This window comes from Chlamydotis macqueenii, chromosome 6 (genome assembly GCF_036417535.1).
Source record: "Chlamydotis macqueenii isolate bChlMac1 chromosome 6, bChlMac1.mat, whole genome shotgun sequence".
Lineage (NCBI taxonomy): Eukaryota > Metazoa > Chordata > Aves > Otidiformes > Otididae > Chlamydotis > Chlamydotis macqueenii.
Window position 1 is genome coordinate 43,988,851 of NC_141561.1, and position 68,801 is coordinate 44,057,651.

At 55.3% G+C, this 68,801-nt stretch overlaps 2 protein-coding genes across 2 annotated transcripts in view; both read left to right on the forward strand.

The window, feature by feature from the left end:
• Positions 1–6,187, forward strand: part of LOC147600347 (axonemal central pair apparatus protein HYDIN-like) — a 45,486-nt gene extending 39,299 nt beyond the window's left edge. The window contains exons 38-41 of the mRNA XM_086751237.1: positions 3,879–3,944; positions 4,519–5,182; positions 5,283–5,931; positions 6,043–6,187. Of these exons, the coding sequence (XP_086607363.1) occupies positions 3,879–3,944; positions 4,519–5,182; positions 5,283–5,931; positions 6,043–6,187 (1,524 nt within the window). The remainder of the gene's footprint in view (positions 1–3,878; positions 3,945–4,518; positions 5,183–5,282; positions 5,932–6,042) is intronic.
• Positions 6,188–25,659: 19,472 nt separating this feature from the next.
• On the forward strand, positions 25,660–58,955 carry LOC147600348 (axonemal central pair apparatus protein HYDIN-like). The gene is made up of 38 exons (XM_086751238.1): positions 25,660–25,732; positions 28,784–28,847; positions 29,029–29,287; positions 31,200–31,343; positions 32,500–32,643; positions 33,479–33,792; positions 35,402–35,549; positions 36,253–36,462; positions 37,346–37,483; positions 39,154–39,331; positions 39,524–39,654; positions 40,713–40,846; positions 41,328–41,464; positions 42,320–42,447; positions 42,556–42,747; positions 43,134–43,283; positions 43,945–44,184; positions 44,463–44,631; positions 45,174–45,359; positions 46,199–46,375; positions 47,013–47,189; positions 48,363–48,556; positions 49,294–49,446; positions 49,746–49,929; positions 50,387–50,528; positions 51,791–51,941; positions 52,704–53,117; positions 53,250–53,477; positions 53,958–54,170; positions 54,443–54,645; positions 54,823–55,005; positions 55,252–55,371; positions 55,744–55,903; positions 56,009–56,185; positions 56,313–56,507; positions 57,435–57,542; positions 57,881–58,285; positions 58,869–58,955. Exons 1-38 carry the CDS (start codon positions 25,660–25,662, stop codon positions 58,953–58,955), a joined length of 6,810 nt encoding a protein of 2,269 aa, XP_086607364.1.
• Positions 58,956–68,801: the final 9,846 nt, after the last annotated feature.

Here is a 68,801-nt window from a genome sequence, read left to right on the forward strand (position 1 = left end):
CCTTGCCAAAGGCTGGTAATGGTTTTCCCATCTCATTTGTGCAACTATCCCCACGAATGCCGTGCTGATCTCCCGAGTTCCAGTTCTTTGTGCCCTTCAGGCACTGACAGAAGGATCAAACGGAGCCGTTTCTGCCAGCGCTGCACTCAGCCCGCGGCTGTTCAGTGCTCACTCGTTAGGCAAGAGTTTGGATTGCCATCGAGCCCTGTCTTGTGACTCCTGATGGGAGCAGAGCTGGCTTCAGCTCTTAAGAATGAAATTTGCTAACAGAATGAGCCGGTGGCTGTAGACGCTTATACCCAGCAGGACCTTCAGGAGACATTCAAGCGCAGGAACCCTTTCCACCAGCCAGGAGAGGCCAACAGAACACGCAGCTGACGGGGTGTGCCAGCCGTTCCTTGCTAACAGTCCTTTAGAAAAGGCTTTGGGGCACAGCCACCCCAACAAGCAGTTCACCAGTTGTGTGCCGCCTTTCTTGTGCACACGGGTGTGTTCCTGTTTGCGTGTGTGGAAATCCCCAGGATCAAACAGCTTTTGCTGTGCAGCTCATCCAAGTGCGCTTTTGTTTTGAAGGATATCTGTATTTTTCTGAGTAGATGAAGGGATGTTGTTTTGCCTGGCCATTGCATATTTTCATTTGGCCGGCAAATGAGTGCAGGTTTTACATGTTTCTGTTTCTGGGTTTCTGTACCAAACATGGAACAAACGTGTGAGGCAGAGGAGGGAGAAGTCTGGGGAGGTTTGAGAGTTCATTCTCCGGAGCCACGGCTCCCTCGTCTTGCCGTGAGGGTCCGTCCTTGGTGAGCGACAGCTACAGGGGCACGGGAACAGCCTGTTCAGCGGGAGTGGTGCTGGGTTCCCACCTTCTTGGACGGTCTTTACCGTTGCTGTTTCCTGGTTCAGAGAGAGACTTCAGTTGCAAACGTGGTCCAAGCCGCACGTGGGAGGCCTGCACGCAGCTCCCTTGGCCTTGTCACCGTGTGTGACAGTCCAGGTCCCCTTGTGCGGTGGCTGTAAGCTCCTTGAACAGCAAGGGCTTTGTCTGGAGGATCTGCAGTTTCTCCTGGCCGTGACAGCCACTCTGGTAGGACAAGCCTGTCACACACTGGACTTTTATCTGCTAGCCTGTTATTAATCCTTACCCAAACGTTTTCATTCTCAGCGCTTGCCGTCACGGATTGGTATTCTTCAGAAGAAGCTGTGTGCCTTTTTCCTCAGGGTTGGCTCTGCTGCACTGACAAGGGTTCCAGCTGATGGGCTGTGGCTCGGCTTTCTGATCTATCTTGAGACTGCTTGCTAACGAATTTTGATTGCAATTATTCATGCCAAGTGTTTTTTTCATTGCCTTCCTGCTTTGGAAGCGAGCTCCAGATTCGGGAGCTGGGGGAAACCCTTCTGTGTCCTAGAGTGTGGTGGTTTAGCCCAAGTCACCACACAGCTTCTCACTCACCCTCCCCCTGCCCAGTGGGATGGGGGAGAGAAGCTGGGAAGAAAGGAAGACTTGTGGGTTGAGATAAAAACAGTTTACTGAAATACTAAAAACTACAAGGATAACAGAATATAAGGATATTAATATCTACAAAATATACAAAATGGACAGTGTAGGATTTCTCACCACCCGATGTCCGAATGACCAACACAGCCCGTCCCGAGCAGCGATCACGAAAGGACACCGAGCAGCAAGCAAAGGGGGAGAGCAAGCCAGCAAGGGAGAGGGAACGATGCCAGCAAGCAAGAGAGATGGAAAGAAGATGGATGCCAAGGGTGCATGCCAGAATGGAATGCCCAAATGGATGCCCCCTCCCATGGGCAACCCCCACTTCTATGCTGAGGATGACGTTCATGGCATGGAATACTCTCTTTGGCCAGCTTGGGCCAGTTATTCTGTCTGTCTTCTGCCCAGCTTCCCACATCTGCACATTAACGAGACTTTAACGAGACTTGGCAAGCCAGACAGTGTCCGTGGTCTCCTTCACAACAGCTCCTATCATCAGAGTGTTTTTGCCAACAGTCTTCACAGATGAAATCCAAAGCACACCAGCTACTGAGACGAAAATTAACTCCATCCCTGCTGAAACCAGGACACAGACGTAGGAGATGACGCAAGAAATACTGCTCAGATACCTGAATTTCCTTCCAGCTGGAAGGTCTTTGTTGGGGAAGTCTTTACACTGCAGGCAGTGTTCAGTGAAGCTGATTTTAGAGATGCTCTAGACTGTCCGCATTGGCTGTTGGTGCAAGGAGTTTGGAAGTCTCATTCAAAGGTCTTTGACATGAGGGCTGGGTTGGAAGGGCCTGTGAGAAGGACTGTCAGGTTGCTTTTGGTGGAAATAGCCTTGAATGTCGTTTTACTGAATGACAGGGAAATGGCAATGCTCAGAATTGTATTCAAACTCACAAACAGTTCTATGAAATGTTTGTGTTCCCAATATAACCGTACAAAAACAGCGCCTAAAACATCGGGAATGGCAGGTTAGAAAGGAAAGGGAAAATGTGGATGTCTGCGTTTTGCTGCTACAGACCTTAAAAACGGACTTCTTCAGTCCTTCCAGTCAACTTAGACACTGCCCGCTGGTGATGATAAACCTTATTTGAATTTGGATAGATCCTAAGATGCTAGCCTGCCTGCCCGTTTTTGAGTGTCCATAGTTGGTGTTGAAAGCCAAGCCAAACCACTGAGCACAAAGCAACTCAGCTCTCTCTCTGCCTGAGCAGGTATTGAGCAAATTCTCTCTTCCCGTGCTGTGCCACGTTCTGTTCTGGTTTTGTTTAGTGAGGGGGGACTACGCTGGCAGCTGCTCTAAGAAGCTTCTAGAAGTTTCCCCCTTGTCCAGTGGACTCGGCCGGGCCTAGGGCGGACCTGCTGCTGGCCAGGGCCTAGCCAATTGGTACCAGAATGTTCCGTGATAACGCCTCTGCGATAACGTATTTAAGAAGGGGAAAAAAAAAAAAAAAAAAAAAAGAGAAGATGTGAAGGAGCTGAGCGGGGGCAGGGAGGCGGAGGCACGAGCCCTGCACCCCTCACCCTCTGGCCTCCCGTCGGGCGGCGTCTGGGCCTGACTCAGCCTGGCCCGGCTGCAAGGAGCGGAGAGGAGATGAGATGGGAATGAGATGTGAAGAGACCCTGAGAGGCGTCTGCCTGCCTGTTGTGAAGGATTTCTGTGAGAGGAACGGCTGCAGGTCAAGGCACGGCCGGGGAGCTGCAGCTAGGGCATGAGACTGTTCCAGCCTGCTAAATAAACGCCTCAGGAGGTCAGGATGGGATTCAGACAGCAAGAAGAGAGTAGGGTCAGTCAGCTCTCCACATCTATATTCTGACGTATTTTATGGAAAACCGGTAAAGGTCAGGGAGATGAGGACAAGAAGGAACGCAGACACTCGCCTGCCCAAAAAAGTAAAAACCAAGGACCGACAACTTCCTCTACTTGTTTGCATGAGGGTCCCAGTTTTAAGCAACCCTGTTACTCTGGCCAGGACAAACAATCCTTCAGGATACACATCCTTGTTAGGTTCAGAAATGTTTGCAGCACGAGGTTCTCAGAGGAGCCAGACAATTCATTCTCTGGGTCCAAGAGGGTCCAAGCACTTGCTCTACATTTTTAGGGCTTTCTCTGCACAAGAAGGTCTGTTCTGGGGGCAAGCTGCTTCAGGTCTCTACCAGAAGAGAGACAAGGACAACTCCCAGGTGCCTGAGCCCTTCTCTGGCAGCAGAGACAGGGAACTGCAGCAAGAGCGACTCCAGGGATGCCTGGATCAAGAAAGAATCGGCTGACGATGCCACAGAATTGGAGTTGCTTTGCAGAACAGCAGAGTGTGGGCGCGCATTCAGATGCACAACTGCAAGAATTCCTCTTGTGATGCCGTACTTTGCGCCCCAGCCTCTCTGCTTGGATGGCACGGGCCAGCTGTCGCATTTTTGTGACAGCTCCCATCGTGTCCGCACAGTACCGGCACCAGTTCCACCACAGCTGTGAACAGCAGTTGCCCCACTGGGGCAGAGAGGGACAGGGTCACAAAACCTCAAAAGTGCCAAAACCAGCCCCATCCCCACTGCCAGGGCAGGAGGGAGCAGCACACAAAGGTGGGCATGGCCAGGCCACGGGTGCTGGCCCCATCCCTTCCCCTTGGACAGAAAATTCACCTCCCCGCAAAAATCACACTTGGGGTGGGAAATGGTGGGGATGGGAGACTGTTGGAGTAGGAAACCGTGACAGGGCTGAGAAGTCATGGCTGGGTTGGGAATCCATTGTGGGGATGGGAAATGAGCACTGGGGACAGGAAATCATCAGCGGGACAGGAAATCCTTGAGCTGGGGAGTTGCTGTGGTAGGAAAAGTCAAACCCTGGCAAGGCTGGCTGAAGCAGGTGCTGGCGCAGTGTTCGCCATAGGGACGCAGGCTGGTTGTCCCCCAGAAACCTGACTCTGACCAGCTGCCATGGCAGGTACAGCAGCAGGCTCCAGCTCCTCCTGGGGCTCCTGCCCTCCAGGTAACCCCCTGTCGGACCCACCTGCCAACAGCTCACCCCATCGCCCCGCTTTGCTTCCCCCACAGAGAAGCTCCCTCTCCAGCTGTCGATGCCGCCCAAGGTGCCCGGTGTGAGCTTCATGGTTCCGGGCGTGCCGCCGCCGGTCCCCGCCTGTGTGCTGCCCTCTGTTCCAGAGCTGCCGGGGTCCTGTAAGCCTGCCCAGGTCCACCCCGTCACCTACCAGGTGCCACAGGCCAGCGTCTGGCACGGGGTGCCAGGGCCCCTGGGGGCCGCGGGGAAGTTGCAGCAGCTCCCCGAAAGCTGGCAGCTCCCTCCCGTGGTGCAGCTCCCCTCCATGCCTGCTCCCTGTCCCCGTGCCCATGGCTGGGAACAGCAGGTGGTGAGGGGGACACTGGTGTCCCACCAGCCGACGGGGCTGGGGCTGTGGGCTGTGGTGCAGGGGGAGCCCCTCTACCCCACAGGCTCCTGCCCGCTGCATATCGCTGCCTGCCACGGGCCCCCGCCACCCTGCCGCCCTGCAGCTCAGCATTGGGTGCAGGGCCCCCCTGCGCTCCGCACCCTGCCCGGCAGCACCCAGAAGCCATCACAGGCCTCCAGCGAGGACGGGGAGACCACCAAGAACAGCGTCCCTGCCACCAGCCCACGCCAGCCTGTCCTCGCTCTGCCCACTGGCAGAACCACAGCAAAGCCCCAGGGTGAGCTTTGCGGGGTGACGGAGCCTGCAGGCGGGTGGCCAAGCCGAGGAAATCTTGCATCGCCCCGCGGTTGGCTCGGCTGTGTTTGCTTTTCCTGCAGCACTGAGCACGCTGGAAGTTCCGGGCAAGCCTGCTCATGTGCCCGAGAAGGGGCCAGCCGCTCTCACCCAGCCCTTTCTGGAGCAGCCAGCGCACGCCACCAGCAACAACACGCTCAGCCGACCCCACGCTGCGCACCCTGAGGACACTGTCCCCAGTGTCCCCGACAGCCCCAGCTTGGCCGCTTTCCTCCACGAGCTCCCCGACCTCTCCCAGTACGGGACGGAGGGCGGCTGCCATCAAGAAGGAGTGGTGCTGGCAGGCCTGGGGGACAGCAAGGACACCATCCCTCATGTCCCCGACTTTACCGCCTTCCTCAAGGAGCTCCCCGACCTCTCCAAGTATGTGGCTGAGTGCAGCTGCCCACAGGAGCAAGTGGCACTGGCAGGGCTGGGGGACAGCCAGGGCACCGTCCCTCACGTCCTGCTTTTCCCCAACAGCCTCGCCAGCACTGCTTTCCTTCCTGAGCACCACAACTTCTCGGGGGACGTGGTGGTTGGCGACTGCCCCCAGGACCAAGCTGTTGAGACGCAGCGAGGGGACGGCCAGGACACCGCCTTGACTGCCAATGTCGCCAGCTTGACTGCCGAGGCCCTCGCTGAGCTCCTCGACCTCTCTGAGTACGTGGCGGAGGGCAGCTGCCTCAAGGAGTGAGTGGGGGCAGCGGGGCTGGGGAATGCTGAGGACGCTGTCCCCGATGTTGCCAGTGTCCCCCGCTTGACCACCTCCCTCAACAAGCTCCCCCACCTCTTGGAGTGCAGGGCAGAAGGCGGCTGCAACAAGGAGCAAGTGGTGGCGGCGATGCTGACTGCGGGATACAGGGCCAGGCGGGTGGGAGGTGCCTGCGAGCACCACGGGGCGGACCTAGGGATCACAGGGTCAGGGGGCGGTCGGGTGTACGAGTAGCGGGGGGTATATAAGGCTTTGTGACGCAGCAGTAAATTGGCATTCAGAGCTAGACACCATGTGTCCGTCTCTTGTGTACCTGCGTAGGGAGTTGCGCAGACGGACAGGCGCCTAAGCCGTGCTGCCGATCGAGAGGTGACAATTGGTGACCCCGACGTGATAAGGCAGGCCTGCATTGGTGAGGGAGGCGCGCAGTAAGGCGTCTCTGTTTCAGCTGCTCGATATGGCTTTGATGGAGCAAGTGGTGAGTATGCTGAAAGGCGTGGGGCAGCAGGTGGAGAGCCCTGTGCATAAGAAGGACCTGGACCCGCTCTTCCGTTGGATGGTGCGGACAGGTATAGCGGCCGCTCTTTCTCACTGTGTGAGTAAGGGGGCCCTCGAACAAACAGCAGAGGAACTATTCCAGAGAGCCTGTGTTGGGAACAAAGAGGCTCTCTCCGGTCTTCTGCCGGCATTAGGCTCCCTCCGGGCCATGCTGGAGAAAGCAAAAGACTGCAGGGGTGCGTGGCAGGCGGCATGTGCTTTGCTGCGGCCTGAGGCTTGGAACCGCCCAGGAATGTCCCTTCCCAAGCCTCTAACAAAGGACCAGCAGGAGCCGTGCCCAAAGGGGTTAGTGGGTCCGGGCGCCAGGCACCGCTCCCCAGCACCCACTCGGTTGCAGGACGACCGAGCGAGAAGGCGGGCAACGGACAAGGGTGCAGGGAGGAACAGGGTGGGGGAACAAATTGTGAGAAGGTTTGCGTCCCAGCTAAAGTCGTGGAGGGAAAAGAAAATGGCGGCGGGGAAGAAGATGGCGGGAGGGGGGCCGGAGAGCCGTTACTGGAGCCATTTACAGTGCCGCTCCACACGCTCCCCTCTGGCCCTTCAGCGCCGTCTGAGTGTCAGATGTGGGGAAGAGAGGGTGGTGGGGCGTACTGGGGTTTGGGAAAAGGGGGATTGGTCCGGATTCCCGAGGCGCCTCCAGAGGGCACCGGCTCCGGAGCCAAGGGGACGAGTCCCCTCTTCAGTGCCCCCGCCATATGGGGTACCGATAGCAGGGCGAGAGGATAAGGCGCTGCTCCCAGAGCGAGCAAGGGAAGAAATACAGGAGAAAGAGGGAAGAGAGAAAAGGCTTGAGGAAAAGGTAGAGGAGTTACGAGAAGAAATGAAGCGCTTGGTGTGCAAAGAGGGGGCACCGAATAAGGAGAGGAAGCGAGCAGCAGCAGAACGCTGGACGATCACCGCACGGGAGTGCGTGCTTGCTGATTGCACGCTGCAGCCTGAGGAGGGGCCAGCGCGAACGGCATATCCAGGGCTGATCCAACCAGGGGGAAACCGTGCTTGGAATCCGCTTGATTACAAGCTTTTAATGCAGTTGCGGAAAGCTGTGACAGAAGGGCGTATCATGGGACCCTCTGCACAACTGCTGTTGGACACCATCGCCATGGGCGGCCCATTAATATTTGATTGGCGACAATGCGCTCGTGCTTGCCTTACTCCTGCTCAAGTCCCCATCTGGGAGCAGATGCTGCGAGAGGAAGGGGAAAAGCTGCTATTGCAGGCGAGAGATGAGCCAGACCATCCCATTTATGGGGCCCACATAGATATGTTGCTAGGCGCGGGACCCTGGCTCGCTCCGCAAGATCAAGTTGAGTTGCCACTTCCTGTGCTGATTGCTGCAGCTGGGCTCGGGCGACAAGCCTTTGAGCGTATGAATGCTGTGCTCTCAGGGACACCGAGTTATCTCCATATAAGACAAGGCTCAAATGAGACTTTCGGCCACTTCGCAGACAGAGTGCAAACTGCAATAGCAGGGTCCTCTTTCCCAGCAGCTGCACAGGAAGTGCTAGTGCGAGACTGCTTGCGTACAAACTGCTTAGCGGCGTACACGCAAGCTCTTGCAGCGCTCCTGGCTACGGCTAGTGTGAGGGATATCATCCAGCGAGGGTGCGAATTTGGTCGCACATAGGAAACAGCACCGCTAGCTGAGACAAGCGGGCAGCAGCAAGCAAAAAGCAATGGATGACAACAACGTGCCCAACAAGCCAGCTAGAACCCGGGGGGCTGCCGGGGGGAAAGGTGCCCCACACCCCCCTGACCGCTGCTGGAACCTGGACAGAGAATGAGAGGAGCACAAATCCCCCACAACACGTCACCTGCACTCACCCACTTCAGCCCCAGCCCTCTCCCAGACCTCTGCTTCTTTCTTAATTCATTACAGGTTGGATGTTTGTTTCCTAGCACCTCTGTCTGCGGCCGTTCCTGCAACAGGAGGGGAGGGGCTTAAATCAGTCCCTGCCGCACGAGTAGATCTGACCCTCCACCTCTGCCCCCAGCCTAGGAGGAAACCCCGTGGGTCCGCATGGAGACGCTTCATCAGAACCTTAATGCCCAGACTTGGGGTAAGGAAACTAGAAAGGGCTCTTAAAAATCTTCCGCTCCCATGGAACCACAGACCATTGCACAGCAGATGCCACTTGAGCCTTGCAGCAGGAAAATTCTTCTGTAGCCCTGAGAGTAGCACCGACCCCTCTGGGACTTGAGGTGCTCACCCTGCAGCAAGGAGGTGTCTGTGCATCCATTCATACCGCCTGCTGCACCCGCGTTAACAACTCAACAAACCAAACGCCGTGTCCGGGCCATTTCAAACATCTTCAGCCCAGCTTCAGTTTAATCTCTGCTGTGAAAAGGCCCAGTAGTGGGGTCCTCAAAACCTCCTGCACCTTCCGGGGGACAACACAAATCTACAAGTGGGCTGTAAGCGCAGGCGGTGCCTAAAGGAAATGACAGGAATTCAGCTTCAGAGCTGTAGATTTCCAAGGACTGCTTCACTCCAGCGCCAGGCCACCAGGCCAGGCCAGTCGTTATTCATTTTAAGCTTCATGGCACTCTAGGAATTGCTAACTGCTGCTTCATTCTTTCCCCTCACGCTGCGGAGACCGCTGCTGCCACTCTTTCCTTCAGGAAGCCGTTCAGGTCACTTCACAGCCGCACAGAGCGACGGGATGAGTCAAGGCAGCGGCTGAAACGTAAATAGGCAGTCTCAGCCGCGACACGCGCTCAGAGCCAAACCGCTTCTGAGCTCTGCTGCACTGACTGAGCGCACTGGTGAGTCAGGGTCACCCTGGGGAAGCCACCAGAAGCCGGTACCTTCTGCTCCAGCCCCGCTGCAGCAAACCCCGCTGTCCCAGCATCCAGCCCAAGGAGCAGCGGCTGTCCTGGCTGTCCCCTCTGGAACCCACGGACACACTCGCTGTCCTGGTTTCGGACGCTGCGGGCGAGGAGAGAGCCCGTGGCGCGTGCCCAAACGTGGGCCTGAGCCATCAGCAGCCCGAGCTGCGCCCCCCTGGCCAGAGCAGGCAGCCCCCCCAACACGAGCAGCCCTCCCTGGGCCGGGCACCGCGCAGCAGCACCCACAGCCGGGCCTGGCGCCGCCGCCACAGCCCAGGCTCCGCCCAGAGCCGCCCTGGCCGCGGGGATCTGAGGAGCCAGCGCCGGCCTGGGGCACGCAGCCACCGTCGGGGAGCGGGCGGCCACAGCCCCGGGCCTGCACCTGCGGGGGTGCTGGCTCTGATTGGTGCCCTGGGCTGTCACTCTGCCCGCATCTGCCTCTGATTGGTACCCGGGGCTGTCATTCTGCCCTTAGCTGGCTCTTATTGGTCTGCTGGGCTGTCACTCTGCTCTCCTCTGCCTCTCATTGGTTCGCTCGGCTGTCACTCCTCTCTTTTCTGTCTCTGATTGTTGCCTAGGTCTGTCACTCTGCCCTCGTCTTGCTCTGATTGGATCCTTGGCTGTCACTCTGCCCTGGTTTGGGCCTGCCCTTCCCTGTGTGGATGCTGCCTCTGATTGGCCCCCGGGGGGGGTCAGGCTGCTGGGCTGCAGTGCCCGCCCTTCACCTGAGGCGCTGCGTCCTCTGATTGGCTGCGTGGGATGTGCCCCTTGCCCCTCCCATCAAGTGATGGGTCAGGCAGCTTATCAATCGTGCGCGTGCTGCTCTCCCGCCAGCCGTGATTGGTGCCGCCGGCACGCCCCGCCCCGGCAGGCGGCCCAGCTCTCCTGGCTGTTCCCACCTTTCCTGTGGGCCTCCCAGCCTGAGCGGGCGTTTGGGTTTTGTACCCCCTGGCTCCCCGCGGCGAGAGCCGCATCCTCGGCCACGCTCCCTCCCTGAGAGCCCCGGGCCCTCCCCTCAAATAGGCAAACAAGTGCATCTGCAGGAGCCCGGGGGCAGCTGCGCCTGCGCTCCAGAGACGCCTGAAGCTGCCCTGAGCCCCAGGAGGCCCTGGCGCCTCGGCCTGCGCTGGGCCCTGCAGCCCCGCGGGGCCTGGCAGCGCTGGGGAGCCCCCGGGACAGAAGGGAGGGGCCGTGGTCGGCCCCCCTGGGGAGAGCGAGGGCTCCGTCCTTCCTTCTGGCCGCAGGAGGGTGCCCGGGGCGGGCACAGGGAACTGACTGACTGCGAAATAGCGCTTGATTTGGGAGACTGACTGCGAAATATCGCTTGATTTGGGAGATTGACTGCGAAATATCGCTTGATTTGGGAGACTGACTGTGAAATATCGCTTGATTTGGGAGACTGACTGCGAAATATCGCTTGATTTAGGAGACTGACTGCGAAATATCGCTTGATTTAGGAGACTGCCTGCGAAATATCGCTTGATTTGTGAGACTGACTGCGAAATAGCGCTTGATTTGGGAGATTGACTGCGAAATATCACTTGATTTAGGAGACTGCCTGCGAAATATCGCTTGGTTTAGGAGACTGCCTGCGAAATATCGCTTGATTTAGGAGACTGCCTGCGAAATATCCCTTGATTTGGGAGACTGACTGCGAAATAGCGCTTGATTTGGGAGATTGACTGCGAAATATCACTTGATTTAGGAGACTGCCTGCGAAATATCGCTTGGTTTAGGAGACTGCCTGCGAAATATCGCTTGATTTGGGAGACTGACTGCGAAATATCGCTTGATTTGGGAGACTGACAGCTTGCGAAATATCGCTTGATTTAGGAGACTGCCTGCGAAATATCGCTTGATTTAGGAGACTGCCTGCGAAATATCGCTTGATTTGGGAGACTGACAGCTTGCGAAATATCGCTTGATTTGGGAGACTGCTAGACAATGCCTAGCAATCCTGTTTGCCTTGAAACTCACTTCAGCTTGTCAGGGACTGGAATTTGTCAAGAAACTGGTATTTGTCAAGGACTGATATGTCTAGCAACGGACAGAATGTCAGTTCAGATTCGGTCAGAAGTGGGAAACTGCTGAAATGCCCCAGTGAAAGGAGAGCGTGGGTGAACGACTGAAGCTCATCTCCAGGAAGATCAGACCCCTGGAGAAGGGAACGACCACCAGAGACAGCTCTGAAATGCTAACGCAAGTGGTTTTTTAATAGCCCCGCCTCGCTCAGGCACATGTATGTCTGTATTGTGCAATCCTATGGATGTGTGTACCTGCACCAGATAAATTTTGGATAAAATGTGCTGTCGGTGTGCGTGCTTTTGGAGGAGCGGTCCCCCACGCACCCGGCGCCAAATAAACATGCCTGCTTTGTAACTCACTCCGAGTTGTAGAGTTTGATCCGCGCGTCACGCTGACCCGGGGTGTCCTTGCAGCAAAGCCCCCGTTGCCCCACTGGAGCACAAGAACCCGGAGGGGAGGAAGGGGAGAGGCGCGTTAGGCAACCTGCCCCCTCCTGAGACAGCCCACAGCACGAAAAAGCACTCGCATCCTGCCAAGTTTGTCCCCGTGCACAGAGGTGGGCACCTCCTGTGTGCTCTGGGCTGGCACAGCCTCCCCGAGTCGTGATCTGGAAAGTCTCATTTTTAAGGGACAATGTGTCTTTCATTACCCACAGCAATTTATTTCGCTGTCCCGTACCCGCGGTGTCAAAAGGAGGGCAGGAAAGCTGGTGGCGGGGCTGGCAGGCGTGTCCCAGAGGAGCAGCTGAGGGCTCTGGGTGGTGCACGGCGCGGAGCCATTGGGCACCAAAGCCAGCTCGGGTCGGAACCAAGAGGTTCCCCTCGTTTTCAGGGCCCAAAGCGCCATTTGTAGCACCAGCCCATCCTGTCAGTGCCCACCGCCCCACTTTTAGGGCCAAAATCCTCACTATTCGGGTCCCAACCCGTCTGCTCTGACCCCCGGCCTTTTCTGGGGGCCCAAATTCCATCCTGAGGGCCTAAACGCGGGAGGCCCTGCCCGTTGCCTGGCAACGCCCGCCCAGAAGTCAGGGGGGCGCCAGTGGGCCCAGGACAGCCAGTGCCATTTGAGTAGGCGGGGCCAAGTCACGTGATTGACAGTGAGCAAAGAGCCAATCCCAGGAAGCATCGCCCCGGGGCAGGGCGGGCACTGTGCCTGCAGAGAGTGACAGCCCGGGCCGCCAATCAGATGGAGGCCGAGCTGTGCAGCGCAGCGGCCTGGCCGGCAGAAGAAAGAGGATTTCTTGCGCGCTGAGGCCAAATTCACCCGCTGGCCTGTGCTCCTGCAAGAACAGCTGGGCGCAGTGCTCTGCAGCGCACAGTGTGCCCATCCGTCCCCAGCCTTTCCGTCTGCAGCGCCGTCGGTTGGTGTCAGACCAGGCCAGAGGCCGCTGCTGCTGCTTCAGCCCCAGGGAGGTGGGGTCCCTTGAAATGAGAGCGCTGGCGTGTGGGCAGTGCCAGCCACGGCGTCTGTGGGGACACAGAGCTGTGCCTGTGGCTGAAACGGCCGCTTCTGCCAAGCTCGTGGGCCCCGAAGGGCCCCTCTGGGTCTGGATTTGTGCTGTTGAGCCATCTGAATTCTCCAGGTCCTGGCCCAACTGCCCTTGTGTGAAGCCCTGCCTTGTGCCTACAGATCCTTTGGCTGTGTGACCCTGCCCCATGTCATGAGCCAGGAGGAGTTCCCAGGGGAATACTGCTGCCCTGAAGAGAAGAGGTGAAGGTGCTTCTCTCTGCTGCTAATGTAGCTCCCGGCCAGAAAGACTGACCTGCCTCAAGCTGCTGCAACCTCTGTCAGGTCTTGCGGGGTCTTCATCTGGATGAGAACATGCAGGGAAATAACCAGGCCGTGGTATCCAGATGGCAATGTCTGCCTGGTGAAACGGGGCTGAAGGCGCTGTCCTTTGTCTGCTGCTCTGAGGCTGACGGACGGAAAGCAGTGGCTGGGAAGAACTGCAGGTCATATCTTGCCCTGCTGACCCGACCTGGGAGCCCTGTGTTTCCCTGTGTCTGGCTCATCTCTGCAGCAGCGTAGGGAAGAGAAGGAAAAACGGATTGGCCCACAGGTAACATCTGACTCTGAGCTGAAAGGATGGTGGGCGGAGGATGAGCTCAGGCCGTGCTCAGGATCGCAGTGCACACGCTCCCAGGGGAAGCGCGTTAATGACTGCGGTGCTTCTCAGGGCCAGTTCATGAGGCAAGGCCTTTTTGTCTGAGAGGAAACGTGGGGAAGATGAATAGCCGACGCGCTGTTTTTAAGTATTTGCCACTTGGACGTCCCGTGGGATTTGCCCAGGGCTCAGGGTTTGCAGTGTCGTGGACGGAGTCTTACTGAAATAGCGGCGATGCTCCCTGTGAAGCAGAAGTTAATCTGCAGAGACCTGGTTTGGAAGTGCTCTGGTTTGCCATCTTATGCAACTGGAGTTTCCCGCTGTGCTCGTGACGGCCAGCCAAGCAGTTCTGTTTCCTTAGCTGCAGAAGCATCTCTGGCCGTGAGATGAAGATGAGGGATCTGAGCCACAGTCAGCAGGCACTGACCTCCCTTGAGCCCCGTGCCAGAGCCTGCCCAAGAGCCCTGGGCAGGGGCACTCGGGTGAAACGCATCCGTTTGAAGGGAGCCCCGGTGCGCAGAGCGATGGAGCGCGGAGGCCGTGTGGAGCTCCTGGGTGAGGGAGTCAGGGGGAGCCTGGGTTCAGGAGAGAGTGGAGAGCTGTGTGTGTCAGGCTGTGCTTCTCGGGGTGCTTCGTGAGAGCGACAGGGCCGGCTGTGCTGGGCTGTGCGCGTGGGTGTCAGCCTGTGCCCAGAGCCCTGCCACGGGCAGGCTGGGAGGTGCGAGGTGCCAGCAGAGCAGGGCAGCGGGCTGAAGCAGGGTCCAAGTTATCACCAAGCGTGCCGGAGAGAAGAGCAGCTGGCCCCTTCTGAGGGCAGCGCTGGCACCTCTGTGGGCTGTGTGGGACTTGGCTTTTGGCATATTGGGCCAGAGTGGGTGTTTGCAGGTGGTGTGTGGCTCTGCTCACGGTCAGTCCTGCAGGCTAGCTGGCTTGGTCTGAGCCCTGGCACAGGTGATAGAGCTGGGAGGAAGCCTTTGGGTCCTGCCATGAGTTCCTCTGGCCGCTGCTGTGTTTCAGGGTAACACCCCGAGGGATGTGGCTGTGCTGGAGCGGGGAGGCTGTGCTGGCGGCAATGTCAGAGATGCCTGCAGTGGCCATTGTGTGCTTTCCCTGAGCTGCTGTTGCTGCTGTGAGATGAGGCCCTGCTAGCCAGGCGCTCTGGTGTGCCTGCCCCAGCAAAGGAGGGAGGTGCGGCTGGTTTCTGTGGCGCTGGGGCAGCAAGGAGCGGGTCAGAGATCCCTGCTGATGGCGTGCGCTGCTCCTGCGGGAGTGGGTGGGCGCTAGCGTCCCCGTCCCCTCTGCCTCCGTGTCCGCCATGGTGTTCCAAACCCACCTCCTCCCCTCTGTGTCCCTGCTGTCGCCATGGCGGTGTTGGGATGCCCTTGTTGCTACGGGAACGAGGACAACAGTCCGGCTGAGAGCTGGGATCAAGCGGGTGAGTGTGCCTCGGTGTCCCCGCGGCGTGGGAAAGGTGAGGGATGCTGGTGAGCACCCCCGTGCTGACGTGGCTGCATCTTGTCCCCTCTGAAAGAGGGAGGGCAGCCGTCGGTGCCGCTGAGCCCAGGCTGCTGAGGGTCGGGAGGAGGGGCTGGGGAGCGCAGCTGGGCAGAGACCCAGGGCTGTGGGGGAGCTCGCGGAGGGCTGACACCCCCTGTCCCACGCAGCGGTGTGGGGGCACCCCTTGTGTGAGAGGGGGGAGAGAGGCAGGGCTGCGCCTGGGCCAGGGCCACCTCGGGCCTGACAGAGCTCTCCTGGGAGCAGGTTGTGCTCCCCTCCTGTGGGATCCCTTCCCCTGCGACCAAGCTGCTTTTCTGGGGGAGGATTTGAGGGGTGAGGTGGCCTGTGGAGCAGAGTGGGGGCTCTGCTGCTGCCTGAGAGGCACCTGGGGGCGGCAGCGCTTTCCGTGTCAGGGCCTGGGAGCTGGAGCCCCTTCTTCCCCCGCAGAGCTGGACAGGGAGCAAGCTTTGCTCCCCAAAAGACAAACTGCCAAAACTTCTTCCTTTCTTCCCATGGGATGCCCTTGTGACTGCATCCAGGCTGTGGGTTAAACGTGGAGGGGACAGAGGCTGCCTGCCTCGCTGCTGCTGCTGTTGCCCTCCTCATCTTGCACATGGCCTTTTGCATGTTCTGGCTCAGCCTGTCAATGAGGGGTGAGATTATTTGTGCTTGCTCTGTCTATAAAATGCGGTGAAGGCTTATGATGAGAAGTGCAACAGCTGGCCCAGCTGGAAGGGACTGCAAAGCTGACTCACCGCGACTCCCCTTGCGTTTTAAACCCGTGGGTGGTTTTCTGGGGAGCGGTTCCTGCGTACACCTAGGGAAAACAGCAAGGCTGGACTGCTCCAGGAGGGTGCAGATTGCTCGTACCAGGTTGTCCAGCCTTGCCCCCCGACTGAAGGGTGGGAAAGGACTCAGTGAAGCCAAAGTGTGCTCTGTAACACCTGGGGCTTACAGCCAGTGCTGTAGCAGTACAGCAGTAATCCCGTACATCCAAGATTTTTCCTGTCCTGGCAGCCAGTAGTGTGTGTGTGCTGGAGAACTGGGTGCGAGGCTGGAGGCAGCCAAGGTGGGGCTGGGGGGTGGTATTCCTGCCTCTGCTTCCGGTGGGTTCCCTGTCGTCAGTCTGGCACCTTTGGATGCAATGCGTGGTTCTGTTCTTCCAGAGGCTGAAAGGCCTTTGTGAGAGCTGGGCATGAACAGGCAGAACTGTTTCACTGGGAAGGTTCTGAAGCTGGAGGCTGATCCAGCTTGGCTTGGGTGGAGGTTCACAGGACCATTTCAGACAACGGGGCTGATGCCTGAGCTCTCAGGGTCCTGGCTGGTGAAGGCAGCTGGTCAGGATGTGTGCGTCGTGCAGGCTGTGCTGTGCACGTCGAGTTGATGCTGCAGAAGCGAAGAGACAGTTCAGAACGGGAGAGAGGGTGGTTTTTCAGGGTGCTGGCAGTGCCCCTTGTCCCAGCATGGCTGTGCAGTTCCCTGGTAGATTAACAAATCCTTGCGTGTCAGCAGAGCAGAGGTTCGTGTGCTGTAACCCCCAGGGAGTACAGGATTGGTCATTGCATCTGAGCTCTCCTTTGCAGGCCAGGGTAAGTGTCATGCCAAAGCATTTGCTGTGGAGTGAGATGTGTCCTGTGTGGAGACAATCTGATACCTGTAGCGTTCTTCTCTGGGCTCCTCTCCTCAGGAGGTCCCGAATACTAGGGCTCAGACCCATCTCGTCTGCCCTCCCAGAACAGGGACTCGCAGAGACGGACACATTGCATCTAGCTCCGAATGCCGATTTATTGCTGCGTCACACAGCCTTATATACCGCGTGCCACCTGTACACCCGACCGCCCCAAAAACCCACGACCTCCCTAACCCGCCCCCTCTCGCCCCTGTTTGGCTTTCCCCCTTTTAGTTCCGCCTCCCTACCGCCCCGCTTCTGCTATCCTGTATTTCCCCCCTCTTTATGCTTGGTCCTTCTGCTGTAGCGGTTGATAATTTGCCATAGCATAAGTGGTCATAGCTACTTTAATAGCGACTCCTTCCACCACGCGCATCAGCATTTTTAAGAGTGATGGCAGTAAACACATTGCTGTTAAGGTGATTACTAAAATCGTCAAGCCCATAGATGTTACGTTTGACAACCACCCAGGCAGGCTGAACAGCCCTGAGAACCACCCCCAGTCTTTTTGGATTCTTGCTTTGTTGCCTGACTCTGCTATCTGTTTTGCTTGTTCCCGCACCTTTTCGATGGCTGTCGAGGCGTTCTTGTCAAAGTCCAGGCAGCAGTATTCTCTTTTTATTTCTTCTGTTGTGTCTTCACAACCGATACCCAGTCTGGACAGTGTATAGTCCATAGCTAGTTTTAGAGTCATGAGCGCCTCGCTGTGCCCTTCCAGGACATCCGCTAGCGCGCTCACCGCACTGGCCGTGCGATTGGCATTCTTCAAAGCCCAGCACGCTGAGTTTTTCAGGTTGCCCGTGTTACGCACAATTTGCGGCCACGTGAAGAATGTCTCGAAGACCATCTGTGTCGTTCCGGTCAGGCTTATCTGGTTGTTGCAAGTTGGGTCTAATGGAATGCTTTCTCGTCTTGTTCTGTTGCTTGCGGCGCTTTTGGTCGCCCTTATGGTTGTTGGGGCTATGGCCAGGAAACCGCTGCTGCAGGGTCCGCCCCGAGGCCTCAGCGGAATGGTCGGATACACCATGCCTGATCCACAAATGAGGAACATCCCTTCCGGCAGTCTTAATGGCCGATCGTTAGTTAGTGTCAGTTGTATTATGGTGGCACAGCGTCTGTTTTTGTAGATTCCCTCAATTCTGCCGAGAAACTCTAAATCATTGGGGCCAATGTCTTCCCAACGGGCGTCTTCACTGATGGGGAGAGTTGTTTTCGCTTATGTGCTGTTGAACCATAGCCAGCCCACCGTGGAACCTTTTGGGCGCATCGTCCCTAGGGTCTGCCATCTGATGTTTTCTCCTGTTGGCACCTCTTTCCCACTGAGGATTAAGGCAGCCGTAGCGAATCCACTGAATTGTCTATAATCAGTCCATCCACTCCTATCGATCCAGCCTTTAGTCCTCTGAATCCAGCGATCCGAGTCTTTGAATATACATATGTCGTTATGATTGCAGTTTTCGTTTTTCATCTTCCAAACGCTAGCGAACCATTTGACATTTTTGTCTTTGCTGTACCGGTCAGACATATTTCCACTCTCCGACATTCTGATATTCCGTACTTGTATCTGTGGTGAAGTAAGCCATTGACTTGCGTTGCCTAGTCGGTCTGAGATGTTGCTAAAGCGTACCCCGATGGCACAAGTGGTGAAAGGTGCTCCCACGCTTTTCAGCGCCAGGCAAACCTAATGCTCATGAGTGTACGATGCAAACTCCTCCCAGAAATTTGTCGCTGTTGTTGGGACGATCATGATTGCTGGCAGTCCCAGCAGAAGGCGTTGGCTGCTCACCTGTCAAGACAAAACACACTCTTGGCTTTCATTATTAGGGCTTTTACAAATGCGTTCACAGGTTTTCTTAGTCGCTGGGTGTTGCATTCACAAGAGCTGGCCGGATGCATCTGGCCGGATACCGTTTCGGTCCTGATGCTGTTTGTACGCAACCATAAGCGCGTCCCATTACCAGCAAAGGCACCGGCTTCTTGTCCCACATTCCTGAGAGGGGGTCTCTTACCCGCACTATCCCTATAGGGTGCTGTGGGCCACCAAAGTGGTCTTTAATGCGTCCCTCCAGATGATTTAACGAGGACAGTGCTCTATGTAGCATTGCGTGAGGACACCCCTCCTCCCTCTCTAGTCCTCCCCCCTCTTTAAGGCATTGTAGACGCTGTTTGAGTGTTCGATGGGCTCTTGCTACTGTTGCTTGTCCCTGGCTATTACCTGGGATACCGAAAGAGTGTCGTATCCCCCACCTGGCCAAAAATGCAGCAAAGGTCTGACTGCGGTAGCTGGGGCCGTTATCGGTTTTTACTTCTACTGGAACTCCCAGTACCGCGAATGCCGCGCGGAGGCCTCAAACACAATGTCATAGAATCATAGAATCATAGAATGGTTAGGGTTGGAAGGGACCTTCAAAGGTCTTCTAGTCCAACCCCCCTGCAAGGAGCAGGGACATCCCCGACTAGATCAGGCTGCTCAGAGTCTCATCCAGCCTGGCCTTGAACGTTTCCAGGGATGGGGCATCACCACCTCTCTGGGCAACCTGTTCCAGTGTTCTATAACTCGCATTGTAAAAAATTTTTTTCCTAATTTCTAATCTAAATCTACCCCCCTCTATTGTAAAACCATTACTCCTTGTCCTATCGCAACAGGCCCTACTGAACAGCCTTTCCCCATCTTTCTTGTAGGCCCCCTTGAGGTACTGGAAGACCGCTCTCAGGTCTCCCCGGAGCCTCCTCTTCTCCAGGCTGAACAGCCCCAACTCTCTCAGCCTGTCCTCATAAGAGAGGTGCTCCAGCCCTTTTATCATCTTTGTGGCCCTCCTCTGGACCTTCTGCAACTCCTTCTCCAACATCTTGCCGTTTGCCCTGTTTCGGCCGTTGCCCAAATGGCTCCACGGCAGGTATCTACCACTACATGAAGGTAACGAAAGCGACCAAATATGGGGTATTCCGTGACATCTCCTTGCCAGAGATCTCCCGGTTTTAAGCCACGGGGATTTACTCCTGAAGGGAAAGTGGGGAGTGACGTGCAGGCCTCGCATTCTTGAATGATGTGCCGTGCTTGCGCTAAAGGAATATGGAACAAATTTTGCAATGCAATTGCGCTCTGGTGGAATTGAGCATGCGAGGCGCGTGCGAGATCTAAGGACGAGATTCCCACGGCCATGGCGCAGGCTTTGTGGGCTCTGCGGTTTCCTTTTGTTATAAACCCAGGTAAGGAGGTGTGACTATTGCAGTGCATGATAAACACGGGGCATGCACGTTCACTCAGCGCCTGATACAGTCGTAGCGCCGTGGGGGTGCGAGCCCCACAGCAGTCTTTACACAGTTGTGCCATGCAAAAGCAGTATTGGCTATCTGTCACTGTATTGACCGGGCAGGCAGCGAACTGCTGGAGCGCTGCGCACACTGCCGCGAGTTCCAGCTGCTGTACTGAGGGGGTTTCAGGTGAATGTACCACACGTTGTTGCCATTGCTTCCTCTGCAACCAAACGACCCCATACTTTGCTGTTTTTCCTGCGGCGTCTGTAAATACCGTCGGCCCATTTACCGGCCGAGTTGCAATGAGTATTTTTGGTAAGACACGAACCACCGCCAGGATTGTGCCTACTTTTGTGGGCGCAGAGCCGATTAGCAGGCCAGGACAGTCGGCTAAGGCGGCTTGCACTGCCGTACTATGTTGTATAACATGGTGGAGGGATGTTGCCTCCATTTCTACCTGGATTTTCTGAGGTTCCTCCCCGCATAATTGTGTGATCTTTTTCCAGCCCCAGGAGATGGCTCCGGCCAGTACTGCTGACCACTGGGGTAACGCCACTCTTGGAATTCCCACATACCCATACATCAGGGGTGCTTCCGGCAAACCCTGAAATATGAGTACGATTGCTCCCTCTTTTTGCAGAATGATGTGGCGTCCCATCTCCTTTTGCGGGTCCCACCGCCGTAGTCCGCCTTCCTGTAGTCAGCGGAACAAGGTGGACAGCAGGTTTTTATGCCGAGCTATGCGGGGCTGCAAGATCTTGAGTCCCTGCCAGTTCGTCTGTGAACGGCTTCATCTCTTCAGGTGAAAAGAGGGCGAATTGCCGCAGCCATTGGATTGCCCCCACCAGTTTTTGCATGTCATTTAAGGTATGCACTTTAGGGTCTTCTATTACTATCTTTTGCAGAGAGATAAAGCGTTGTTGAATGCGGGCCCCCAAGTAGTTCGTGGGACATCCCTCTTGTCTTTTTCCGGGGGCTACTTGGAGTCCTGCTGACTCCAAGGTCCCTACAACCTCAGCACGCAGAGTGCTAGGCCAAGGGTCGGCTGCTGTCAGGATGTCATCCATGTAATGATACACAGCCCACTCTGGATGTTTCTGGCGGAGCGGCTCTAGTATCGCAGCAATGCATAACTGGCATAAGGTGGGTGAATTTGTCATCCCTTGTGGGAGCACCACCCAGTGATACCTTTTTGCGGGTGCCGCATTATTGGTAGTGGGGATGCTCATCGCAAATCCTGGAGCGTCATCTGGGTGCAACGGAATACTGGAAAAACAATCTTTTAGATCGATTACTAGGGTGTGCCAATTATCCGGTAACAGGGAAGGCCAGGGAAGACCAGGTTGTAAAGGGCCCATGGCTTCTAACACAGCGCTACCGCTCTCAGGTCATGCAAAAATCGCCACTGACCTGACTTTTTCTTTATAAGGAACACCGGGCAGTTCCATGGACTCGTGGTAGGGACTAAATGTCCTGCTTTTACTTCTCTGTCCACTAATTCGTGCAAAGCTGCCAGCTTCTCTTTTGTGAGGGGCCACTGGTCCATGCAGACCGGCTTATCGGAAACCCATTTCATCCGCTGGCAACTCACTCCAGTGGCCCCTAACAAAAATGTTCCCCAGTGACAATTTGTGTTTGCATTTGTGAGAGGACATCCCTTCCCACCAACGAAATGGACAAACTCGGGAGGACGTACGGCCGACATCGGCCCTGTCCCTTTTCTCCTTCTATCTGAATTGTAATCATTACCTCTGATTGCCTAGCAATCGCCATCCCGCCTACCCTCCCAGCTGTCGTGCTGTGCTCAGGGGCCAGTGTTTTGGCCAAACACTGTCCGGTACCGTGGTGATGTCCGCACCCGTGTCGATCATTGCTGCAACGCGTGTTGTTGGATCCTTACAAGGCCCCGCTGAGCACGTCAGCTGTAGGAATACCATGGGTCGGGCGCCTTTCACCTGCATGGCTAGGCCTACTAACAAGCACTCTCCCGGTATTTCCCCTTCTAGCCCTACTGATTCTACTACCACCGTGTGTCCATTCGTTATTTGACGAGGGATGTCCACCCCCCAAGCGTGTGCTCCCGCCCCATATACCACTGATCCAGGCTCCATGGGAGAGGTTATTCGCGCGAGTCGAATTTCACCGGGCGCGACCGTGATAGGGGCACATGTTAGTTTTCCTCTTGGTTGGGCCCCGGCCAGGGTCCCCTCCAGGGAATGAGCGGTGCCGTCAGAGTCGTAGCTTGGTCTCGGTTCTGGGCCCGTGATCTTGTCGCAGCCACCTGGGCCCGCGGTTGGCTGCGGCTCCCGTTTCCTGCCACGATATTCCTTCCCTCTGCACCTTTCCCCACCGCCGAGGCCTGCTTTCGTTGTTTGCAGCTCCGGGCCAGATGGCCCTGCCCCCCGCAGACCCCGCAGCGGGCAGGCGATCGCACCCCGACCTTTCCTTGTTGGGGCGTTCTCTTTGCAGGTGTCCTTCTCCCCCACACCCAAAGCACTTTGGTCCTCCTCCCCCTGCTGAGAGGCTGCAGAGATGGCTGCCGCCAACGGCGCTGCCTCTTGTAGCTTTTCGAAATCTACCCCAGCTTGTAACAATTCCCCGAGACTTGCCTCCCATGGGAGACGAGCCGGTGCCTGTTTAAAACTCTGCATGCAGTTTGTTCCTACGGGATCTTTTAGCACTGTGTTTTTGCCCCATCATCTAAATTACTCGCCTCTATAGCCGCAGACAGCCGATCAACGAAAGCCCCAAAACTTTCCGTCGGTTTTTGTTTCATCAGGGTATACGCAGGGCAACTACTTATAAGCGCTCCCATTTTGTCAAAAGCCTTGCGAGCGGCAGTCGCCGTCGCCGTCAAAGTACCCACCGGCAGATGGCACAGGACCTGCGGGTCTGTGAAGGCCCCCCTCCCCGCTAGCTGCTCCTTCGTGGCCCCACACGCGGGGTGCGCAGGATTATGCTGTGCCTCTAAGAAAGCGCCCTCACAAGCTGCTTGGAAGGCGTTTTCCCAAAGCATACATTGTGCCGGGGAGAATATTGCTCTGGCCATCTGTCTGCAGTCAAAAGCACTCGGACAGTTTTGGAATACCCTATCTAGGAGCAGTTGAGCCGGCCCCCCTTGTATGCCCCCCTCCTTTATCTCTTTTCGCAGCTGAACCAGAATTTTATAATCTATAGGATTCCACACCGGCCCCCCCGGGCCCATGGTAATCGGGTATAACAAGGGAAGGTCCCCTCCCCCCGCTTCCAGTCTGCAGCCCGCCAAAATGCATTCCCGCGCTCGCAAACGCCAATTTTCTGCAAGATCCCCTAATTCCCCCAACTTTACCCCCTCTGCTGCTTCTGCTCTCTGAGCCGCTTGCTGGACACTCTGGGCTGCCTGTTCGGCCTTTTCCACCATCTCGCTCGGTTGCCCCATAAGATCTATCATTTTCCTCACCAAGTCCTGTCCCCCACCCGCTTCTCCCTCCTGTTGTTCCCCCTTTTTATCCGCCTGTTCCCCCCCCCGGCCCAAATACGCCGGTGGCGCCGAGGCGTCTAACGGCTGATTTGTTCCCTCCTTCTGACTCTGACTCCAAGAGGAGAATGGCGGCGTGGGGAACGGAGTGGGGAATGGGCCTCCCCCCATCCCCCTTCCCTCCGCAACGGGGTGCGTCCACCCTGGGAATCCTGCTATTCCCCCGACAGAGTTATTTTTGTTGAACCCCTATACTGAGCGTGTTTTTCCTTTTCAGCCGGCGCTAACAGTGTCTCCTGCTCTCCGGGGTTTTCCTCGACCACCCCCCCTTTCCCCGACTTGTCCTCCGACTCGCCCTTCTTGCTCTCCTTTCCTTCCGCGGGTGTTCCCGTCCCTTCCCCCGGGTCAGCGAGGTCCACGACCGCGGCAGCTAGCGTGTCGCGGTGCTCTCTTGGCGCCTTAAAGGTATCTCGCACAGCTCCCCATGCCGAGATTAGCCCTGCAGCCTCCTTGTTTCCCGCACAAGCCGATTGAAACAACTCCTCCCCCGCCTTTTCTAATACGCTCCGGTCCAGGCACCCCCTGGACTCGAAGCCAGACCACGCCGCATCATCCACTGGAGTAGCGCGCGCGTCTGTTTCCCATGCACCTCCGTGCCTGCACGAGATGCTAATGTCTTTAACGTGCTCACCACCGCCTCCATGGATGCCATGGTTATCCCGGGTGCCACACGCGTTCCCGAAGAGCACGCGCTACCCACTTCGAGAACCCTTCCTTTCTTCCTCTGGAACCGTCCTTCTTCTCTTGTAGCACACAGCTACCTCAAAGACCCCTTCACCCAGCCGGGCCTTTATCACGTCGGGGTCACCACTTGTAGCGTTCTTCTGTGGGCTGCTCTCCTCAGGAGGTCCCGAATACTAGGGCTCAGACCCGTCTCATCTGCCCTCCCAGGACAGGGACACGCAGAGACGGACACATTGCATCTAGCTCCAAATGCTGATTTATTGCTGCGTCACACAGCCTTATGTACCACACGCCACCTAGACACCCGACTGCCCCGGAACCCCGTGACCTCCCTAGCCCGCCCCCTCTCGCCCCTGTTTGGCTTTCCCAATTTTTGTCCCGCCTCCCTACCGCCCCGCTTCTGCTATCCTATAGATGGAGTCTTACTGAAATAGCGGCGATGCTCCCTGTGAAGCAGAAGTTAATCTGCAGAGACCTGGTTTGGAAGTGCTCTGGTTTGCCATCTTATGCAACTGGAGTTTCCCGCTGTGCTCGTGACGGCCAGCCAAGCAGTTCTGTTTCCTTAGCTGCAGAAGCATCTCTGGCCGTGAGATGAAGATGAGGGATCTGAGCCACAGTCAGCAGGCACTGACCTCCCTTGAGCCCCGTGCCAGAGCCTGCCCAAGAGCCCTGGGCAGGGGCACTCGGGTGAAACGCATCCGTTTGAAGGGAGCCCCGGTGCGCAGAGCGATGGAGCGCGGAGGCCGTGTGGAGCTCCTGGGTGAGGGAGTCAGGGGGAGCCTGGGTTCAGGAGAGAGTGGAGAGCTGTGTGTGTCAGGCTGTGCTTCTCGGGGTGCTTCGTGAGAGCGACAGGGCCGGCTGTGCTGGGCTGTGCGCGTGGGTGTCAGCCTGTGCCCAGAGCCCTGCCACGGGCAGGCTGGGAGGTGCGAGGTGCCAGCAGAGCAGGGCAGCGGGCTGAAGCAGGGTCCAAGTTATCACCAAGCGTGCCGGAGAGAAGAGCAGCTGGCCCCTTCTGAGGGCAGCGCTGGCACCTCTGTGGGCTGTGTGGGACTTGGCTTTTGGCATATTGGGCCAGAGTGGGTGTTTGCAGGTGGTGTGTGGCTCTGCTCACGGTCAGTCCTGCAGGCTAGCTGGCTTGGTCTGAGCCCTGGCACAGGTGACAGAGCTGGGAGGAAGCCTTTGGGTGCTGCCATGAGTTCCTCTGGCCGCTGCTGTGTTTCAGGGTAACACCCCGAGGGATGTGGCTGCGCTGGAGCGGGGAGGCTGTGCTGGCGGCAATGTCAGAGATGCCTGCAGTGGCCATTGTGTGCTTTCCCTGAGCTGCTGTTGCTGCTGTGAGATGAGGCCCTGCTAGCCAGGCGCCCTGGTGTGCGTGCCCCAGCAAAGGAGGGAAGAGCGGCTGGTTTCTGTGGCGCTGGGGCAGCAAGGAGCGGGTCAGAGATCCCTGCTGATGGCGTGCGCTGCTCCTGCGGGAGTGGGTGGGCGCTGAGCGTCCCCGTCCCCTCTGCCTCCGTGTCCGCCATGGTGTTCCGAAGCCGCCTCCTCCCCTCTCTGTCCCTGCTGTCGCCATGGCGGTGTTGGGATGCCCTTGTTGCTACGGGAACGAGGGCAACAGTCCGGCTGAGAGCTGGGATCAAGCGGGTGAGTGTGCCTCGGTGTCCCCGCGGCGTGGGAAAGGTGAGGGATGCTGGTGAGCACCCCCGTGCTGACGTGGCTGCGTCTTGTCCCCTCTGAAAGAGGGAGGGCAGCCGTCGGTGCCGCTGAGCCCAGGCTGCTGAGGGTCGGGAGGAGGGGCTGGGGAGCGCGGCTGGGCAGAGACCCAGGGCTGTGGGGGAGCTCGCGGAGGGCTGACACCCCCTGTCCCACGCAGCGGTGTGGGGGCACCCCTTGTGTGAGAGGGGGGAGAGAGGCAGGGCTGCGCCTGGGCCAGGGCCACCTCGGGCCTGACAAAGCTCTCCTGGGAGCAGGTTGTGCTCCCCTCCTGTGGGATCCCTTCCCCTGCGACCAAGCTGCTTTTCTGGGGGAGGATTTGAGGGGTGAGGTGGCCTGTGGAGCAGAGTGGGGGCTCTGCTGCTGCCTGAGAGGCACCTGGGGGCGGCAGCGCTTTCCGTGTCAGGGCCTGGGAGCTGGAGCCCCTTCTTCCCCCGCAGAGCTGGACAGGGAGCAAGCTTTGCTCCCCAAAAGACAAACTGCCAAAACTTCTTCCTTTCTTCCCAAGGGATGCCCTTGTGACTGCATCCAGGCTGTGGGTTAAATGTGGAGGGGACAGAGGCTGCCTGCCTCGCGGCTGCTGCTGTTGCCCTCCTCATCTTGCACGTGGCCTTTTGCATGTTCTGGCTCAGCCTGTCAATGAGGGGTGAGATTATTTGTGCTTGCTCTGTCTATAAAATGCGGTGAAGGCTTATGATGAGAAGTGCAACAGCTGGCCCAGCTGGAAGGGACTGCAAAGCTGACTCACCGCGACTCCCCTTGCGTTTTAAACCCATGGGTGATTTTCTGGGGAGCGGTTCCTGCGTACACCTAGGGAAAACAGCAAGGCTGGACTGCTCCAGGAGGGTGCAGATTTCTCAGACAATCTGATCCCCACAGGAGTCTTCCTGTGATTTCCAGGAACTTGGAATGGGCTCTTGACAGGAGCCCCTCAGGAGTGGTACGGCTTCGCTCACCTGCTGCTCTGGATTCAGCCATGCACAGTCAGCTCTGACCGCGCATCTGGCTGCTGGCTGCAGCCCTGGGGATCCACTCATAGTCCTTTGGGTTCTGCTCTTCCCTTCCAAAGTCGCCAGCTGCGTGGGAGCTCTGATGCATTGTGACCCAAAATGAAATGTGGGCCAGATGCCCGGCCAAGAGTGAATAAAAAGGCAGAGCTGGTGCAAGTTGGGAAGGCAGGAGAGCAGAGGGAAATGCTGGGAGAAGAGACAGTCGTAGTGTAAGGCCTTAAGGCAGGAGCCATAGCTGTACATGACAGCATGTGGAGCTGTGGATCTCCAGCAGCCTCTTGGAAGGGAGCTTGGTCCACCTCAGTGTCAGCTGAGAGTCGGCGTTTGTTTAAAGAGCGAGCAGGAAGGTTTAACACCAGGCTCCTGGTCATTCTCTCAGCTGTGCTGGAGCTTTTGCACTGAATTGCAGGGTGACAGTGCCGCAGGGAGAAAGCACAGAGGAACTGGAATAAAAGGTGATAACAAAAGGGAAATCGTGCTGCTGTGGAGTGGGCCGTTGGCCTGGCAGGGCATGGTGGTCTGCGCTGGGTCCCCCTGGGGAATGCAACGCCTGGCTCCATCCAGACAGCCTAGCACCATTCCTCTGTAAGAGTTTGTCGGGTGCAACGTCCTGCGCGGCTCGTTGGCAAGCTTTGATAAATGAGCTTTGCCAGTTAGCAGCCTTGCAGATTCACCTCCGGAGCAGAGCCATCAGGTCTCCTTTTCAAGCGAGCTCCCCTGTGTCAGCATGAATCCCAGGAGAAGTTGTACATTAATGTCAATGAAAACCTGCCAGCTGCCAGCTGGGTATGAAGGTGTTGGCTGGGTAGCTCTTGGCTGATGGCAGAGCAGTGGGTGCCTCTGAGGCTAGTGATGGGCTCCGCACGGGATGCAGAGACAAGAGAAGAGGGTTGGTGGGATCCTACGTGGTTGCTGAGGCCACTTCTCTTGTCTGCCTTCCTGGGGTTGTGTGGATCCCTGGCCTTTGAGACAAAACTGCATCTGGTGCTGATGTTTGGGTGGTTTCAGGAGGCTCAGTGGCTGTGGTCTCTCTGGGGGAGCAGGCAGAGCTCTGCTGACAGGTTTTGCTTTGGTTGTCGTCTTCCAGAAACAGAAGTGAGTGCTTCAGTCCTTCAGGGGCTGTTGAGAAGCGCTACCTAACTCTTGGGAAAGAAGACTTTGGTGCTTTTGATCAACCGGTTTTGCAGAGCTGTTCTTCATGCTCTCAGCAGTATCGCCCAGCCACATGGCTGCTGCGGTGGGATTTGAGCAGTCCTGGCTTCCTCTGCCCTTGAGCCTTTGTGCAAACCTGGCCACCCTTGTTGGGGAGCCAGCAGCGATAAAGTAGCTTCCCTTGGCGCGCGCTCCAGAAGAGAGACTGGAGGGGGAAATAACCTTCTCCTGAGGATGGGCATCCCTTGGGTGGGCAAAACCGGGTTATTGAGGTGAATCTATTAAAAGACACAGTGAGTGTTTCTTGTACACGAAGGAATCCATTTCCATTGCATATTCATTTTGCTTTCTGTCTAGCTGTAGTTATTTATCTTACAATGTCACTGCAGCGTTAATCTCGGGGAAACGTCTGTTGATCCTGTGTTCTCACAGTGCGTCTTCCTAAAGCTCAAAGCAGCTGCACTGTTGAGGCAAAGGGCGGTAGGTGTGGGGCAGTGGCGGTTGGCTGTTCCCTAAGGGATGGGGGGCCGATGTGGATAACATTGGTGCCAGGGCAGGGACCCCACCACGGGGGCCAGCCCAGCATCCAGGTGGGCAGATGAGGCTGCAAACCCTGCAGCTCCCAAATAGCATCTTCAGAGGAAGCCAGCTGAGGCAGCAGCTCCCAAGGGGAAGGTGAAACGGCAGCCAAGCTGTTCCGCCATCCACTTGCAGCCAGGACAGGCCAGCTCGGCATCCGAAGCAGCGAGACCTGCAGGAAGCACCTTGGAAAAATGCTCTGGGTCTCAAGCGCCAAAGGCTGGTGTTGCTCTGTCCACAGCAACTGAGATGATGTTCTTCACGCAGCTTTCCTTCCGTGAGGCAAACAGACCAGCTAGTGGATGGTGATGAACTTAGGGGCAGCCAAGGTCTGGCTTTTGCTGAAGCTCTGAGCTGGGTCAGCCTTTTTGGAGGTGGCTTTATTGCGCAGTGTGCAGTGCGCTAAGGCCGTGGGGGTGCTGAGGCTGAGGGACTCCTTGGAAATGGCAGCTCCCATGACATTTTCCATCTCTGCTTCTCTTCTAGCTTGGTTCCGTGCTGCTGTTACTCTTTCAAGACAATGAAGAAAGGAGGACACACTCATCATCTCTGTGGGACAATGGAAGGTTTTGCCCCATCTCACCGGTGTGACCGTCTGCCTGCCATCCCAAACACCAAGGGCAAAGCTTCCTTGCAGAGCCGCAAGCCTGCCTGCCCTGTGTTTAAGCTCCATCCTCTGAGGATGGAGCTGATGCCAGGCCAGAGCATGGAGATGGTGCTGGAAGGCTTCTCCAGCACTCCCCAGGTGAGGTTGCCCCGAGGGCTGAGCCTTTCCCATCAGATCACCTGCGCTGGGACTTCTTCTGCAGCCCCTTGACATTTCCCTGAGAAAATGAGCAAGTGCTTTCAAGGAACTGTTGTAGTGGCACAAGCAAGCTGCCACTATGGCGGTACCAGTTGCTTTCCTTGCTGGCCACCATCAGTTGCTAAGGCTTTTTCATGTTTCTGTAGCTACCATAAACCCACCTTGCTGCTAGCAAAAGATGGGCAGAAGGAAGCATTAGTAGCTCAGGGGCAAACGGCAGGTTACGAGGTGTCACGTACTGAGGTGGAAGGGAAAGGCAGAGAAAAGATGCTACACTTTGACTAGGAGCACAGGCAGAAAGTAAAGAAAAATGCAAAAAAAAAATGCAAAGCTTCTGGGGGAAGCAGCGAATAAAACAAAACACCGGTGAAGGGAGGGAGTGTCTGGGAACGACATTTTTTTCCTCTGTAGACAAAGATGGACAGAGGGCTGCTCTAGCTCTAAGTCCTGGAGGAGAAAAACAAGCACATTGTGCCAGCTCTGGTGATCACAGTGACGGTCCCCACGTGGGAAACTGTTCCCAGGGATCACTGTATTTGACAGCTTGACTTTTGTCAGTGTTTCCATAACTGCCTGCCCCAGTCTCGCAGCCAGCCCCGCTGTCCCAAGGGCAGCCAGGTCTTGCGGCACCCTTGGATGGCAGCTCAGAGAGGGAAATGTCAGCAGGATTGCTGGCTGTTCTCCTCCCAGGCCCCTTCTTTCCAGGGGAAATCCAGCTCTGCAGAGAAGCTGCCGGCTAACCCTGCTGCGCATTCCCTGCCTGCAGCATTCCTGGGCACAGATGTTTAAGCGAATGGGAACTAAATCTGCATTAAGCTCCTGCTGGTATGAGTGGTTTGAAGGTTGTTTGAAAGCGTTGCCTCAGTGGTAGCTTGAAGAAGACTTGATTACTCCCCTCGCTGACTGTGATGAGACTGTCCCAGTGCAGCTCTGAGCCCACAGGTTTAGCTGAAGAGGAGACAAAGGTACCAGAAAGGAAATAAAGTGCTCAGGGCACTGGTGAGGGTGTCTTGCCTGGAAAGCTGAAAGGGCATCTGTGGGCACAGCTGTGGCTTTGTGGCTCCTGCAGTCAAAGCCAAGACTCTGGGAGTGGGCTTTCCACCTTCCTTGGGTCTTGAGAACTTAATACTCCTCAGGCTGGTCAGAAGCCCAACTCCCTGCCTTGCCCGTGCGACACAGATGATTTGGAAGGCTGTAGGCTCAGAGGAGGAGTTGGGTTGTGGTGTTGTACAAGAGGGAAGAGTGAGAAATGAAAGGAGGAATTGGAGAAGTGAAACCATGGGAAATGAGGAAAAAGTCTTGAATGTAAGAGCATCTGGCTTAAGCAGAGGCTTTTCTTGTGAAGGGCAGGACCTCTCTTTCCTGGGGTGCTTTAGGAGGGCAGAGTACACGAGTGATCCCCTCTTGACCTGAAAGCAGGCTGGCTCCTTGGGTTTTTCCATGGATCCTTTCCACTAAGCTTCCAAGGCAGGGTCTGCTGGCGTTGGCCCTTCCAGCACCTCCTTCCCTTCATATGGTTCTATATTTTTAATCAGCTCCAACAGCTCTCCGTACGTATTGTGCTTAGCAAGGGGGCACATCAAAGCAATAATCCTTTGTGGCAGGGATTATTACGGCTGTAGGCAGCAGGTGACTCACAGGTGCCTTTTGTGGACGTTGGGGTGTAGCATTATGGACACTGGCGTGCAGAATAAATAGGAAGCAGCATCAAAAGAAAAGGGGGCTCTTGAGGAGACCAGTGGCTGTCACTTCATGGCAGCAGTACGGTCCGTGGCTGGGTGATGGTAAATGCAGGGTGTGTTCTGGATGCCGTGCTAGCACCCGCCGGGTGACCTGCGACTCTTGCACACAGGTGGTGAAGGAGCGGCTGCTGTGTCACGCCATCGTGGGAAGGGAGGGAAGGAAGAGGCAGATAATGCACATGGACGTCACGTGCGAGTTCATTGCTCCCGTCCTGCAAATGTCCTCCAGGGCAATCACTTTCCGGGTGGAGAAGGTAAGTCTCGGGACTGCATCCTGGCATTTAATAGCGTGGCCGAGGCCTGAAAGCCTGTGGGGTGCGTGTGCTTGTGCTCAAGGAGGAAATGAAAGAGCTTCTCCAAGTCAGAGACGGGACTTCTTTTTAACTTCAGCCAAGTAAAACTGAGATGACAGCTGCTGCGCTGAAGGGGATCATGGCCACATCCAGAGAGACACAAGGTTCTGCAGTCAGTGTGGAGGGAGGTTCTTGAGGATCCTCCAAGGCACGGTGAAGTCTGAACAGCAGTCCTGTAGGGAAGCAGAGGAAAACTGAGATTGCTGTCAGCTCCTCAGGGTGATGAGCAAAACCTGTCATCTCTTGTCTCTCTTTGCCTTCTCTGACGTTGGTATGGATGCTAGCTCTTCGCATTTCCCCAACACTCACCTTCTTCAAAGGACCTGCAAACGACTTCAGCTGCAGCGCTGAGAACAACCCAAAGCAGGTGCCCTTTAGTCTCTGGATCCCAACTCCTGCGTGAACTTTCCCTCTCCCATGAGGTGTCTGACAAAGATAAGATATTTCAGTGTTTAGTTTCTGTGTTTTCAGATGTCTCCTCTGGTTCCCAGGCATCCTGAGAAGCACAAAATCCTGTGAGCTGGCAGTCCAGATTTAATTAGAAGCTTTTCAGCTCTCCCTGATGTCTGCCTGTGGTGTGCTTGACGCCACGCGCTCCAATTTATGGAGGGCTATGGCACTGCAGCTGTTTGATATCAGCACGCACAGCACTAGTTTCCCAGACACTGTCTGGTTTCTATAAACCATGCAGGAAACCCAGAACAATGCCCCCTGTAGCAGGGGCCTCAGGAGACAGGTTGCTACCGGGCAGCTGAGGTTTCTCGCTGACTGTGTGTGCGTGTAAATGTTCCAAACTAACCTCAGGCTACTGCAGGCTCTCCACTACAGGGTAAATCCTATTCCCTCCGCTGTCCCCACACGGGATGCTGCAGTTTCTGAACATGGAGAGCATCTGATAGTCTTAGAGGAAAAACTTTTGGAAGGATACAAACTAATGAAAATCGTAAATAGAGATGTATGCATGTCTGGGGTTGAAAAAGTTGCAATGCGTCAGAAAGGGAAGGAGGTCCATGGCCACTTGAACTTGATTTTTTCCCCTTGTCTTCTGTTTCTGTAGCAACCCAGTGATGTCCTTTGCCTTCAGTACAAGTCTCTTTCTTTAAAAAACGACTCCTCCCTGCCAGTCAGCCTTGTCCTGGCCTTAGAGCAACCCTTCTTCATCTGCGATGCGCACCGGCAGCCCCTCCCTGCAGATGTCCAGGTGAGCAGCCGTGGACCTTCCTGCTGGTGGGTGTTGGAGAGGGAGGAGTGTGGTGGCGCGTTTCTGGTGGGAGGCCCTCCAGTAGAGAAGTTGATACTTTAGAGTCAGCAGTAGACTGGCCTGAACTAAATCAGATTTGAAACGAGCTGCTGAAGGAAACAGAATATCATCTGAATTGGGGAAACACACCTGGCTCTAAGACATGGAGAGAAGGCAGCAGGCAACTAGGTCTGGGCAAGCCGGGTAGTAAAGGCGTCTCTTGGAAGCCGTCCCAGCTCTCCAGCCGCCATCCTCAGACCACTTCTGGAGCTGCTTGCTCTCTTGGAGGGCAGCTCTGCCTTCAGCCTGGTGCCTGCCCTGCTGTTAGTGGAAGGTGTGGGACGTGGACCCTGCTAAACACGTGTTGTTGTAGGCACGGCCACCACTTCTGTGCCGTGCTGGTGACTAGCCCCGGCAAGGGTGAGGACGCAGTGCTGTTGTGTTTGTGTTGAGTGTGAGGATAAAGGAGTTTTTCTAGAGTCAGGGGAAAAGGCCCTGGCTTGCCAGAGTGCTGCTTTGGTGATGTACTCAGCATACAGCTTTGGTGGGTTCCGAGTACAGTAGAACAATATTTCTTTCCCCCTTGTATTGCTATCGATGCAGAGCACAGAGATGTGAGCCTGAGGCAGTCTCAGAGAAGACTGCTGTGGTGCTTGCGGTCAGGTGCACACTGTCCAGAAAATGAAGCATGACCTGAAGCCCACGTAGGGGTCACACTTTGAGCATTGACACGTTTTATGCCCTCAGACCTTGGGACTTCATCAGCTGGTGGTGAATGCTTTTCATCTCCTTGCAGCCCATGAAGCTGGAGGTAGGGGAGGAGCTTCATCTCTTCATCGGCTTTAACCCTGCTTATGAAAAGGATTTGAATAGCCGGGTAGCAGAGAAGACTCTGAAGATACAGTTTCTAGAGCACCCGCATGTGGAGCTGGTCCCCGTTAGGGGAGAGGTCTACTTTCCCAGTCTCCGCATCCAGACCACAGCCCTGGACTTTGGCGGCATCTTGAATGACACCGAACAGGAGCGTTACGTCGAGATGACCAACTGCAGCCCGCTTCCTGTCCGGTACCACTGGATGCTCCTGCCAAACAGCCACGTGAGCCGGAGGAGGTATGTGCACCTCTGCCCTCTCCTTGAAGCTCTTCTTCCTGATGTCCTGCCTGTCCTTGGCAAAGACCAAGGCTGTTTGCCTGGGACCTGACAAATTGCATTCCACTTTGCCTTGTGGAAATAACACCTGCCAGCTGTGGTCAGGGGAGATGCTCAGCAAACAGGTGATCTTCACCAGTTTGATGCTGGGAAGGAGACAATGTTCTCCAGCCAAGCTGGGGCTGTAGGATACTACCAGCACGTTTTGCCGAGCCGTAAGCTAGAATCCTGCTTTATTTCTGGAGCTACAAAGCCATGCTTAGGCACTTGGACAAGCAGATGTATCATGTGGCCTCTTTTCCTTCCCTGCCAACTCTGTTTGTTGTCGTCTCGTACTAAGAAGCTACAACGGCACTGCCACCAGCACGCTGTGCTGCTGTCCCAGCCTCTTGCTGCTGTTTGGCTGTAGCCTCTGTACTGGTTCCCCTGGGAAGGAAAGCTGGCGTGGAAAGCTGCTTTCTCAGAGCTTGGTGGCCTGAGGCAAACAGCACCTTGGTGAAGTGAGTTTCCATCTGTTAACGTGCACGTCACCTTCACGAACCAGCTCTTGAGTGTTTCACAGCAAACGGCAGGTTCTGCTGTGGCTTCGGGTACAGCTGTAGATGTTGGCGGGAGGACTTGTCTGAGCATCCCTGGCGAGCAGGGCTGTCCAGCGCTGGCCTGTGGGTTCCAAGCCCAGGACCAGTCTTCCAGTTGCGCTGGAGCCCATCTCTCAACACATTGCTAGCAGTTCCTCCCGCTGTGGCCTCTCTGCACAGGGCAAACGTCTGGTCTGGACAGTTTTAATTACAGCAGCAAACGATGTTGCTGTAACGCTGTAGGAAACAAAGCCAAGTTTACCATTGGACATGGAAGTGCTGCTATTCCAAATACAAGAGATCACCACGAAACAGTTTTGTTGAGGGAACTGGGATCTGGCCCGGAGGAGATGAGCTGTTGGAACTGGAAATGAGCTGTTGCTCCGAGCAGGGCTTGGGGGAGAAGTCCTGGGAACTGGGGTAGCCCGTTCACAGCTGAGCCTTACCAAGTAACAACAAGTCTTCAGTGTGGCCCTTCTTGATGCAGGGCGCCTTCAAGAACAGACCCTAAAAGGCAGAGGGAAGTCTGCAAGAGCAGGTGGAGGGAGGTGGGCAGGGAAGGAGGAGCAGGGCTGTAAGCTCTGCTTGGAGGCCTCTGCCATCTCCTGCTGAATTAGACTAGGCTAGTTTAAGTACAAGCAGGCTCCATCCCTGCTCCGGCCTGATCGCACTTAGAGAACGCTACCAGCACTGCTGCTTGTTTGGACGGACCTACAGCTGTGGGTAATTGTCAAGGGAAATTTCAGGAGAAATATCCAGTAGAGCTGCAGATTCTCTCACTTAGGCCCTCTGGGTGTGGAAGGCACGGTCTGCAGGGGTGGGTGCTTTCAGGAGGGCACTGGGGGGTCTGTTGTAGCTCATCGCTGTCCAGATCTGCCCCTTTGTGTCTCAGTGTCACCTTTTTGCACAGTTCATGTGTCTTTTCTTGCTGCGCTTCTTACCTCCCCACAAGGCGTTCACCTCTGTCCTCTTCCACTTCTCCTTGCAACCAGTTACCAGCTGCCCGCACCAGCGCTATTCCAGCAGCGAGGCGCGTCATCCCCGGGCAGCGTGGCGAGGATCAAGACTCAGAGCCCGGTGAGGATGAAGGAACTGAGGCAGCTGGGGGAGGCAGAGCCCCTCGCCTTGAGAGCAGAGGATGTAAGTAGGAATGTGTCTCTCTCCTGCATTTCCAGTGTGGCAAGCAGTTACGCAGCTCCCGCTCCCACGGGTGGCTCTCGATGCTGCTCACAGAGCAGCTTTGCACCCCTCCAAGCACATCCCACAACACTGCTGCAGCGACTGGTCACTGGAGAGGCTGTGCGGGACGTGTCATAGGATTGATGGAGGGCATTACCTCTGCTGCACCCATGGAGGGCATTATCCATCTTGTCTCTAATCGAGTGGTCAGCAGGAAATTTCTGCAGTAGATTTTGCTGTAGCGTCTTGAGAGAGAGCAGCATGCAAATCAGAGAGAGAGTGCAAAGCATCAGGAGTCAGAGGAGCTGGGCTGGAGTCTTCCTAGGGGCTCCTAGGGCTCTCACCTCCAAGTCTTTGTGTTTCTCTAAAGGCAGTAAAACCTGTTTCTAAAGGCAGCAGAGAGAATTTGTTGCTGCCAGGAGACCTCCAAAGTACTTCAGTGTAGTGTATTAATGAATGCCTTAATGAGTGAGCAAGGGAGAAAAATTTTCCCGTGGTTACTGTGCTGGAAAGTGGAATGGATGCAGGCTGAGATGAGGATGATTTTGCCTGTGTTTGAGGGAGAGGTCCCTCCAGCCATGTCTGTCCTTTTCTCCAAGCCACGGCTCCCCTTCTGCACCCATTTCAGTGCTCGACATCTTGATCTCTCCTCCCTCGCTTCCAGGTTTTCGACATCCTGCCGCTGCACGGTGTGCTGCAGCCAGGCGAGAGCCAGCGAGTCACCTTCACTTTCTTTGGCCACGCCAACATTGTTGCCAGCACCATGGCGCTGTGCAGGGTGGAGGGAGGCCCGACCTACAAGATGGCGTTGAGTGGGGAGGCTTCGCTCATCAGCTACCACCTAGACGTCATGGAGATTGACTACGGGCTGCAGGTACCGTGCACTTCTCTTGGCAGAGGTCCTTGTCACGAAACCACCACCGGCGGGTTGCTGCCCACCTAGGTCCAGGGCTCTCTCCCCTTCCCAGCTACTTTTTGAGTGATACGTCCTGCATCCAGGCTGGGTTTTGATGGCCATCTCCACCCCTGCTCCCCCAAAATTGGCAGTTCCTCCTCTTCAAGGTCACTCATGCTGCCTCCTGGGGCAGGCAGGATCCCAGAGGTGATCTCCAGGGGGACATGCCCCAAGACATCCATCCACTGATCCGCTCCTAAAGCCTGAGGTCCAAGGAGATGCTCTCTTTCCATGCTCTTGATTAACCAACACAGTAAACCAGGGAGGAAGTGAACTTGGGCTTCCCGTCACTGTAGCTGGAGAGAATGTCCCACAATGATCCCTGCTTTGCTTCTTTTCAGCTCAAAACCCCCCAGATATTTCCAGCTGTTGGCCCTGTACATGTTGCACGTCCATCTCCCTTTGTCGCTGTCACTGCAAGCTCTGCAAATACTTGCGTGCGGGTGCCTGTTCTTCTGAAATGTCTTGGTGCCTCCTCCTTTCTTTCAGCCAGCTGTTAGATGACACCTTGAAGTGCAGAGGGCTGGCATCCTCTTTGGTTTCTTGATTACTGATCTGTCTATGGTTGGTATTGCCCCTCTGCATGCCGCCATCACTCTCTGTTCCTGTGCAGGGCTAAGAGCTACCCTGTGGCTGTGGGCTCCCCAGCCTGACCTGGGAGAGTCAAGTGCCCGTATCTTCTCTGCAGTCCCTGCTTCTCTCTTGCGTTGTGTTCATTTGCTCTCATCCCAATGCAAGCAGCAGGAGACTCCCAGCAGCAGACTGGTGTGTGTAACTTCCCGCTCCTCTGCCCTCTCTTCAGCCGTTTCACAAAGTCGCGGAAGCAGAGCTCACCCTGCAGAACAGCGGCAAGGTGGGAATCACCTACGCGGTGCTAAGCCCCAGCACGGCCACTGCAGACAGCCCGCTGCCCGGCGTGCCCCTGGTTGTGCCCAGCACGGTGAGTAGCACAAGCGATGAACCCTGGGCCTGTCTCAGGCTGCCCAGGAGAGGGTGAGAGGGAAAAAAGGGAAAAAAGACAAGACCCACAGAAGCAGCCAGGAGAGACAGGGCTGTAAGCAATTGCTGCTGGGGGGCAGAGAGGGTCAAGCAGGTGCGGGCCTGAGAGAGTTCCTTAACGGCCGCTGCTGGCGGGTGGCCCTGCTGTCACACAGCACCCACCGGCGGGAGGCACGAGTGCTTGGGGAGCTCTCTGGCCCCCAGCTGCTGAGCTCTCTGCTCATGCTGGCGCTGGAGCCGGATGGCGCAGACTCTGCTGAGGGTCGCCTTCCCCCGGTTGTGTGATTGGACAGGACTTATTCCTGGTGCGAGCCTGCACAAACCCTGCCTGCCCCCTGCCAGCACTAAGCAGGGGAGACTGAAATACTTTCTTGTTTGGGCGTGAAGGTCCTTTGCCAGAAATGGTGACAGCCCCTGTACTGGTCCCTCACTGCTCCAGCTTTGCTGCTCTGCAGCAGCTTTGTGGGGCAGTGAGGGGGGCCAGGGAGGAGCGGGGCTGTGGAATAGCAAGGAGAGGAGTTTGCAGCACCCCACCATCCCAGCTTCTCCGTTCTGCGTGGGTGTCTTTGAGCTGAAGCAGTGTTCCTATCTATGTCCCTTTGTGCAATGGGAAGAGGAAGCCAAATGGCTTTCACATTTCCTCATGCCTGTCTCCGAAAAGGGCTGAGACGCTGATGCCCCCTTCCCGCGAGCTCCCGAAAGCACAGCTCTGCTTGGGCCCGGGCAGTGGTTGCTGTAGTTGCTTCATGGGCCCGGGCAGCTTGGCAGGGCTGGCTTTCGCTGCAGCTGTGTTGTGTGCTGCAGTAAGGGCACAGGAGACCAAGTGGCAGGATGTGTCCCGCTCAGCAGCTTCTCCCTGCAGCGTGGAGGGGAGCCGGGAGCTGAGGGTCCAGCCCAGTGTGTAGAGGGCGAGCTGCAAAAGCTGAGACCATGTCCTGTCACCTCGAGCAGTGGTGCTGTCTGCTTGTAGTTGCTCCTGACCTGGCTGGCGTCAGCCCAGCCCGGGACTCCGACAGCCCTTCTGGAAGCCCAGAGAGGAGGTGGCCTTCCTGGCAGCACCTTCTTCCCTGGATCTCCTCCTGCACTGGGCTCCTGCTTCTCCAGAGATGTACGTTTGCAGATCACTGTGAGTCTGGAGAGACTCGAGCACCCTGGGTGCAACCACACAGGCAGGAGACGTTTGGTTGGGATCTGTGAATACGTCGGCGCTCAACACCAGCCTGGGCACCACTGACGTGCTGGGACAGGAGCTGCCGGCCCGTCTGAGAGTGCGGGCACTTCCCTCATCTTGCGTAGCGGCTGGCAAAAGAGCCTTTCTTCCCTCAGCTTGGCTCTGGCTGGCAGAGGGCACACCTCGTGAGCAGAAGAGCTGTGCTCACGCTGAGCAAAGGGCAGGCAGTGCTGTGGGAATGCAGCCTTAGGAGCCCTCTGAAGGACACAGTGCATCCTGGTGCAGGAGATGTGAGCTTTGGGACAGAAGAAGGCCATGTTGTCTGACCCTTTCTGAGCCTGGAGAACATGCCTTCTCTTGGCAGCATGTCTATCGTCTGAGCCATCCCTCCACCAAAGCCTCTTTGGTGCATTCCCTCCCTCTTCTCCCGCGCTCTGCAGGGTTACGTTGGACCTGGCACGCGGAAAGTTCTCAAAGTCTATTACCTGCCGGGAGTGCCTGGAGGCTTCTGCAGGACTTTCCAGATCCGAGTGGCTCACCTGGAGCCAGAAGAAATTTCCCTGAAAGGAGAGGGGAGCTTTCCCAGGATCTGCTTGGACCTGCCCAGGAACGTCAAAGGTAAGCACTGCCCGTCTGCTCCCCAGGAAGGCCCTGGGGTTTTTTTTTTCCCCCATGTTATATGTCCCTAGGGCATCTTGCTTGAGGAATGTGTTTCTGGGAGAGGCCAGCGTTAGGGGAATGGGGCTTCCCAGCTTGAATGGGAATGGCGCTGTGCCCACACTTGTATTTGTGGATGTTCTCTTCCTTCAGGAAATGAAAAATATGAGAAGCTGCTCAAAGAGGCGAAAGAAAAGGTGGAAAAAGACAGCCAGAGGGACGAAGCAGTTGTTCTGAGGGAGGCTGCGGCAGCGGAGCCACCCATGGACAACTCGCAGAGTCTGGTGAGGAACAACTGCTTCCCTCTTTGGCACAGGGTGCTCCCCCTGTGTCCTTTGGGCCCCTTGCACCCCACAGCAGGCTTCCTGGGGTCCTGCTGGCACTTGGGACCTCCCTGCCCACACCTGCCCATGGTCATGCATCAACTCAGCATTGCCCATGGGCTGCCCACCTCGGGGCATTGTCCCTCCCATAGATGCACCAGCTTCCTGACTGCCCCAGGGAGGGATCCTGAAGACCCTGCTCAAGGCATCGAATTGATGGTTCTTTGTGCTGGCGCTGCAGGTCATGGCTGGGGTGTCTGTGGCTCACAACAATGGGGACAATCTGTTTAACAGGGCCTGCAGCATGACAGGACAAGGGGTCATTGTTTTTAACTACAAGAGGCCAGATTCACACCAGGAATAAGGAGAATTTTTTTTATGATGAGAGTGTTGAAGCAGTGGCCCAGGTTGCCCAGAGAGGTGGTGGATGCCCCATCCCTGGAGACGTTCAAGGTCAGGCTGGACAGGGCTCTGAGCAAGCTGATCTGGTTGGAGATGTCCCTGCTCGCTGCAGGGGGTTGGACTGGATGATTTCTGAAGTTCCTTTCCAACCCAAACCATTCCAGGATTCTAGGATTCTCTGAACCCAAGCCCTGCCAGGTTTACAGAGTTAATCGCAGCAGCCTGACTTGTGCCCTGGGGTTGTGCTGTCGGTGCTCAGCTCCAAGTGGCACGGGCCCAACAAAAGGTTCCCTTTTCAAGAGAGCTTTTGTCCAAGCTGCTTTGGCACCGGCTGGGCGCAGGCACTCGGAGCACTGGAAGGTTCCTGGCTTGTCCGTCTGCCTCTCTGACGAGATCAGCTTTTGTAACAGTGACGGGCAGGCGAAGGCGCTGGAGTTCATTTCCCTAGAGATAAGGTCCTGGCTAAGAGAGCAGGAGGTGTCACAGACACTGAGCAGTGAGCCAGGAGGACCCCATCACCCCTCTCCACAAGAGCAGGCTGGGATCCTGTTTCAGAGACAGGGTTGTGCCTTGGGAAGGACCTTTGCTAACCAGCCACTGTCTTTCCTTGTCATCAGTTGGACACTCGGCTGCAGATGCAGATGGAGCAGATGCTGGTAGAGGAACACGCCCTGGCACAGCAGAAAGCTCTTGCCTCCCATCCCCCGGAGGAGACAGCCTTTGACCAGCGTGCTCGTCAGAGCCTTCTCAAGTCAGTGGGGACTCCCATAGCCTATCTCCAGGCACCCCGAGGGTAACAGCCAGAGGCGCAGCCCTGCTGCTGCTGTTTTGGGGACAGATCTGGTTGCAGAGCGGTGGGGGCAAATCCTATTTCAGGGTCCTGAAGCAAGTTCAGGCTTGGGCTGTACCCCTGGCTCAGCAGTTCCACGGAGACCAGTGGAGGTCCAGTGAACTTGTCTGCAGTGGCTTTTCATAGCACACGAGCGGTGACCAGTATCCATTTTAAAGTAACTTTATTTTAAGGTCCCTTTGCTAGTTGAGGAAGCCTAGAACCTACACTCCCTGGGACTTGCCAAAGTCTTACTACCAGATAGTCAGGCCTTGGGATTCACTGACTAGAGCTGAGTTTCTACAGCAGTGGACACAGAAATACCCACATTTTTTGCATCGTCCACCCACTTGGAAACGTAGCCAGGCTGTGGTTTAAGAACTGTCCTTACTCGTCCTTTCAGGGCTCAGCTGCCCGAGTACATCCTGGACCTTGGCTCCGTCATTCCTGGTGACATCCACACGCACAGCGTGAAGATCACCAACACTAGCCACTTCCCTGTGTCCTTCCACGTCGATGGACAGGTCCTGCGTGACACAGGTAACCAGTGCTGGAGAGACTTCTCGTGGGCTTGAAGGAGCCTTGTCTGACAAAGTAGCTTCAGCTGCTGGCCATGGGGAGTTTTTTGAGTGCTTCTTTGTCTAGTTCTTCCTCCTTGCGACCCTCTCTACCTGCTGCTTTGGAGCCTGACTTCTCCTGGCCAGCAGGACCCAGAGACCTGGCCTGCCTGTGACTGCCCTAACACTTCCCTGGGGGCTAGATGGGCTGATCAGCGTGGTCCCCTCTCAGCAACCTCTGCTCTTGACTGCCAGGAGTGTCATCTGAGTTTCTTTGTGCACTCTGGGCTTGTGTTACAAGCAGACGGACTCTTTGGGGTTTGGAAGTGCTTTGCTTAGAGTTCATAAAGATAAAGGCTTGTGTTCAGCCTTTATTGAGAACGTGGCCTGTGAGGTCCTGTGTTGTATGGAAACAGGCTTCTGAAGCAGGCCTTTGAGGTAAGGCTGCACTGCCATCCAACGGTGACTCGCTGTGTCTGAGGGGTGGTCAGGTGTCTCCTCTAAGTTGTTTTCCAGGGAGCACCATGGCATGGAGGGATCTTAGTTGGAAATTCCCCTTTGGAGAGGTCTGTGCATCCTTCCGTGGGATGCCTGAAGAAGAAATTGCTGGAGGTCCTGAAATGATAGATTTCCTTTTTACCGTGTGGACCTTGGATTCTGGCTGTGAAAACCCTTTGTCCGTGTGTGGTGAGAAGGGAGAAAGAGTGGCAGGCTTCTCCGGAGAAGCCAAGGGGTCCTTCAGAGAGCCAGCAGCCAGGACACTCGTATGGCCTTAACACGCTTGTGACACATTGATGTGGGTTGTGCCTCTCAGCTGCTTTATTTTCATCTGTTCAAGGTTTCAGTGTGGAGCCTGCCCGTGTGAAACGTCTGCCCTGCTGGGAGACAGAGACTTTTGAGGTGCGCTTCGACCCACAAAGTGCCAAGCTGCCGCTGGGAGAGGTGGACGTGCTCCTGCCCATCAAGGTACCGCATGCTTCCTCACCTCCCTCACCACCTTTCAGGGCAGGTGGCAGCTTGGGACAGCAGCAGATGTCACCTGGGCTTTCAGCGGGATGCTCTGTCCTTCACTAGCTAACAGGGGGCCCCACATTTCACGTCCGTCTCCGTGCCAACGTTGCTGTGCCGTCCCTCTGCCTCTCCAAGGATACAGTGGAGTTCTCCACTGTCCAGTGCGGACAGTGCCAGGAAGAAACCATCCAGCTCCACAATCCACTCCAGGTCCCCTGCAAATGGTTCACCACCAGGAGTGAGCCTGTTAAGAAGGTAAAGCACAGACTCCGTGGAACGCGTAACGTCGTGGTTGGGCTTTCTTTGCCCCTCTTGCCCTTTCTGCGCCTGTGGCTGCCTGAGCCCTTGGGCTACAGCCCACCTGAGGAAGCTTTAGAGGTACAGAGCAAATCTGGTTTGCCTGCACCTGTTCACTAGCTGATGCTTCACTTCTTTGCCAGCTTCACCCATTGCTCCTCTTCTGACAGTGCATCTGCGCACCCTGCCTGCACATTTTCCCTCCAGTTCTAGGCCAGTGGTGGCTGTGGCTGGTTTGGACGTGGGTGCTCGCAGCACCATGACAGTATCTCAGAGCACTGCAGGAACCGAGACTCTGTCCTCACAGACCAAGGAGACCTCACACGATTGGTTTCTGTGCTCAGGTGGACAAACGTTTGTCGGTGCGCATGCATCGGAAGCTGCTCCAGGAGTTGAAGGCCAAGCCCTGTGTCTTCGAGGTGCTGCCCCCAGCTGGAGTCCTCGCTCCAGGACAGCGATGCCACGTGCAAGTCAGGTTTTCACCTGTGGAAGAGGTGAGATTGGCGAGGCAGAAACACCTGATAGACCAATTTAGGTCCATCTGATAAACAAATATGCGGTTCCCCTGCACACCAGGACTCATCCTGCTCACTCACCCCCAGGAGGTCTGTCAGGGCAGTGTGGTAACGAGAGCCCAGCGTGGGGAGGAGGAGATGAGGTCTACCTCCACATGGAGCTTTCTGCAAGCCCCGTACCCACTGTGCCTCGGTTTCCCTTGCAGCACAGCCTTCTGAGAGGGGCTTTGAAATCCCCATGGGGAGCTTGCACAGCGAGCATCAGGGCACTGCAGTGTGGCTACCTGTGGGTGCATGATGGGGAACTCTGCCTCTTTCCCATCATCTTCCCCCTTGCCAGGACGTATTTGCAGGCTGCATTGCCCTGGTGCAGAGCACGTGGCGTGCTCACAGGGGATAACGCTGGAAGGGCCCATCGAGGCTAATCCCGCTGCTGGTACCAGCAGACAAAACAGCCGCCAGACACCCTCCTGGGCACGGCAGGACAGTCACCTGCAGTGCTGTGCTGCCAGCAGTCCCCATGGCCCTGGCCCAGCCTGTCTGCATGTTCCCAGGCAGTCTGACCTTGGGGAAGGCTTGAATGGGAGGCCCTGTCACCTGGGGCTTCATGGAGGAGCTTTCTGTGCTTCTCTCTTTGCAGAAATCCTACAGAAGCAAGGTGAAGATTAACATTTGCCAGAGCAGCCAGCAGCTCGAGCTGCAGATGTCGGGGCATGGGCTGCAGCCACAGCTGGAGTTCAGCCCCTCGGTGCTGGAGCTGGGACCATCGCTGCCGTGCAGCCGCGGGGCAGAGGGGACAGTGGTGGTGAAGAACCCGTGCGATTTCCCCATCGAGTTTTACTCCCTGGAGTTCGACCAGCAGTACCTTGCTGAGGAGCAGGTGAGAGGGAAGGTCTGGTCCCATGCGCACACTCCCGTCGCTTCCTAGCGCTCCAGCCTTCCCAGGCTCGTGCCAGGGAGGTGGAGGCAGTCCCCAGGGCAAAGCCTGGTGGCATTTCAGGGTTGGCCACCTCTGCTGGCAGGTGTGTAGGGGCTTGGATAGTCCGTGCCGTTGGGAGGAAGGAATGAGGGAGAAGATGGGTTGGCTGGGGAGTCTATTCGTGTGATGAAGGTCAAGAATCACATCCCACCTACGTTTTTTTTTCCCTATGCACACAGATCCTGCGGACGCTGAAGGATTACGATCGCCACAACACCTTGTTGCTGCCACCACGTGCCCCGGGTGAGAAGCTGCCCCCAGAGGTGCTGGAGTACTATGAGGACCAGAAGAGGCTGGAAGAGGAGCAGGCACAGTCCAGGACTGGGGAAGCAGCAGGCCAGGACAACGGTGAGGGATTGGCATTGGCTCTCCTGAGTGTGGCCACAGCAGGGAGCTCAGCCCACACACCCTGAGCTCCCCATGACCTCGTTGTCCATGGAAAGCCCATGCTTTTAGCAGCTTCCCATTCCCTAGCTTGGTGGAGGAATTTCCAGGTGGAAATCTGTGGCTTGTAACACGCATCCTCTGCCAGCCCTGAGTGCAGCCAAAGCAAGCTCGTATCTGCCTGCCGTGGACTGGGGCAGTAGTCAGGATGTCCCCTTGTGTCCCTCATCCACAAAGAGTAGGATGGGATGAGTTCTTCAGACAGTCGGACCAGGTCTAATACCACTGGCTATGTCCGATTTGTTTCTTCCCAGCAACAAAAGCACAAGCTCAAAATTCCCCTGAGGGCAGCCAGAGCCTGGACAGACTTCCCTGTGCCTTGGGAGTCTCCCTCCTTGGGCAATTTTGTGTCTTTTGCGTGTGGCTGCGCAAAGTGTCAAATGGCAAAGAGCAGATGCCTGAGCATGTTCACTCTCTTCTTCCCTCCCTGTGTCCTTCCTGCTGAGCAAACTTTGAAAGTGTCCGGTCTCTGTCAGCTCAAGGAGGGAAGCACTCTGCTGGGATCATTCACACCATCTCATCCCACAGCTCAGTCGTTCCCTCCTTCATTTTTGGTGAAAGCCAGTCCAACAAGGTGGACTCTAAAGCTGAATGTGGAGAAGAGGAGGAGGAAGGCGTTGAGAAAAGATGCGGGACAGATAACAACCCTAAGCTCGTCACCTGGTTTATGTCCATTGTGGCAAAGGGGTCTCAGTGGAGGACTTGAGTGTCAGCTCCATCACTTCCCTGCAGCCTGGGGCCACCTTCACTCCTGTAGGCCCGGAATGCGCTCTTCTCTGGGAAGTCTGCAGGATCCCGGGAGGAGTCTGGGGCAGGGACAAGGGAGAGGCCAGGGAGGTTTTCCCCAGCTTTGCCACATGAGCATGTTTGCCCCCAGGAGCTGCTGGGATCAGGATGATGCTGTTCCCTTTGCTAGGCAGGGCAGGGCAGGGCGCTCGCTGTCCTACGTGGCATTGCAAGCTGAGTTGTCTTTTGGTGACCTCCTGAGGTCAAAGGTGGGAACTCGTTGTAAATGCTGTTCTGGTGAATTCAGAGCCCGGCCAGATGTCCTGCTAGTAATATTCCTCAAGCATCCGGCTTTTGGATAATGGCTTGATCCTCAGCTTGCGATCTGCCTTGGGACTGAGTAAGATGCCTGGTTCTGCCTGTGTCCCCTTACTCAGCAGGACCTGAGACCAATCTCCCATGACGACAGTTCATGAAAGATTTGGCCCAGGCCTTTCAGGCATTGCTGGCTGCTTGCTTTGTTCTCTTTCTGCCACCCCATTCTGCCACCCCATTTCCTGTACCCTGAAGAGGCACCTTCACCAGCATCTAGGGCAGACCCTGATCTGCACAAGTCTAAAGGAAGGGCATGGTGAGATCTTGGGTGTGACGCTGGTTTCAGCAGTCTCCTCTCCCAGGACCTGAGGGGATGGGAGGATGATCAGGATGACAGGTAGGCAGGAGACCGACTTTTCTACCTGCTTCTGCACAGGAGAGCATCAGCAAAGCACCGCCAGCAGCAAGGAGGCAGCGGGAGAACTGGACAACAGCCCTGTCACTAAGGCCATTGCCCGCCACCTTGGCATCGATCTCTCTGCAGAAGGGCGCGCAGCCCGAAACCGGAGAGGGATCGTCGTCATCGTCCATGGGGCACCCCTGACAGGTACGTGAGCGGCAGGCCGTGGCTGCCAGGATGGGGGGCAGCAGGAGAGACATATATCTCCTGGTGGACCACGGTGCTTGGTTGACCAAGTGAAGTGAAGCAAGGTGAGCCACAGCTCTGCTGGTACATGAAGCAGCCTCAGGCCTTCGCCTAGCTGATGCAGGTGGTGTGGCTCATCTTGTGTCCCTGCTAGGAGCTGGGCTCTCATTCCTGCAAGCAGTGTGGCCATGTTCCTGTTGCTTTGTGGGACCACATTGCCTCGGGTCCATGTTGCCTCGTGGGAGCAGTCCCTAGCCCACACTGACCCTCAAAGTGTGCCCAGAGGTTGCCTGAGACAGCAGCGAGCAACACAGGCTAGCGAATAATAGTCTGAGTGGTGGTGGGACAGGGCTGGAAGCAGTGTTCTGGCCCAGGGTTGAGGTCACCACAAGGGACAAAGTCCTCAGCTGAAGATGAGGTGGAGATGATCCACATTTCTAACCATGCTCAGGCTGCCTCCCTCATGGTCTCTCCTTAAGGGGCACGTGCTTTCCCCCTGCCCTTGAAAATGTGAAATACTTTTTGGGGCATTTCCAGAGCCTGTCCCTGACAATGCCTCATGTGCAAGTGTCACCAAGCAGTCTTCCTCTCTCTCAAGGCAAGACCACGGCAGCGGTCGCGCTGTCCAAATACTATGGCGCTGCCTGCTTGTCCATCGATGCCGTGGTGGAGGAAGCCATCTCGAAGAGGAGCAGCTCAGCAGGGCTGTGTGCCCAGGAGCTGTGCATCAGGGCTGCCATCGAGCAGAAGAGCCGCAAGGAGACAGAGCGTGCGGGTAAGGAGAAACGCTGGACCCCCAGCAGCGCTTCAGAAACCCACCATGACCATCCACCTCCCTTGCTCCAGAGAAGCAGCTTGACAGCCCTTGGGTCTCTTGGGGAACATGGCTGCAGCGTGTAGAAATGCAAAGCCGTTTCTTCAAACATCTCTGGGTATTAAAAAAATTCTCCATTTTCCGGGATCCGGCAGGGGCACTTTTCCTGCTCCTGAGCTTCTTGGCACGGGTTCCTTTTTCTAGGAGCAGTGAAGCACACTTGTTTGTGTCTTACTGAGAGTTCTCCTGTTTCCTCAAAGCTGAATCCAGCTTGCTCCTCAGGGCCGTCAGGCAGAACTGCTGCCCACTTTAAGAAGGAAAAAGGTCTCTAAAGTGGCTCATGAAGCATTAGACGACTGACTTTGAGTGTGGCTTCACAAACATGAGAGGAAGGGAAGGATCACCTTCTGGGGCAGTTTCAGATGAGAGAGATGCTGCAGATGAGCTCTTTTCTCCAGAGATGTTCCTATACAGGCTGTCAGGTTAGGCAGCTGGTGCCAGTTGTGCTGTTCTCCGTTGTGAGACCGGAGACTTTAAGGAAACTTTATTGGGCAGCTGGTGCCCCAAGCTCTGCAGGGTGAGGCCAGACCCTGTCTGTGGTGGGGGCAGTTTTGCGTTGCTCAGCTTTGAACTTGGCTGGGTTGGGAGCTGGTGGAAGGAAGAAGGGCCTGGGTCCCCGGTGGGGTTATCCCATGTGGAGGATTTAGCTCCAGCAGAGATGGGTGATGCAGCTGGGGCAGGGCTGCGTGTTACGGTCTCTATCTGAGAATGTAGGATGGGGGCAAGGTACAGAAACAATAGTCCTGGAGGACAAATCCTTGGCTTGACCCATAGGGGGAGTGACTGTGGAAAAGGTGTTACTTGTGTGCACGTTTGTTGGGACGGACACAGGGCTGTGAATTAAAAGCTCTCTAGCTTTCCAATCTAGTTTCAGGTGGTGTGCTTTCTCGTGCTAATAAGAGAAGCAGGGAGGGAGCTGCTTCTGGGAGCAGTGCTGCCAGTGCCAGGCAGGCTGGGGGACAAGTGCTGTGTCCCTACCAGGGCACAAGGCTGTGCTCATGGAGGTGCGAGGTGCCTGCTTGCTCCCCACAGCGCCCGTCGCCAGCCCCACTGAGCCGTTTGTCCCCTCCACAGGTCAAAACGCAGATGCCTCCCGCCGCCGGCAGTTCCGGGCCCATGGCAAGCGCAGCCCAGACAGGAGCCAGTCGCCCTCTGCCAACAAAGTCAGCCTGCAGTCTGTCGGTTCCCAAAGCTCTGCAGCGGCCAAGACAAAGAAAAAGGAGCGCCTGTCCCAGAAACAGCATGTAATGGACCTGACAGGCTCCCGGGTGAAGCGTGATCGGCACAGCTTAGTGCATGGCACCTTTCTGTTGCCTTTGAGAATCATAGAATCTTAGAGGGGTTTGGGTGGAGGGGACCTTTAAAGGCCACCCAGCCCAACCCCCTGCAGGGAGCAGGGACATCTCCAACCACATCAGGTTGCTCAGAGCCCCGTCCAACCTGGCCTTGAATGATTCCAGGGATGGGGCATCCACCACCTCTCTGGACAACCTGTTCCGATGTTCCAGCGCTCTCATCATGAAAAATGTCTTCCTTCTGTCTAGTTTGAATGTCCCCTCTTTGAGTGTAAAACCGTTACGTGTTTTCCTGTCGCTACAGGCCTTGTTAAAAGTGCAGGGGCTGCTTACCGTGGCGGGGCTCTGTGTCACCCAGAGCCTGGTGTGGGGAACGATAGTGCAGAGAGGCAGCTGGGCAGGTTGGGGATGGTGTGGGGTGGGAACAAAAACCTGTGTTCTGCCAGAAAAACTCGACTGAGTCGTATGGTTTGTTGGCAAAGTGGCTGCAGGTGGTGAGCAAAGCTGTGGGACGCTGTGCCAGGGGCTTGCAAGCTTGGGTCTCTTGTGGCCAAGGGATGTGACCCCCCAGGGTTGTCCCCTGGAGCTGCTGGCCTGCCCTTTGGGTCTATTGTCTTGCGAGCGAGAGACCTGAGCTGCAAGCCCAGCAGCTGGAAATGTTCAGGGGGTTCCAAGGTGGTTTATTTCTCTCGTGGTGTTCAATGTTGCAGGGCTCATTGAGTTCTGAGCTCAGCTCAGCCCTTCCCTGCGTTCCTGCGCAGCGATGGCTGAGCATCAGTGACAGCGCAGCGGGAGAGCTGGGCTTGATGAGCTGCGTGCTGCCTGAGGACTTGCTGGTGGCCATCCTCTCGGAAAGGCTGCAGGTACGTGGGGTGGGGGCAAATGATACGTTCCTGCTACAGAGAGACAGGCGGTGAGGTACAGTTTGCAGAGGAGGGGATCTGTATCTGCTGCTGGAGAAGTCCTGGGCTGCGTGCAGGCACGCCTGGGTCAAGCTGCAGATGCTAGAAGCCGGCAGAGCGCAGGGAAAGATCAGAGCTTGTCTGAGCCGATGCTCTTGGAACGACGACGCGCTGCCCTTTGCCGTTTGGGCTGACTGAGTAGCTGAGAGCCCAACGCGTGCCATCGCTGACTTTCTCTTCCTTTGCCACTTGATTCACAGCTGAGCGACTGCTTCCAGGGAGTGGTGTTTGATGGCCTGGAGACCTGCTTTGCATGCAGCACGGCATCTGCGCTCCTCTGCCTGCTCAAAGCTGTGGGAAATCGGCCTCACATCTATTTTGTGAACCTCTTCCGGGATTATGCTTCTTTGAAAGCCAGGGAGACAGCCGCGAAAGAGCAGGAAGGTAAGAATCTTCATCTCCGCGCCTTTCCAATCTTCTCTCAAGCCCTCAACCTTACCCGTGTGTATCTGTGTCACCAGCAGAGCTTGTAAGAAACGGTTTTATGAATCCTTCCGCCTTTTGCCTCAGTGTAGCCAGCACTCAGCTCACAGTTGCTTAAACACAGCAGAGCTGAGGCTGTAAGATTCCCCTTGGTCTCTGCCATTAAAGCTTGGGCACAAGTGCAAGCTGTTGTGGCTCAGTAACTACCCACCCTCCAGCTGTCCACAGCGCTGGTGCACGTGAGCCAGGCAAGGTACAGGCGACAGTTTGGGGGATTCTCTGAACGCTGGAGCAGGGATATGAGCTCCCCAGGATGGCCTGGCAGGATGATAGGCTGGGTCGGGACAGAGCTGTGAATCCTTGCAGCTCCTCCAGAACTTGCAGTGGCTAATGGTTTCACCTCTGGTCTGTGCTGAAGAACGGGAGCGGGAAGAAGCTGCCAGGAGGGAGGAAGCACGTCTCTGGGAGATGGATGAGGACGAGTACGATGCCCTCATGGAGGAAGAGAAAACTCAATTTAATCAGAGGCTCCTACAAGCCCGGCGTGAGAGGAGGAGGAGGTCTGTAAGCCTTCCATGGACAACTCCCCAGGATAGTGTCCCTCAGGGCCTTCCCTGCTCCAGAGACCTTGGTTGAGCTAAGAGGGCTTTCAGAGCAAACGCCAAAAGTGTCTATTCCAAGCCGCACAAAGATGGCCAGTTCCACCTCCCTGGCTCCCGACAGGGGAGGGACTTTGCGCTGGGAGAGAAGAGAACATCTTCTCTCCGATTCAGCAGTGAGCCCTCTGGCGTAGACGCTGGCTGCAGGCAGCTGGGCTCTGTGCTTGCCTTGCCGCTGCACCCACAAGTGTCTCTGAGTTAATGCTGTGGATGGCCATCTTCTTCATCCCCCTTCCTCACCAAACCAGAGGGGCTGTGGTGTGGGCTGGTGTGAGGTGCAGCTGTGCTGCCTTGGTGTAGAGAGCAGTCCTGCTGTAGGTGAAGCCCGTGCAACGCTGATCTCCCAGGGTTTTCCTGACTGAGCGCCGCCAGCCATAGAAGCTGGTGTCTCTTCGGCTCCCCTTCGCCTGCAGCAGCAGGGGAGCCTGGGAGAAGCTGTGATCCAGCAAAGCAGCCCTGTCCAGGAGGATGCACAGGGGAAGTGTCAAACTGGGAGGGGGACCTGCTTCAAGTGAGCATGCGTTTCAGCTTTTCTGTCAGCACAGGCCCCAGTTTGTTGCTCTGGGAGGAGATGGCTAGGGCTGCTTCCAATCTTGATTTCCAGGAGAGACGGCACAAGTTTCCCGTGGTGACGGCTGGGTTCCAGCAGGAAGCCTGGTTGATGAGAGCCTGTTTTGCAGGAGGGGAGTTACCTTTGCTTTCTGACTGATGTGAGTGTCCTCAGTAAGGAGCAGGCTATGCCCAGGGAGAAGGGCTGGATAAGCCTCGTAGGTGTTGGCGCAGGGATAAGGAGGCGTTAGTGATTTGTGAGCTGGTTGAAACTGGGAGAGCAAGAGAGGGCTTCTGGCATCAGTGCGCAGAGATGGTGGATCCGTCCTTGGCAGTGTGCTGGAGGGGTCCAGGTGGACCTGATTGGAGAAGCAGCACAATTTAGACTTTAGGACAGCAAAGCCTAGATTTGGCTGGCCCTGGAGGACCCCTCTCACCTTGCCGCCCTTTGGATGTTCCCAGGCTCCCCAGGTTGAGGGAAGTCCATGGCGATGGCCTAAGAGTTCTGTCTGGCCTCAGGGTCAATGAATGGCGTGCAGGGCCAGCTGGGATTGCAGCGAGCCCACATTTCTGGTGGTGACTCACAGGGCTGTTTTCTGTTTGGCTTCCTGAAGGGCGATGGAGCAGCCTGACGAAAAGCACCGTCAGGAGCTGGAACCCCTGAAGGAGGAACAAGAGCTGGAGAATTCCAAGAGGAGTAGGAGCGAGCTTGGAAAAGACCAAGTTAACGCTTCAGGGAAGAAAATGCAGCCTGGAGTCAGACAGGTGGGTGGCTGTGTTTGTAGAGATGAGTAAAAGCCCTGGGGAGCTTCTTCCCACGGAGCTGTACCATTCCCCGAGAAGCCAGCAGCCACACGCGGCGCTGGGCCCAGGAATGGGCCTGAGTGAGTAACACGTGGGGTTGTGCTGGGAAACAAGAGCCGGTGTTTGCTCATGCTGCTGCTTCGCCAGGGATGTTTTCCCATGGGTTTGCTGGGGAGCTGCATTTGTGGGATCATGCTGCCTTTGAGTCTTGGCTTCACATAACTCCAGACATTCACTGTGAAGCCCTAGATAGTTTTAGTCCAGCATTTCTCCCCACTCTGCACATGACTTACACCTCTGGGCCATGATCCGTCTGGGATGGGGTGTCTTTTGCTACATGCCTGGCAGGAGATCCCGCCAGGCCTTAGGTATTCAACCAGACTTCCTCAAGTGTCAGCCAGGCACAGGGACGCTCAGCACACCAGAATGGAGCCCAGAGGACTGCACAGGAGTACGGAGGTGTTTTAATTTCCCGCTTTGGTTCGGAGAAGCTTTTCTACTTTTCATCTGGTGGGCAGGACTCCCCATCAGTCTGGCACTGGGGAGTTTGGTTTCAGTTGAGCTACCCTGGGTACCAGCTGTGTTCTGGATTGGGATTTGTGGAGCACCCAGCACAGGTCTCAGGCGAGGCTTGGGGTGCTGTTGCAAAGATCATCACTGCCCTGCAGCATCTGAGTTGGTGCTTTGAAATGCTCACTGCTTTTTCCTGCTCCTCCTGCCCAGAACACGAACGCATCCGCCAGCAACACCAGCATTTCCACCAGCAACCAGTTGGATGCCACCAAAGGGGTAGACAAGAGAGGATCTGTAAAGAAGCACTCAGGCACTGTTGGGAGTGACAAGGAAGAGAAGAGAAAGCAGAGCAAGGTTTCCCTGATGGATGCCTGCCCAGCCGTGCGTGTGCAACACTCAGACGCAGAACAGGGGGCTCTGAGTGACAGCGAGAACTTGGCCCTGAGGTTTAAGATCTATGAGGCATCGCAGAAGTATGTGGCGCATATCTTGTCATTCTGGGACAGGGTTCAGGGTATCCTGCTGTCCCCTCTGAACCAAGCGGAGGTGCGGCACAAAGCAGAAGCCCGGCGCCAGCCTGCCTTGAGCCACAGGAGCCAGCAAAACAGAGGGAAAGAGCATCAGGTGACACTGGAAAAGGAGTGCAGGAAGAAAGAGCGCCTGGAGGAGTCTGTGAAGAAAGAGCGCATGGAGAAGGAGAGCACCAAGAAAGAGCGCCTGGAGAAAGAGGGTGTGAAGAAAGAGCGCCTGGAGAAGGATTGCTCCAAGAAAGAGCGCGTGGAGAAGAAGCGCACGAAGAAGGAGCGGCTAAAAAATCTGGAGGCTCTTGAGGACTCCGCGTTATCTGAGCTGGAAGGGGAAGGTGCAGAAGGGTCATGCAGAGGCCAGCGTGGCAGGGTGCCCTGCTTGACCATCGAAGCACTGGGCTCAGAAGATGTGACCAGGAAGATCCTGGAGAGCAGCAAGCTGCCAGTGGCAGAGCAGGTAAAGCCCTGTGAAGCTCAGGTGCTGAGCCTGCCATGCTCTGCCCTGGTGCATTGCGTCCCACGGACAAGGGCACAGAGCCTTGTCCAGGCCACTGTTCCACAACGGCTCCGGAGCAGCCCCGTGGCTGGAGAGGTTCTCACCATCCCTCAGACGGGTGCAAAGCGGGAGTGCTCTCTCTTCAAGCATCCTGTCCGTTCAGTTTCCCAGTGTGGAAATCATTCCAGATGGTTCCAGGGCAGGGCAGCTCACGGTCAGTGTTGCCTTCAGCTGAGTCACTCAGAGGAGAGATTTCTCTCTAGGTCTCAGCTGTAGGTCCTGGCACTGCTCTGGAGCCTGCCCACCCCACTGGGCATAAAAAAGCACTGTACTCCCTATAAATAATAATTTTAAAAACCCCATTGCCAAAAGCTCAGTGCCTTTAAGGAAGTGGGAGGTTGAAGGTGACGGGAGTATAAAGAGTTTTCTCTTCTGCTTTAGATCTTGGATGAGCTGGGACTGGGTCCCTCTGGGCCTCCCATTCCCCCTCCTGCTTTGTACTCCGTGATCCGCTACCCGGAGAAGCGAACGGCCCCTGCAGCAGGAGAAGCCCTCCAGCACTTCCAGCTTGTTGTGCCAGAAGGTGCTGTTGCGGAAGGAGAACAGGCGGCGACTGTAAGTGTCGTGGATGCCCCCGCTGTGCCCGCAGTGAAGGTTTCAGGGCAGGGGCCAGGCTGCATGGGGGCACGGGGGGCAGGCGAGATGGAAAAGAATCACTGTGGAAGGGCGGTCAAATCGTGACGGGGCCACGTGTCTGCAGGCATCCCTTCTGTCTGTCCAAAAGAGACAGCTGTGCTGTCTCTCTGCTGAGAAATAGGATGGTTCTTTATCATGAGAGAAAAGAGCCACAGCTTTCTTTCCAGGGTGGGATGTCTCCAGGCAGGTCTGACCTCTCTCTCTCTTCTCTCTCTCCCCTTGCTGTTAAGACCTCCAAGAAACAGGTCACTCCAACAAGGGGGCGGTCGAGGAAGGAGAAAGCTGTGGGTAGCCCGGAGACTCTGAGGAAGAAGCGCAGCTCCAGCCGGGGCAGCAGAGATCTCCAGAGGCCGGACACAGGAGCACCCACATGTCCTCCCAGGTTGGACCAAAGTGATGTGGACACGGTTCCATCCCCAGGGAGACCTGTCAGGCGAGCTGTGAGGCAGGAGGTGACCCCTCTGCTTCGCAGCCATCTCGCCAGACAAGGTCCCTCATCTCCAGCTCTGCAGGCACCCTCGGCCGGTGCCTCCATGGCATGGCAAGTCCACAACCCTCCGTTCCTCATTTGCTTCTTCCCAGTGTTTGAAATCTCCTTTTTAATTGCCAGGCTGAGCAGCTGTCGGTGGATAGTGCCTGCCCACGGTGAGGTGCAACTGAAGGTCCACTTCAGCTCCACGGAACTGGGCCAGTTTGAGCAGACGCTGCATTTTGAGATCCTGGGGACAAAGCGTCTGTACCAGCTGCCCTGCAGGGGCACCTGCCTGTATCCCGCCATCAGCCAGGACCCGCGGTAAGGCTGGCGCGTGGGAGCCCTCACGCATGGCTCCCCCTGAACTCAGAGCCAGGGCTGCCCCTTGTACCCCTGTGACCTTCTGGCTTGGGCACAGCGTGCTGCCTGAGCAGCCCAGCATCTTCCCGTGCTTGGAGCTGGGAACCAGTCCTGGTACCTCAGCCACCCAGAAGGGTTATGGCTTTCTGACCAGGTTTCCTACCTAGGAGCATCTCACAGCTCCTCATTCCCTGTTTCTCTCCCCAGGCTGGTGTTTCCCCACCAGAGGGAGAGCAAGGAGGATGAGGACATCATCTCCAAGAAGTATGTCATGGACACGGGTGTTTTCCACTTTGGACCGCTGCTGTGTGGGAAGCCAAGAGACGGGTACGTGCTCCCAGCCCTGAGTTAGCAGCTGATGCTCACACAGAAGGTGGAAGAAGCCATGTGCCTGGCATACTGTTATTTTTCCAGGTGCCTTTCCACTTAGATTTTGTAAAACGCTCTTTGAGTGCGTGACTGCATCGTCACACCTCTGGCATGGAGGCACCAAGTATAGGGGCAGACATCAAAGCAACGCAAGGATGAACCCATATTCCGTGCAATGTGCCCCAAAGTGATCCTTTTTCTTAGCCTGCTCGTGGGAACATGGTCTTCCAGTGCAGCCTGCCGCTGCCCGGACACGGTGCTTTCCTCAAGATGTGATCAAGGCTGTGGTCCTGGCATCTCCTCTGCAGCCTTTTCCCCTTTTGTGGACAGGTACAAGGAGCTGCGCTATCCCAGCAACTGCGAGAAGATAACCATCCTGAACGTCAGCCCCTTGGAAGCAGAGGTGCATTTCTCCTTTGAGCGCGATCTCCAGGAGAGCACGTTCCTTTTAGAGCCTCCCAGCATGAGGCTGCAACCGAACGAGAAGCAGGTAGGAGACAGGCAGGTAGGACAGGCAGCGGTGGCAGTGCCCAGGAGCTGTTTCTCTTGCTGACTGAATGCTCTTGTGTGTTTGTTCTTGCGGGGACGGGGCTAGGAGCTGAGCGTTTGGGCGTACCCCACTTCAGCCGGCCTGGTGGAAGACAAGCTCATCTGCTGCGTTCAGGGGAACCCAGAGCCGGTGGTCTTCCGCCTGTGCTGCCAGGGGGTGCAGGTGGAGCTGGGGGTCAGCCCCAAGGAGCTGTCGTTCAACACGCTGCTTCTGCCCAGGTCAGTCACCCCACAGCCCCTCGCCGGGGACGAGAGCTGTCAGCCAGGGCTGCTCCAAGTTCCATTCAACTGCAAGACTAACATGCCCATCAAGCAGCTGGTGCTGAGTGTCTCTTTTTGTCTGCAGGAAGGACAATGAGACCCTGGCCCTGCAAAACCGCACACCGCTGCCCGTGGCCTGGCGGCTCATTGGGCTGGAAGACCTGGGCGAGGACTTCTCGGTGTCAGAAGACAGCGGCATCGTGGGTCCCCACACGGAGTTTGCTGTGCAGCTGCATTTCAAGGCCACAAAGGCTCTCAGCATTCTGAAGACGATCCAGCTGGAGGTGAGGGGGACTGTGCCCTCCCTGGCAGAGCAGAGCAGAGTGATCAGCCCTGTGCTCTTAGGGATGGAGGCTGCTTGAAGGGTACCCTGCAAAGAGGGCAAAAGGATGAGCTTCCAGAGATTCTTTCCTTCCTGCACTGCTGGGGGGCCGTGCCCTTAGCAGCAAGGGGCTCTTGGGGACGAAGTGACTGCTCGGGTGCCCTGGTAGCTGAGCTCCATGGGGCAAGTATATTGGGGAGTCAGGAAGAGATGGGCCTGACAGGGACAGGGGTGCTACGACCCCAGCTTCTGCTGCCTCCAGCTGGGTTTGCCAGCACACGCGCTGCATCCCCAGGCATCCACGTCACCCCAGAAAACCAGCCGCTGCCTCTGCAGGGCTTACGGCTGGGTTATGAGGCTGCGCCCTGAGCCCGCGCTACAACCACCTTGCTGCTGTGCCAGGTTGAACGCTGTCCTTGGGTTGTCCAGACTTTGGCATGCTCGCTGCACCCGTCCTGGCCTCTGTCTGGGGCTCTTGACAGAGAGCGACAAACTCTCACCCTGGGAGGCTGTTCCCCATGGTTTCGGGGATGCATTTCAGTGAGGACGCTGGGTGATTGAAGAGGAGAGGGTTGGTTGTCGATGCCCCCTGCTCTGGGACACCTCACGCTTGTGGTGGCTTTAAGATCCCTTTGCTTCCCAGGGTGCTTTAGCAGCCACGCGGCTGCTGGCGGAGAGAAGAGTTGGGCTGACAGGGTTTCTTACTGCGGCAGAACCCCGCTGGGTCAGCCCGGGAGATGAACAGGTTAGGAAAGCTTGTGTGCTCACAGCGCTTGTCACGCAGGGGAGGCCATGGGGGAAGCAGCCTGTAGAGACAAGGACTCAGATATTGTCTAGCAAAAGAATGGAGGAGAAGGGGCTAAGCAGTGCTTGTTTCTTGTCACCTCAGGTTTCAGATGCAGAAGACATCTTGGGGGTCGTTCAGACCGAAAACATCAAGATCTCCGCAGAGGCCTGCGAGCCTGCTCTGAGCACCAGCGTTTCTCAAGGTCAGGGGGTGCCCCCGAAACAAAGTAATGCGGGTGCATGGCAGTGCCTTTGCAGATGGGCAACCAAAGCACTTCTCCACTGCGGCCAGAGCTGAGCGCTGAGGTCCCCCAGCGTTTGGGTGCGGGGTTGTCCCTGCTGGGCACGTTTGGGCAGCAGCCCCTATGGCCATTCATCACGAGCACTCCCCAGGGCTGTGGTGTGAGGGGTGGGAGGGTACAGGTGGGTGATGGGCAAGGGAAAGGGACCCCAGCCAGCATGATGGCAGGGGACCAGCGGTTCCTTCCCGAGCTGCTGGCTCTGCTTTGGTGATCAGCCCCTCCACTGTCTCTTCTCTCTCCTCTGCAGAACAACTGGGCCAACTTCCAGTCAGCGAAAACCATCAGCATGGCCCGTGCCAGCCAGAGGAGGTCAGAGAAGAGCATGGAGGTGACCTCCAAGCCCCACCAAGTGTGCAGAGCCAGGGCCGGGCTGCAGCTCTCTATCCGGCTTGGTGGGGAGTCCGGCGTATCCCTCTTCGGCCTCATCCTCCTGCCCAAGGCCCAGGGACCCCTCACCATCACAGCCGGCGGCACCACTACCTCCGTCCCCTTCAAAAACCTCTTCCCGCAGCCCCTGGCCTTTCCAGACCCAGTGGAGCACCTGGCCTTCACCATCAGGGGCCCTGAGAGCTGGCGTGCCAGGAAGACCGCCTCCATCACCATCTCCTTGGAGGGCGGCCTGTACGCTGACGAGGCCCCTTTCACCAGCAAGGTGCTGCTCTCCTGCCCGGGGAGGGGCAGGCATCTCCTGGGTCTACCACCTCAGGGGCCTCCCCCCTCCCCAGTGACCTGTGCCCCCTTGGGAGGTCCCTGGACAAAGCTGCCCCTCACCCATAGTCTATTAAAAGAGTTCTCATTGGTGTCTATTCATCTTAATTTAAGCTGGATCCATCAAATTAGTGGTTGTAAAAGTAGAGTATGTTGCAGAGTTGCATTCTAATAGAGAAACAATTTGGGACTTAGCGGCCAGAGATTAATATTGCCCATGTAGAAAATCAGAGCAAAGAAAAACACACCTTGATTTCTGGCAGCTGAGCTGGGTGCGCTGGGATGCAGAATAACACCAAGTCCTTGACTCCCTGGCAGCAAGGGTTGATCGGTAGCGGAAGCCCCAGAGCCCTATTGCTTCCTGTGACCATCCCGAAAAACTGTCTTTTGAGATCTCGTTGATCTATGGTTGCTTTCCAGCATGTTAGTCCTTCATGGTGAAGCGGGGCCAATCCTGGGTGCCTTGCCTTACCGTTCTGGGTGGTATGAAATGGGTTTGTTTGTCAGCACTTGCCCCCTTTTCCCAGTTGAAAACACAGCCTCTCAACATCACTTGTAGCCTTTGCGTGTCGGTCTCTTCAGGGGTTTTTAGCACGTTACTGAGTGAAGACTGAGATCAAATTTCCTTGCCAAAGGCTGGTAATGGTTTTCCCATCTCATTTGTGCAACTATCCCCACGAATGCCGTGCTGATCTCCCGAGTTCCAGTTCTTTGTGCCCTTCAGGCACTGACAGAAGGATCAAACGGAGCCGTTTCTGCCAGCGCTGCGCTCAGCCCGCGGCTGTTCAGTGCTCACTCGTTAGGCAAGAGTTTGGATTGCCATCGAGCCCTCTCTTGTGACTCCTGATGGGAGCAGAGCTGGCTTCAGCTCTTAAGAATGAAATTTGCTAACAGAATGAGCCGGTGGCTGTAGACGCTTATACCCAGCAGGACCTTCAGGAGACATTCAAGCGCAGGAACCCTTTCCACCAGCCAGGAGAGGCCAACAGAACACGCAGCTGACGGGGTGTGCCAGCCGTTCCTTGCTAACAGTCCTTTAGAAAAGGCTTTGGGGCACAGCCACCCCAACAAGCAGTTCACCAGTTGTGTGCCGCCTTTCTTGTGCACACGGGTGTGTTCCTGTTTGCGTGTGTGGAAATCCCCAGGACCGAACAGCTTTTGCTGTGCAGCTCATCCAAGTGCGCTTTTGTTTTGAAGGATATCTGTATTTTTCTGAGTAGATGAAGGGATGTTGTTTTGCCTGGCCATTGCATATTTTCATTTGGCCGGCAAATGAGTGCAGGTTTTACATGTTTCTGTTTCTGGGTTTCTGTACCAAACATGGAACAAACGTGTGAGGCAGAGGAGGGAGAAGTCTGGGGAGGTTTGAGAGTTCATTCTCCGGAGCCACGGCTCCCTCGTCTTGCCGTGAGGGTCCGTCCTTGGTGAGCGACAGCTACAGGGGCACGGGAACAGCCTGTTCAGCGGGAGTGGTGCTGGGTTCCCACCTTCTTGGACGGTCTTTACCGTTGCTGTTTCCTGGTTCAGAGAGAGACTTCAGTTGCAAACGTGGTCCAAGCCGCGCGTGGGAGGCCTGCACGCAGCTCCCTTGGCCTTGTCACCGTGTGTGACAGTCCAGGTCCCCTTGTGCGGTGGCTGTAAGCTCCTTGAACAGCAAGGGCTTTGTCTGGAGGATCTGCAGTTTCTCCTGGCCGTGACAGCCACTCTGGTAGGACAAGCCTGTCACACACTGGACTTTTATCTGCTAGCCTGTTATTAATCCTTACCCAAACGTTTTCATTCTCAGCGCTTGCCATCACGGATTGGTATTCTTCAGAAGAAGCTGTGTGCCTTTTTCCTCAGGGTTGGCTCTGCTGCACTGACAAGGGTTCCAGCTGATGGGCTGTGGCTCGGCTTTCTGATCTATCTTGAGACTGCTTGCTAACGAATTTTGATTGCAATTATTCATGCCAAGTGTTTTTTTCATTGCCTTTCTGCTTTGGAAGCGAGCTCCAGATTCGGGAGCTGGGGGAAACCCTTCTGTGTCCTAGAGTGTGGTGGTTTAGCCCAAGTCACCACACAGCTTCTCACTCACCCTCCCCCTGCCCAGTGGGATGGGGGAGAGAAGCTGGGAAGAAAGGAAGACTTGTGGGTTGAGATAAAAACAGTTTACTGAAATACTAAAAACTACAAGGATAACAGAATATAAGGATATTAATATCTACAAAATATACAAAATGGACAGTGTAGGATTTCTCACCACCCGATGTCCGAATGACCAACACAGCCCGTCCCGAGCAGCGATCACGAAAGGACACCGAGCAGCAAGCAAAGGGGGAGAGCAAGCCAGCAAGGGAGAGGGAACGATGCCAGCAAGCAAGAGAGATGGAAAGAAGATGGATGCCAAGGGTGCATGCCAGAATGGAATGCCCGAATGGATGCCCCCTCCCATGGGCAACCCCCACTTCTATGCTGAGGATGACGTTCATGGCATGGAATACTCTCTTTGGCCAGCTTGGGCCAGTTATTCTGTCTGTCTTCTGCCCAGCTTCCCACATCTGCACGTTAACGAGACTTTAACGAGACTTGGCAAGCCAGACAGTGTCCGTGGTCTCCTTCACAACAGCTCCTATCATCAGAGTGTGTCCTGGTTTCAGCAGGGATGGAGTTAATTTTCTTCTCAGTAGCCGGTGTGTTTTGGATTTTGTGTGCGAAGAATGTTGATAAAAACATTCTGATGATACGAGTTGTTGTTAATGAGACCAAGGACACTGTCTGGCTTTCCAAGTCTCGTTAAAGTCTCGTTAACATGTAGATGCGGGAAGCTGGGCGAAAGACAGACAGAATAATTGATCCAAACTGGCCAAAGAGAGTATTCCATGCCATAAACGTCATGCTCAGTATGTAAGTGGGAGTTGCCCATGGGAGGGGGTATTCATTTTCTGGTATTCCTTTTCTTTTTGGACATTCTTGTCGGGTATCTGTTCAGGCACCCTTGGCATTCTTCTCTCTTGCTTGCTGGCATCGTTCCCTCTACCTTGCTAGCTTGCTCTCCCCCTTTGCTTGCTGCTCGGTGTTGTTCCTGTGATCGCTGCTCAGGACAGGCTGCATCGGTCATTCGGACATCGGGTGGTGAGAAATTGTACATTGTTCATTTTGTTTATTTTGTATATATTAATATCCTTACATCCTGTTAGCTTTGTAGTTTTTAGTATTTTTAGTAAACTGTTTTTATCTCAACCCACAAGTTTTCCTTTCTTCCCAATTTCTCTCCCCCGTCCCACTGGGTAGGGGGAGGGTGAATAAGAAACTGTGTGGTGATCCGGGCTAAACCACCACAGTCCTTTTGGCGCCCAACGTGGGGCTCGAAGGGGCCTCACTAGATCAGTCGTGAGATCATCAGACCTTAGTCTGAGGATCCAAGGTCAAGCCACGGTCAGTCCCGAAGGGTTGGGATAAGGACAGGTTTGAACACAGTTTGTTGAAAACAGATTTGTTACAAGTGTTCATGACGCCGGTTTGGTCATCGCTGGGCACAATGTTGTTTTATTTGTTCTCGCAGTTGTTTTTAGAGCTGTATTGGATAGCACCCTACTTGCCGTATTTTCTGTTTGTCGGTGTTTGTGCACGCTTTATCAATGCAGTTTGTTGGATTAAGATTATGGTTGTGCTGTGCTATGCGGCACTGATTTGTTTAGTGAGATTGCTGGTAACAGGACCATTTTCATATCTGTACTCAATGGCAGCGGGCAGTGCGCAGAGCGAGGAGGCAGAGGCAGCTCCACCCGGGTATTTCGGGAGCCATCTTGTGGGTGTTGTTTGGAACTATACCTGTTGTTTTGTTCCGGGAAGCCAGGCCGCGGGGGGAACATCTGTTTACAGCTTTCCCCCCCTCACCAAGCTAATTTCAACAGCTTTTGAGAATTTTGAATACCCTTTTGATACCCCTACCACCATGTTCATGGTGACAAGTCTCTTGCAGCTATCTCAGATCTTGATATTGATTAGGTTTAAACGATTTTTAAAAAGTATTATGGCTCCTCCAACCCCTGCAACAGACACTGTGGCTACTCCAACTCCTGCTACAAATGCTGCAGCTACTTCAGCCGCTGCGGCAGGCACCGTAGCTACCCCAGCCCCTGCTATGGGCACTGCGATTGCTTCAGCCCCCATGCCAGACACTGTGGCTACTCAAACTTCGGCAAGCAGTACCAAAAAAAACCGAAAAACCAATCATCCACACCAGTATCAGTTGCCCCTGTACATAAGAAATACACCAAAAAATCAGTTCGCATAGTGAAAGATGATGATGAACCAGGCCCATCACATGATCAGGGAGAGGCAGAAGGTGAGGTAGTCACCCGATCACTATCCCTGAGTGAGCTGCGAGATATGCGAAAAGATTTCAGCCGTAATCAAGGTGAGCAACTTGTCACCTGGTTGCTCCGATGCTGGGACAGAGGGGCCAGTAGCCTGGAATTAGAAGGCAGGGAAGCCAGGCAGATGGGATCTCTGTCTAGGGAAGCAGCCATTGACAGGGCGATTGGAAGAGAGTCAGCAGCCTGCAGCCTCTGGAGGCGACTCCTGTCAGGTGTGAGGGACCTTCCTTTCTTTAAGGAAGATATTGTATGCCACCCAAGCAAGTGGACCACCATGGAGAGAGGTATCCAGTTTCTGAGGGAATTAGCTGTTCGGGAGCTGATTTATCATAACCTGGATGACCCACGGACATCCGTAGATCCAGATGAAATTGAATGCACCCGACCCATGTGGCGGAAATTTGTACAGAGTGCACCATCATCGTATGCCAACTCACTGGCAGCAATGAGTTGGAAAGATGATGAGATGCCACCAGTACGTGCAGTGGCTAACCAGCTCTGACAATATGAAGACAATCTCTCTTCCCCAATGCGGGCCTGTGTCTCAGCTATAGAAAGACTGACTGAGAAATCTGAAAGCCAGTTTGAAAAACTGTTAGAAAAACTATCTGAGGTGTGTCAGAAACTCGAAGGTTCTTGCTCCCCACCTGCACGGACTAATATCTCAGCTATTAGAAGAAGACCTCATCCTCCTCCTGCTCAAGGGAGACGGTACACCCGACGAGATGACCTATGGTTTACCTTGCATGACCAAGGAGAAGATATGAGGAAGTGGGATGGAAAGCCCACCTCAGCCCTAGAGGCACGTGTACGTGAGTTGCGAGGTAAAACAATCACAAAGGGAGGTTCCTCCAGGCAATTTGCTGCTCCAGTCTCCAGTGGGCAGTTCCCCAGACAGCGTAGAAGGGCTGATCTGACCTCTGATCCGATGGAAGGGACTTCTGATTCATATTCACAGAAAGTGAATAGAAAATATTATAAACAGGACTAGAGGGGCCCTGCCTCCAGCCAGGCGGAGGAGAGGGACAACAGAGTTTATTGGACTGTATGGATTAAATGGCCTGGCACATCAGACCCACAGAAGTATAAAGCTCTAGTAGACACTGGTCCACAGTGTACCCTAATACCATCAAGCTATAAAGGGGCACAACCCATTTGTATTTCTGGAGTGACAGGAGGATCCCAAGAGCTGACTGTATTGGAGGCTGAAGTAAGTTTGACTGGGAATGAGTGGCAAAAGCACCCCATAGTGACCAGCCCAGATGCTCCATGCATTCTTGGCATAGATTACCTCAGGAGCGGGTATTTCAAAGACCCAAAAGGGCGCCGGTGGGCTTTTGGTGTAGCCACTGTGGAGACAGAGAAAAATAAACAGCTGTCCATCTTGCCCAGACTTTCAAAGGACCCTTCCGTTGTGGGAAAGCTGAAGGTTGAAGAACAAAAGGTACCAATTGCTACTACCACGGTGCACCGGCGGCAATATCGCACCAACAGAGACTCCATAATCCCCATCCTCAAGCTGATTCGTCGACTGGAGAGCCAGGGAGTGATCAGTAAGTCCCGCTCACCCTTTAACAGTCCCATATGGCCAGTGTGAAAATCTAATGGAAAGTGGAGGTTAACAATGGACTATCGTGGCCTAAATGAGGTTACACCACCAATGAGTGCTGCCGTGCCGGACATGCTAGAACTTCAGTATGAACTGGAATCCAAGGCAGCCAAGTGGTATGCCACCATCGATATTGCCAATGCGTTCTTCCCCATTCCTTTGGCACCAGAATGCAGACCACAGTTTGCTTTCACTTGGAGGGGTGTCCAATACACCTGGAATCGACTGCCCCAGGGGTGGAAACACAGCCCCACCATTTGCCATGGACTGATCCAGACTGTACTAGAAAAGGGTGGAGCTCCAGAACATCTGCAATACATTGATGACATCATCGTATGGGGCAACACAGCAGAAGAAGTTTTTGAGAAAGGGGAGAAAATAATCCAAATCCTTCTGAAAGCTGGTTTTGCAATAAAACAAAGCAAAGTCAAAGGGCCTGCATAAGAGATCCAGTTTTTAGGAGTAAAATGGCAAGATAGCGTCGTCACATTCCAATGGATGTGGTCAACAAAATAACAGCTATGGCTCCACCAGCTAACAAAAAGGAAACACAAGCCTTCTTAGGCGTTGTGGGTTTCTGGAGGATGCATATTCCAAATTACAGTATGATTGTAAGCCCTCTCTATGAAGTGACTCGAAAGAAGAATGATTTTAAATGGGGCCCTGAACAACGACAAGCCTTTGAACAAATTAAACAGGAGATTGTTCATGCAGTAGCCCTTGGGCCAGTCCGGACAGGACAAGATGTGAAAAACATCCTCTATACCACAGCCGGGGAGAATGGCCCTACCTGGAGTCTTTGGCAGAGAACGTCAGGAGAGACTCGAGGTCGACCCCTAGGCTTTTGGAGCCGGGGATATAGAGGATCTGAGGCCCACTACACTCCAACTGAAAAAGAGATACTGGCAGCATACGAAGGAGTTCGAGCTGCTTCAGAAGTGGTTGGTACTGAAGCACAGCTCCTCCTGGCACCCCGACTGCCAGTGCTGGGCTGGATGTTCAAAGGGAAGGTCCCCTCTACACATCATGCAACTGATGCCACGTGGAGTAAATGGGTTGCACTGATCACACAGCGAGCCCGAATAGGAAAGCCCAATCGCCCAGGAATCTTAGAAGTAATCACAGATTGGCCAGAAGGCAAAGATTTTGGAATGCCGCCAGAGGAAGATGTGACACGTGCTGAAGAAGCCCCACCATTCAAGAACCTCCCAGAAAATGAGAGGCGATATGCTCTGTTCACTGATGAATCCTGTCGTATTGTAGGAAAACATCGGAAGTGGAAAGCTGCTGTGTGGAGTCCTACACGACGAGTGGCAGAAGCCACTGAAGGCCAAGGTGAATCAAGTCAGTTTGCAGAGGTGAAAGCCATCCAGCTGGCTTTAGACATTGCTGAACGGGAAAAATGGCCAAAGCTCTATCTCTACACTGACTCATGGATGGTGGCAAATGCTCTGTGGGGGTGGTTAAAGCAATGGAAGCAGAGCAACTGGCAGCACAGAGGCAAACCCATCTGGGCTGCCGCACTGTGGCAAGATATTGCTGCCCGGTTAGAGAAGCTTGTTGTAAAAGTACGTCACGTAGATGCCCACGTACCCAAGAGTTGAGCCACTGAAGAACATCAAAACAACCAGCAAGTGGATCAGGCTGCTAAGATTAAAGTTTCCCAAGTGGACTTAGACTGGCAACACAGAGGTGAACTATTTTTAGCTCGGTGGGCCCATGACACCTCAGGCCATCAAGGAAGAGATGCAACATACAAATGGGCTCATGATGGGGTGGATTTAACCATGGACACTATTGCACAGGTTATCCACGACTGTGAGACATGCGCTGCAATTAAGCAAGCCAAGTGGCTAAAGCCTCTGTGGTATGGAGGACGATGGCTGAAATACAAATATGGAGAGGCCTGGCAGATTGATTACATCACACTCCCACAAACTCACCAAGGCAAGTGCCATGTGCTTACAATGGTGGAAGCAACCACTGGGTGGCTGGAGACATATTCTGTACCCCATGCCACCGCCCGAAACACCATCTTGGGCCTTGAGAAGCAAGTTCTCTGCCGACATGGCACTCCAGACAGAATAGAGTCAGACAATGGGACTCATTTCCGAAACAACCTCATAGACACCTGGGCCAAAAAGCATGGCATCGAGTGGGTATACCACATCCCCTATCACGCACCAGCCTCTGGAAAGATTGAACGGTACAATGGACTGCTGAAAACTACACTGAAAGCAATGGGTGGTGGAACCTTCAAAAACTGGGACAAACATGTAGCAAAAGCCACTTGGTTAGTCAACACTCGGGGATCCATCAATCGAGCTGGCCCTGCCCAATCTGAACTTTTACATACTGCAGATGGTGATAAAGTTCCTGTGGTGCATGTAAGGAACATGTTGGGGAAAACAGTCTGGGTTATTCCTCCTCTGGGCAAAGGCAAACCCATCCGTGGGATTGCTTTCGCTCAAGGACCTGAATGTACTTGGTGGGTGATGCGGGAGGATGGGGAAGTCCGATGTGTACCTCAAGGAGATTTGATTCTAGGTGAAAATAGCCAATAATTTGAACTGTATATAATCATGTCTGTAGTTCTTTTATGTTCTCTCAGAGGTAGTGCAGCAAGAATCATACTCAACAGTGAAGAACAAGCTTCGATGAAACCGAGCAACGCGCAGCAGTGATGGAGTCAGAACTGGCGAACAACAACTTCCTCAAGATCAACATCTTCAACCCGCAGACGATGGACGTGATACACCAGCCGCGCCAGAGGTACCAGCTACGAGTTCCAGATGCAGTATGTAACAACTTCACACTACATACCATCTCTCCTGCCCTGAGAGACTGCTATCACAGATGGGGCCCAAAGCCATGGACCAAATCAACTCAACAGACTTTGGAGGGATAGCTCATAGATTGAGATAGCGATATCTGTGTGTATATCTATAAGCATGACGTAAATGGTATGGAATAAGGGGTGGATACTGTCCTGGTTTCAGCAGGGATGGAGTTAATTTTCTTCTCAGTAGCCGGTGTGTTTTGGATTTCGTGTGCAAAGAATGTTGATAAAAACATTCTGATGATACGAGTTGTTGTTAATGAGACCAAGGACACTGTCTGGCTTTCCAAGTCTCATTAAGGTCTCGTTAACATGTAGATGCGGGAAGCTGGGCGAAAGACAGACAGAATAATTGATCCAAACTGGCCAAAGAGAGTATTCCATGCCATAAACGTCATGCTCAGTATGTAAGTGGGAGTTGCCCATGGGAGGGGGTATTCATTTTCTGGTATTCCTTTTCTTTTTGGACATTCTTGTCGGGTATCCGTTCAGGCACCCTTGGCATTCTTTTCTTCTCTCTTGCTTGCTGGCATCGTTCCCTCTACCTTGCTAGCTTGCTCTCCCCCTTTGCTTGCTGCTCGGTGTTGTTCCTGTGATCACTACTCGGGACGGGCTGCATCGGTCATTCGGACACCGGGTGGTGAGAAATTGTACATTGTTCATTTTGTATATTTTGTATATATTAATATCCTTATATCCTGTTAGCTTTGTAGTTTTTAGTATTTTTAGTAAACTGTTTTTATCTCAACCCACGAGTTTTCCTTTCTTCCCAATTTCTCTCCCCCGTCCCACTGGGTAGGGGGAGGGTGAATAAGAAACTGTGTGGTGATCCGGGCTAAACCACCACAGAGTGTTTTTGCCAACAGTCTTCACAGATGAAATCCAAAGCACACCAGCTACTGAGACGAAAATTAACTCCATCCCTGCTGAAACCAGGACACAGACGTAGGAGATGACGCAAGAAATACTGCTCAGATACCTGAATTTCCTTCCAGCTGGAAGGTCTTTGTTGGGGAAGTCTTTACACTGCAGGCAGTGTTCAGTGAAGCTGATTTCAGAGATGGTCTAGACTGTCCGCATTGGCTGTTGGTGCAAGGAGTTTGGAAGTCTCATTCAAAGGTCTTTGACATGAGGGCTGGGTTGGAAGGGCCTGTGAGAAGGACTGTCAGGTTGCTTTTGGTGGAAATAGCGTTGCATGTGGTTTTACTGAATGACAGGGAAATGGCAATGCTCAGAATTGTATTCAAACTCACAAACAGTTCTATGAAACACAAAAATCACGCTTGGGGTGGGAAATGGTGGGGATGGGAAATGGTGGGGATGGGAGACCATTGGGGTAGGAAACCGTGACGGGGCTGAGAAGTCATGGCTGGGATGGGAAACCATTGTGGGGATGGGAAATGAGCACTGGGGACAGGAAATCATCAGCGGGACAGGAAATCCTTGAGCTGGGAAGTTGCTGTGGTAGGAAAAGTCAAACCCTGGCAAGGCTGGCTGAAGCAGGTGCTGGCGCAGTGTTCGCCATGGGGACGCAGGCTGGTTGTCCCCCAGAAACCTGACTCTGACCAGCCGCCATGGCAGGTACAGCAGCAGGCTCCAGCTCCTCCTGGGGCTCCTGCCCTCCAGGTAACCCCCCGTCGGCCCCACCTGCCGA

Excerpts from the sequence above, each read along its gene's own strand:
- LOC147600348 (XM_086751238.1), top strand. The coding sequence starts at position 25,660 with ATGGCGGTGTTGGGATGCCCTTGTTGCTACGGGAACGAGGGCAACAGT. Across the intron at positions 28,848-29,028 it reads AACAGACCAGCTAGTGGATG|CTTGGTTCCGTGCTGCTGTT; the intron begins GTGATGAACTTA and ends CTTCTCTTCTAG. Across the intron at positions 39,655-40,712 it reads TGGACAACTCGCAGAGTCTG|TTGGACACTCGGCTGCAGAT; the intron begins GTGAGGAACAAC and ends CCTTGTCATCAG.